This window comes from Capsicum annuum, unplaced genomic scaffold, assembly GCF_002878395.1.
Source record: "Capsicum annuum cultivar UCD-10X-F1 unplaced genomic scaffold, UCD10Xv1.1 ctg1489, whole genome shotgun sequence".
NCBI classification, from domain to species: Eukaryota; Viridiplantae; Streptophyta; class Magnoliopsida; order Solanales; family Solanaceae; genus Capsicum; species Capsicum annuum.
The window spans coordinates 3,317,981-3,374,686 of record NW_025820303.1 but is presented as its reverse complement, the minus strand read 5'-3'; the positions used below and the strand labels follow the sequence as shown (position 1 = coordinate 3,374,686).

Sequence of the window (56,706 nt, the reverse complement as noted above, 5' to 3'; positions counted from 1 at the left end):
ATATATATATATATATATATATATATATATATATATATATTAAAATAGTACACATATATATATATTTTATATATATAAATATATATTATTTAATATATATTTAAATATATATATTTTTCTTTTTTAAACAAAAATACATAAAAATAGTATGTGTATGGGATTTTTTTTTAAATCCTAATTTCTTACGTGACAATAACTTGGCACTGATGTGGCATTGACATGGCGCATGTGTAACCCACTCTCCGTTGTGAGAGTGGTATTCAGTCTTGAGGGGTGAAACAAAAGCACTTTAAAGTTGTTAAGAGGGGTAAATAAACAGAAGTTAAGTTTAAGTGCTAAAGTAAGTTTGGAGGACAAATTCAGGGGGGGAAATATGTCTTTTCTCCTATATATATGCAGTTGTGGCTGCACTATCATATATATGCAGAATTCAATTGAATCACTTTGGATTGAATCATGTTTGACAGTCCAATAAGAACAATAACATTCCATTTGTAATCCCAGAAGAAAACAGTACATTAAATTATCATCCCACAAGACCTAACAAAATTTACTCAATTCCAAATATAATGTAAAGATAAAGAACTACATTACACTACAAATAAGTCAAGAATAATTACATTAGACCAAATTCATTTCAAAATAAATGATGATACACACCATAGTACCAACTAAGAACACCAAATTTTAAGGTAATTTTATTGAGTCTTTCTTTACGTAGATCATCCCCAACCAATAGCTAGTACTTATAACAACAATACAACAACAAAATACAATGATAAAGATTGCATTATCCTTAGTCGTTCCTTTAGCCATGTTACTTCTCCACTTCTTCTCTCTTTCTTTCATCTTCTCAATCTCTTTTTCCAGCTTCTTCAACTTCATGTCTACACAATTATCATCTTCTTTGGATGCTTTAGGCTTATCAACTTCTTCAGAAGTTTTCGCAATTAATTTTCTAACTTCATTGAATGATGTAGACTTGTTATATTGCAATGATTCCACTAAATTCTCAAGCTCGCCTATTTTTACAAACAATTTAGGGATTGCAAATTTGGACCTCGAATTTGTATTTTCTTTATCCCTCCAACACCAAAAATCGCAAGATCTTACACCCTTCGATGATTAAAAATGAAGAAATCAGAATTCAATTGAATTAGTTGAGATAAAAAGAATGAGAAATTGGGAGCACAATATCATCTTTACCCCATAGTAATTACAAGCCCAATATCTTCTACCGGGATTCGTCAAAGTCCAAGATGTCTTCAAAGGCACAACAAATCCATGATTGCATCGAACCTCTTAGTTCAAAGCAAAATCGTCCTCCTCCATTCAAAGCTTACTCAAGTTAATTGATCTCATGATGTGCTATAAAGAATTCACTCCAAAAAATTACATCAAATAGAAAAAAGTTGATAAGAAAGCATAATTTTTTGAAAAAAAGAGAGGAATTATACCTTATAATAAAGTAAAGGGCTTGATTTTCTAAGAAATTTCAAATCTTGTCTTAATTGAAGATGAAGGAGATGAGAAAAGAAAGAGAAATTAGGGTTCTTATTGAATTTGGGGGAAATATTACCATTGCCTTGACTTTTATTCTTTTTTTCGTTAAATTTTGACCTTCTATGCACTTTGATTTGATGGAGAAACACGCGCCTTAGTTGGAGGGATGAGAGGGTAAAAATAATATAGTTTGAAGTTTTTAAGGGGGGTAAATAAATGTGTGTTAAGTTTAAGTGCTAAAGTAAGTTGCAGTGACAAGTTTAGGGGGGGTGATGTATTATCTCTATTTTTTTGTTCAATTTATATTATAATGTTTGAATTTCAAGAGTCAAACGAGTTATTTTTTCGTAATCTATAAATTTGATTTTAAAATGCTAATGATTCTATATATAAGCATATAATCAAAAGTTAAAAAGTTTGAATCTTTAAAAGCAAAAAGTGTCATATCAATTAAGTGAGAGTATTTCAAACTGTCACATCAATTAAGTTAGATAGAGTATTTTAAATCATGTCACATCATCATTCCTTAATATGAATTTCTTTATAGGTTAACATCATTTGAAATCTTGAAAGCAAAACATGTAACTTCTATAACATATAAATATGATCTAATAGTATTTACCAATTTATATATATTAATTTATTTTTGAAAAATTATGAATAACATATTTTTGTGAAATCTATTTCAATAGGTATATGATATCAATGGCTCTTGGATTATAACAACTTTGTATATAGAAAAACTAAAAAAACATAGAAAAAAGTTAAAGACATTATGCATAGTATATGATTATTTTTGTTTGTTTGTATAAAATCATAGAATTTATCATTAAAATTTTGCTTTAGACCATCATACTGATTGTGCAGCCCCTGCTAATGAAAAGGATAAATGTGCATTGTTTATTAGATGGCAAGAATATATATATATATATATATATATGCATGTAACGACCAGCTTTTTGATGCAATATATGAAATTTGTGATTTTGTGTAATTTGATTATTTTATCCCTCTCTGTAGTTGAATTATGGTATTTCTAGGGTGTAGGGGTGATTGACATAGTTTTTGATGCATTTGGGTACCATTTATGTGATATTGTGTTTTTTTATGGCTTCGAGAGCCTTTTTTAGACTTATATGGATATCTTTTAATTCGTCTTATGGATGACTGAACAGAATATGCCAGAAGCTCAAAAATATCAATTTTAGGCTAGGTAGACCTTTGGTTCGGGTTTCGATGCTTCCAAACTCATTTTAAACTACTGATCGGAAAGTTAAAAAATTAAAAATATAGGTGTGGGGCCCACATTGGATCAAAATGACCTCGGATAGAAAATCCGACTTCACTAGCAGATCCGAAATGTCAATTTAGAAGGGTAACATATTTGATTTGATTTTATGGCTTTTAAATCTCATTTCAACCCTCGGTTTAGAAAATTATAATTTTGAATTTCGGGGGACAACTTTGTGAAAATGATATTTTTTCAAAAATCTGATATTGTCATTAAGTCTGGAACATCGAATTAGTGTGGTTATATAGTTTGTTTGCATATATCGAATTTTGAACGAATTTTGGACACTCCATCGAAGTCCGGTTGGACTTAAAGATAAAAAAAAAATATGGTGCAAATGTAGCTTTTTGGGTTATAAAAATAGCTTTTCCCCATTTTTGGCCCATTTTGTCTTTTTTTCTCGTCTTGTCTCTTGAGAGTTAAATCCTAAAATAGTGTGAGAGCTTAAAAGTGAAGCTTGGGAGAGCTTGGGAAGCTAAGTTAACATCTATTTCTTGATTCTCATACAGATTTAAAGTAAGAATTCTTCATTTTCTTAATAATTTCTTAATTAATTTTTCAAAATTTCAAAAATCTTAGGTCTTGATTTTAAACCACAATTTCACTCCTTTTCACTAAAATAATATTTTAATATTATAATTACTAGTTTTTCATCAATTTAACCTTCAAAACAACTCTCATTCTTTATTTAAATCCAGATTTTAAAAATTTTACTCGGCAAAGCTCAAAAATAGTTTTTTTCGATTTGAACCTCGTTTCTGACTCAATTTAACATGGGTTTTAAGCTGTAGGTTCCTAAAAATATGGAAAACACATTTTTGAAGTAAAGTATGATTTTTTCCTTCTTTTTCGAAAATCTATTTCGAAAGTCCGTTTTGACCCCAAATCAAGTAGTCAATATGGGTGTTGTCAATTTTATTTTAATGCGAAGATTACATTTTTGATATTTTTAGTAGAGTTCGAGATCGTTCGTGAATAGTAAGGTCGTGGGTTTAAAGTATAGCGGATCGATTTCGACATTTAAGGTAGGTTATGGCTTAACTATTCCATACTAGGTTGGGTAATAAATAATGATACAAAATGCATGTTAAGGATGAGAACTAATATGAAAAATGTCTATCTATGTGTTGTGCTTGTGTGAGGGCTATATGTAATGCAATTATTAAAATTGAGATATTATGTGAATACGTGTGACCATGTGGGGTCCTATATGATGTTGATAGCCTTGAATATATATGAATAATTGTATTGTGTTGTTGAATTGCCTAATGTGATATCCTTGGTGTATTGTGATATCTTCATAATTGTTGTTATATGTGACATGTGAAAATTTATGGATAAAACAGAAATAATGAGTGAATATTGGCTCACATGATGGTGAAAATGTATAATTTTGGTTGGTTGTGGAAATATATCATTGTGATTGGTTGTGGAAATACTCATTGTGATTTTTCGTGAGCATTACAACCTCATATCATACTCATTCATGAAACATACGTACCATTGTGGCAACATCTGAGAAACACTGGTAATACCTTTTAAAAAATCCTTTTTGAGGGAAGTATCGAGGAGGAGATATTGTAACACCTTATGAAACCCTCACCGAGGGATGTTCCAGGGAGGAGATATGAGATATGTGGATTGTATACTGGTTGATGAACCCCACATAGGTCCTGCATTAGGAGGCTTGCCTCTTTAGGTGTATACGGGGTTTGTCCGATGATCCTGGAGGTTGTGCGAAGACCTCATGCATCATCATCATCATCATTATCATATACATTGTACTTATGTTATTGTATTTATAATGTGTTGTATTATCATATTTACAATCATCTATGTAATTGTCTTAGTTTCTTTTACTTGTATTTGATGATCTTATATATGCATGTTCCCCTTGTTCTATATATATGATATAATGCATATTTGCGTTCTATCTTAGTGTGATGTTTCAATATATATGATATTTTAGAACTGTTAGTGCAAGCAGAATGGGCAACTATTGTAGGACATTTTCTGATTGTAGGTGACATGCCCTTAGTGTATATTTTGTATTTTACTACTTTGCTTGGTCGGCCTATAATACCTACTGAGTACAAGTGGACGTATTCATTCCTACAGCGTTCTTTTAGTGTAGGTCCTAGATCAAGTATGCCTCAGCTAGTTTGACTCGGGCGATTGTTGGAGCTTCCAAAGTTGCGATTAGACATTCATGCATTCGAAATTCACCCCTATTGTTCAATAATAGTTATATCTTTATTAGTATTTGTTGACAGATATTATTCCTTTATGGTTTTTTTTCTGATGTATTTGACTCTTGAATTGGATTAGTAGTCCATACACTATTGACACTTGGTTTTGGGCATGATTGATATTTTAGAAAAGTTCTTTTGACATTATTATGATTACTTGTATGGTTCAGCTTTATTCTAGAAGCCTTACCTTAAAGTATTTTTCTTTTTTCTTTTTTTTGTATCAGTTTAGGTGATAGGCTTACTTGTCAATGTACATCGCGACAAGTGTCATCATGACCCTCATTTTTGGGTTGTGACAAATTGGTATTAGAGCCAGGTTTTATTGGTCTCAACGATAAAAAATGAAATAGCTAATAGAGTCTCACGGATTGGTACGTAGACGTCCGTATCAATCTTTGAGATGCTATAGGATGTCTTTAAGGAACTTTCCTCATTTTATTCTTTATTGTGCAAAGTTCTTTCATACCTTGGGTTCTGAGTAGTGTTTTACTCTTTCTGTGTGAATAGTGTGGCTTATACTACATCTTACCAGTTGAGAGATGTGGTAAGAGATTGATGGAGGTTGTTTGTCAGTTGTAAACCCTATGATTCTTCCAAGATTACTTAGAATCAGTGCATTACGGATTTCCTAAAGAGATTTATGCCTTTTAGTTTGAGATACCGTATGCGTGATGATTTTGATCATTTGGAGCAGGGCTCCATGATAGTTGTTGAGTATGAGACACATTTGCATGCCCTATCCAGATATTCCTACGATAGCATTTCCATCAAGTCTGAGAAGATTTAGAAGTTTTTGAAAGATTTAGATGTCTCCCTTCAATTGGCTACATCTCAGATGGTTGTATTTGAGGCTTTCTTTAAGAGTATTGTAGATTATGCTAAGATGATAAAGGGTATTCTTTGAGTATCTCAAGGTGGCCTCAAAAAGGTGCATCGTTTTGGTGAGTTTAGAGGTTAGTCTCCTCATGGTAAAGATTTTAGAGATTCTCATGGATATCAAAGTAGGCCAGTATAGGCGGCCTTACAGAGTTTAAGAGGTGGATCTTTGGGTTCAGTAGTTCAGGGTGGTTACTCAGGCCCAATTATACCTTTTCTGGTAGAATCAGGTCGTAGAGATTGCTTTGTGTGTGATGAGGTTAGCTATTTTGCCAAGGACTTTCCCTGCTATGTGATTAGGGTTACTCCTCTTCCAGTTATGAGAGGTAGAGATTTTACCAGAGGTGCGAGAAGTAGAGGTTGTAAGCCTACGATAGTGGTTGTGGGGCTATTCAGCTAGTTGGTGGTCATGGTCGTGGTCAGTGTTAAGCTATACCAGCCATACTTGAGGTAGAGGTTTATGATGTTGTGATTATAGGTATCGTCCCCATTAGTTTTAGACCTACATCTGTATTATTTGATCCCAAATTGACTTTCTCCTATGTGTCGTGTATTTTTCTTTGAGTTTGGATTTTGTTAGTGAGCCTTTTACCATGCCTATTCATGTATCTACCCCGATAGGTGATTCTTTAATGGTGGATTGGGTATACCAATCTTGTGTTATGACTTTTATCGGGTGTGAAACTTTGGTAGACTTGCTTGTGTTAGATATGGTCAATTTTGATATTATTTTGGGTATGGATTAATTGGCTCCTTATTATGTTGTCTTATATTATTTTGCTATGATTGTGACTTTAGCTTCGCCAGGTGTACCAAGATAGCTTGAAAGGGTTCACTTTATTCGATTCCTAAGAGGATTATATCTTATGTCCAGGCTCGTCAAGTGGTTGAGAGAGGATGTTTATCGTTCTTGACTCATATTCATAAAATTATTGTTGTTTTGCCTCCTTCTTTATTCTGTCCATATTGTTCGTGATTTTATAGATGTGTTCCCTACGGACTTGCCTGGTATGCCTCTGATTTGAGATATTGATTTTGCTCTTGATATTGAGCCGGGCACCAAGCCCATTTCTATTCCTCCTTATAGGATGGTCCCAATAGAATTGAAGAAATTGAAGGATTAGTAGCAGGAGTTGTTGGATAAGGGATTATCCAACCTAGAGTTTCATCTTGGGGTGCACTTGTCTTGTTTGTGAAGAAAAAAATGGGTCTATGTAGATGTGTATTAATTATTAGCAATTAAATAAGGTGATGGTTTAGAATAAGTATCCTCTTCCTCATATTAATGATTGGTTTGATCAGCTTCAGAGTGCTACGGTGTTTTAGAAGATAGAGTTGAGGTCCATTTATAACTAGTTGAGGATTAGATTATCAGATATTTTGAAGACAGCTTTTCGGACTTGATATGGTCATTATGAGTTCTTGGTCATGTCATTTGGGTTAACCAATGCCCCTACCACATTCATGGAGTTGATGAACCGAGTATTTCGATCATATCATAACTCCTTTGTTATAATATTTATAGATGATATCTTGGTTTATTCCAAGAGTGAGGTTGAGCATAAGGAGCATTTGCGAATTATGCTTCAGAGATTGAGGGATGAGAAGTTGTATGTAAATTTCTCTAAGTATGAGTTTTAGTTGGAGTCTATTTCTTTCTTGGGTCATGTGGTGACTAAGGAGGGTATTCTGGTTGATCCAACCAAAATTGCAGTGGTTTGGGATTTGGCAAGACCTACTTCTCCCACTGAGATTTGGAGTTTTGTTAGCTTGACAGGTTATGGAATTTTGTTGAGGGTTTCTCATCCATTGCAACTTCTTTGACTAAGTTAACTCAAAACAAGATTTCCTATTAGTAGTTCGATGCTTGTGAGGTGAGCTTTCAAACTCTCAAGGATTTATTAACTTCATCTTATCTTGACTTTACCCAAGGAGGGCATGGGTTTCACCATATTTTGTGATGCTTCAGGTGTTAGGTTAGGTGTTATGTTGATGCAGGAGGGCAAGTGACTGTGTATACATCTCGTCAGTTGAAGCCCCATGAGAGAAATTATCTTGACCATAATTTGAAGTTGTCTGCAGTTGTATTTGCCTTGAAGTTATGGAGGCGCTACTTGTATGTAGTCTGTTGTGAGATCTTCTCAGATCATTGTAGCCTTCAGTACTTCTTTACCCAGCAAAACCTTAATATGAGGCAGCATTGTTGGCTTGAGTTGCTTAAGGATTATGACTTAACTATTCTCTACCATTCGGGCAAGGCTAATGTGGTTGCAGATGCCTTAAACTGAAAGTCGACTAGCATAGGTAGCTTGGCATATCTTTTGACTCAGGAGAGGTCTTTCACCTTAGAGTTTCAGTCTTAAGCTAACTAGATAGTTAGGCTTGATATTTCAATATCTAAGTAAATTTTGGCATTTGTGGAGGCTAAATATTCTTTGATGGAACAAATTCGAGCTCACCAATTTAATAATGTTGGATTAAAGTTTATTCAAGATAAGGTGTTGAGTGGCGAGGCTAAGGAAGCCTCACTTGATTCGAATAAAGTTTTGAGGATTGGGGGCTGAGTTTGTGTGTCGAGAGTAGGTGATTGGATTAGGTTGATCTTGAAGGAGGTTCATTGTTCCAGATATTTCATCCATCCAAGTGTGACTAAGATGTATCATAATTTGAGGCAGCACTATTAGTGGGGTGGTATGAGGTGAGATATAGAGGATTTTGTGACTCGTTGCCTATGTTGTCAGTATATGAAAGCCGAGCATATGAGACTTGGTGGATTGCTTCAGAGGTTACCCATTCTCGTGTGAAAGTGGGAATAGATCACTATCGACTTTGTGACTGGTTTGCCTCATATATCTCATGGTTCTGACAGTGTTTGGGTCATAGTGGATCGATTGACCAAGTCAGTTTATTTTAATTCGATTCAGGTCTCATTCAGTGATGAGAGGTTGGTCCGTATCTATATTCGTGAGATTGTGTGTCTTCGTAGTGTTTTGATGTCCATTATTTCATATTGAGGTCCTATGTTCACATCTCACTTTTAGAAAACTTTTCAAGATGAGTTGGGTACTCAGATGGAGCTCAGTATAGAGTTTTACCCTAGACAGATGGACAATCAGAGCAGACTATTTAGGTTTATGTGGCTATGCTCTGAGCTTGTGTGATGGATTTTGGTGGCCATTGGGAGCAGCATTTGGCTTTAGCAGAGTTTGCATATAATAATAGCTACCATTCCAGCATTGATATGGCTCCGTTTGAGGCATTGTATGGTAGGCGTTATCACTCCCCAGTAGGTTGGTTGATGTTTCTGAGGTTAGACCTCGAGGTACAAACTTGCTTTGTGAGTCTTTGGATAGAGTCTGGGTTATTCAGGATAGACTTAGAGTGGCTCAGAGTAGGTAGAAGTGCTATGCTGAACGTAGACTTCGTGCCTTGATATTTTTCATTGAGGATCGTATTTTTCCTTCGAGTTTCACCCATGAAGGGTGTGGTGAGGTTTGGGAGGAGGGGCAAGCTTAGCCCCAGGTATATTGGTTTATTTAAGATTCTTCGGACAGTTGGCGATGTGGCTTATGAGTTGACTTTTCCCCTTGATCTATCAATTGATCATCTAGTTTTTCATGTTTGTATGCTTCGTCATTACATGCCTAATGAGTCTTATGTCATTCTATGGGAGTCGATTCAGTTAGATGAGTGGTTATCTTTTGTTGAAGGATGTTATAGGCGGTTGTGCTCTAGAGTTATTCTTGTGGTTAAGGTTCAGTGGCCACATTGACCTGTAGATGAGGCTACTTGGAAGGTTGAGTCTGATTGCGTAGTTCCTATCCCTATCTCTTCATTGATTCAAGTATTTCTTTGTCTTAGTTCGAGGACCAACTAGATTTTTAGTGATTGATGATGTAACGATCAATTTTTTGATGAAATATGTGAAATTTGTGATTTTGTGTGATTTGACCATTTTACCCTCTCCGTAATTGCATTATGGTATTTTTGATTTGTAAGGGTGATGCCCATGGTTCCCGATGCATTTTGATACCATTTATGCAATATTGTGATTTTTGATGGCCTAGAGAACCTTATTTTAGACTTATGTGGATATACTTGAATTCGTGTGATGAATAACTGAACAGACTATGCTAACAGCTCTGGAATATCAATTTTAGGCTAGGTAGTCATTTGGTTCGAGTCCGGGTGCACCCGAGCTCATTTCGACCTATTGGGTAAAAAGTTGGAAAATTAGAAAAATGGGTGTGGGATCCATATTTGGTCGAAAAGACCTCGAATAGAAAATTAGACTTCACCAGCAGATTCTAAACGTCGATTTTAGGGTGGTAACATATTTGGTGTGATTTTACGGCTTTTAAATCTCATTTCGATCCTCGGTTTAAAAATTTGTAATTTCAGGTTTCGGGGGTTAACTTTGTGAAAATGATGTTTTTTTGAAAATTTGATATCGCCATTGAATCTGGAGCATCGAATTTAGTGTGTTTACATAGTTTGTTTGCGTATATCAGACTCTGAATGAATTTCGAACACCCCGTCGAAGTCCAAGTTGGACTTAAAGATAGAAAAATCTGGTGCAATTGTAGCTTTTTTGGTATAAAAAACAGTCTCCCCTTCCCTTTGGCTCATTTTGTGCATTCTTTCATCTTGCCTCTTGATAGTTAAACCCTAAAATAATTTGAGAACTTAAAAGTGAAGCTTGTGGGAGCTTGAGAAGCTAGATTAACATTTACTTCTTGAGATTTAAGGTAAGAATTCACCCTTTTCTTAGTAAACCCCAATTTCACTATTTTTTACTTAAATAATATTTTAATCTTATAATTACTAGTTTTTCATCAATTTAACCTTCAAAACAACTCTGATTCTTGATTTTAACCCAAATTTCAAAGATTTTACCCGATAAAACTCAAAAAAAAAATTTATTCGATTTAAACATTATTTTTGACTCTATTTAACTTGGGTTTTCAGCTGTAGGTTCCTAAAAATATGAGAAATATGTTTTTCAAGTAAAGTACGATTTTGTCCTTTTTAAGAACTTGTTACGGGGGTCTGTTTTGACCCCAAACCAAAAGTAGTCAATATGGATATCGTTGGTCTTGTTTTGATGCATAGATTTCATATTTGATGTTTTTAGTGATTTTTACGATCATTCATAAAAAGTAAGGTCATGAATTCAAAGTGTAGCGGACCGACTTTGATTTTCGAGGTAGATTATGGCTTAACTATTTCAGACTGGGTGGGTAGTAAATGATGATATAAAATGCATGTTTACGGTGAGAACTAATTATAAAAAATGACTATCTATGTGTTGTGCCCATGTGGGGGCCTCTATGTAATGTAATTATTGAAATTGAGATATTATGTGAATACACATGATCGTGTGAGGTACTATGTGATGTTGATAGCCTTGAATATATGTGAATAATTGTATTGTATTGTTGAAATGCCTAATGTGGTATAATTGGTGTATTGTGATATATTCAAACTTGTTACACGAGGCATGTGGAAATTCATGGATGAAACAAAAATATGAGTGAATATTGGCTCACGTGGTTGTGAAAATTTATAATTGCGGTTGGTTGTGGAAATATATCATTGTGATTGATTGTGAAAATACTCATTGTTCTTTGTTGTGAGCATTACATCCTCATATCATACTCATTCATGAAACATTGGCACCACCATGAAAATATCTGAGAAACACTAGCAACACATTTTATAAAATCCTCCCTGAGGAAAGTGTCGGGGAGGAGATATTGTAACACCTTATAAAAATCTTCCCAAGGGATGTGCTGGGGAGGAGATAAGAGATATGTAGATTGTATACGGGTCGACGAACTCCCCACGGGTCCTGCATTGAGAGGCTTGCATCCATCGGTATATACGAGGTTTGTGCGATTATCCCAGAGGTTGTACGACGACCTTGTGCATCATCATCATCATCATCATGTACATTGCACTTACGTTATTGTGTTTATATTGTGTTGTATTGCCACATTGACCTGTCATCTATGTAATTGTCTTATCTTATTTTACTTGTATTTGATGATCTTGTATATGCATGTTCCCCTTGTTCTACTTATATGTGATATAATGCATATTTGTGCTCTATCTTGGTGTGATGTTACAATATATGTAATATATTAAAACTGTTAGTGCAAGTGGTGTGGGCTATCATTGTGGGACATTTTTTGATTGCAAGTGATGTGCCCTTAGTGTATATTTTGTATGCTTTATTTACTACTTTTCTTGGTCGACTTATGATACCTACTGAGTACAAGTGGACCGTACTCATGCCTACTGCACCCTCTCGGTGCAGGTCCTAGCTCGAGCGCACCTCAACTTGCTTGACTCAGGCGATTGTTGGAGCTTTTAAGGTAGCGGTTGGACATTCAAGTGTATGGATTTCACCTCTATATTTCTATAGTAGTTATGTCTTTATTAGTATTCGGAGACAGATATTATTCCCTTAAGGTTATTTTTCTGATGTATTTGACTCGTGGATTGTATTAGTAGTTCTTACACTATTGACACTTGGTTTTGGGCATGATTGGTATTTTGGATAAGTTCTTTACGCATTGTCATGATTACTTGTATGGTTCAGCTTCGTTTTAGAAGTTTTACCTTGGGGTATTTCTATCTTTTCCTCTTTTTATATCAGTTTGAGTGATAGACTTACTTGTCAAGGTACGCTGCGACAAGTGTCATCATGACCCTCGTTTTTGGGTTGTGACAATGCAGTACTTTATTGATGAGGGGTATATGCTCTAACTTGCAACGTTGAGTGGTATATTTGCCCATTTGCCCTTCCCACTACACCCCTAAGTAAAATTCTATTAAAACAGTGTAGCAAGTCAAGAGTTAAAATGGTCACTTAATTAATATTCTTCCTTAAGAAAGTCACGCAACTTTGATTTTTACTTTAAAGGTCATTTAACTAACTTTTTTATTAATATTTATTGACATAAAACTTTTATGTAAAACCAAAATTCAAAGAAAAAAAAGATAAATATTCATTTAAATCATTTAATATCTACTCTGTTAATAATACAATATTGATTTTTTTTTATTTTAACTTTAATTGAGGGACCATTTAAAAATTAACTCAGCAAGTCAACAAAGACTACGTAAAACCAATCTAACAGAGTAATTGACTTGACACTTTCTTTAAAAAGTATTTATTAAAATTTACTTTATCAAATTAGTCTTATTAATTATGATTTGAAAATATAAATTTGAGTATATATATTTTGTTTAGTCATTTAATAATAAGGTTACTATTGAAAGAATATAATAAAATACTCTTGATTTCTTAAAAGGGACAATTAAATTAATATAAACATTTTTAGAAAGAGGATCAACTATTTTGAAACGGATGGAGTATGTGATTCTTTTGGGTTGGTCACATTATTTGAGACTACTCTTTTAGAAAAATAGAAGTATTTTTACTAACTCACTCGGGGCCTTGGGCTCTAGGTGACAAAAGAGTTTTAAAATGAAGTGTGGGTGACACAATTCTTAATAATTGAGTGGAGGTGACAATTACTTTATTAAGGATTAAGAAAGTAAGAAAAGTTTGAAAATAACCCATAAGTTTTTAATTTATACTTTGATCCAATGTAAAACCTAATATAACTAGAAATGAAGGGGAAAAAAGGCACGTTTCTCTCTCTTCTCATTTACTGCAGTTTTCTCTCTCTTCGTGATTTTTGTTGTTCATTGTTTTTGTTGCTTTATTCATCATCTTCTTCTTCATTATCATCATCTTGTTCTTCATTATCATCTCTGCTTGTTCATCATCATCTTCTTGTTGTTGAATATTGTTGTTACCGCTACTATTGCTACTTGATCAAATTTTTTTAGGTCAAATTTTATTCGTATATCACTTGGGAATTACTTATAGGTGATATTAGTAAGTAAAATTATAATTTTTAGTTGAATTTCTCATCTGGTTGTATCTGATACTGCTGTTTTTTCAATAGTAGATAAAACATGTAACGTGAATCCAACAGATGAGTAACCTGTTGCAATATATTGACTAATCTGTTGCAACATATGAGTAATCTGTTGCAACATATATGACTAATCTGTTGCAACAGATTACTCATCTGGTGGATTTGTATTATAGTGTTGTAACATGAGTCCAACATATAGGTCATCTGTTGCAACAGATTAGTCATATGTTGTAATAGATTACTCACTTGTTGTAATAAATGACTCATATATTGGATTCATGTTGCAGGTTTTATTCATTGTAGCAGTAGCAAATATATCAAATAAAAAATTCAACAAAAATCATAATTATACTAACAAAATTACCTATGAAGTAATGTCCAAGTGATATATGAACAAAATTTCAACAAGGGCACAACGAATAAATGAAACACATTAAAAATTTCATGAAATAGGTAAAGAAGACAAAAATAGTGTATCATACATCAAATGCAAAAGGATTGGGGGGACAAACGTTTGAGTTCTCCTAAAAATACTTAAGTTCCCTAGTATTTTAATTGCTTTCTAATGGATAACCCATCTATTATAACAGATTTTCTATCTGTTTGATAATTTCCAATAGATGAATCATCTGTTGCATCATGTCAGTTATCTGTTGATTCAAATTAAGCAATTATTAGTAATAACTAAATTGATTTAGCTAAAATCAAAGACAATTCTTTAAGACAATGGGACAAACATTTGAGTTCTCCTAAAAATGTTTGAGTTTTCTAGTATTTTAATTATTTTCCAACAGATCACCTATTTGTTATAACAAGTTAGTCATTTGTTGCAACAAATGCTTATAACAGGTTAGTCATTTGTTGATTTAAATTAAGCAATTACTAATAATAATTAAATTTATTTAACTAAAATTGAAGACAAGACCTTAGACAAGGGGGAGAGCATTTGAGTTCTCCTAAAAAATATTTGAGCTTTAGTATTTTAAATTGTTTTTCAACACATATTTTGTCTATTTAGTAATTTCCAACAAATGAGTCATATGTTGCAACAACTTAGTCATATGTTGCAATAGATGTCTATATCTGTTTGATAATTTTCAATAGATGAATTAGTTGTTGCAACAAGTGAGCATTTGTTGCAACAGATGTCTATAGCTGTTTGGTCATTTTCAACAGATGTTTTTATTTGTTTGGTCATTTCCAACAGATTACTCATCTATTGTAACATGTTAATCATCTATTGATTCACATTAAGTCATTATTAGTAATAACTAAATTGATTACTAAAATAAAATATGAATTAATAAGTTCAATTATAGTTTCAATTAATCTCATGGTAATTACACGATCAACTAAGTATGTTCGTCCTGAGTAGAGTGATCAATTGACCAATTTTATTTGAAATGATTCAAACTAAGTCATCATTAGAAATAACTATATTAATTTAACTAAAACTAAAGATGAATCAGTAAGTTCAATTACGATTTCAATTAATGTCATAGTAATTACATGATCAATTAAGTGTTTCGTACTGAGTAGAATGATTAATTGACAAATTTTATGTGAAATAATTCAAATTAAAACATTATTAGAAATAACTACATTGATTTAACTAAAATTAAAGATGAATTAGTAAGTTCAATTACGATTTCAATTAATCTCAATAATTAAATAATCAATTAAGTGTTTCATCCTTAGTAGAATAATTAATTGACCAATTTTATTTTAAATGATTCAAATTAAGCCATTATTAGTACTAACTATGTTGATTTAACTAAAATTAAACTTGAATTAATGAGTTCACTAACAATTTCAATTAATCTCATCGTAATTACATGATTGACTAAGTGTATTCGTCCCGAGTAGAGTGATCAATCGACCAATTATATTTGAAATGATTCAAATTAAGATATTATTAGTAACAACTAAATTGATTTAACTACAATTAAAGATAAACTTACAATTTCAATTAATCTCATAGTAATCAAATTATCAACTAAGTGTATTCGTCATGATTAGAGTGATCAATTGACCAATTTTATTTGAAATGAATCAAATTAAGCCATTATTCATAATAACTAAATTGATAAAACTAAAATTAAATATGAATTGATAAGTTCACTTACAATTTCAATTAATCTCATAGTAATTACATGATCAACTATATGTATTCGTCTCGAGGAGAGTGATCAATCGACCAATTTTATTTCAAATGATTCAAATTAAGTCCTTATTAGTAATAAATAAATTGATTTTGACTAAATTAAAGATGAATTGATAAGTCCACTTACAATTTCAATTAATGTGTTTGTCCTTAATAAAATGATCAATTGATAAATTTTATTTAAAATGATTCAAATTAAGCAATTTTTAGTAATAACTAAATTGATTTAACTAAAATTAAAGACAATACCTTAGACAAGGGGACAAATATTTGAGTTCTCTTAAAAACATCTGAGCCTTACTATTTTAAATTATTTTTCAACATATATCCTATATGTTTGATAATTTTTAACAGATGAGTCATCTGTTGCAACAACTTAGTCATCTATTGCAACAGATGTCTATAGTTGTTTGATAATTTTCAATAGATGTGTCATTTATTGCAATAGGTTAGTCATTTGTTGCAACATATGTCTATATTTGTTTGGTCATTTCCAACAGATGTCTTTATCTGTTTGGTCATTTCCAATAGATGTCTTTATCTGTTTAGTCATTCTCAATAGATTACTCATCTTCTAAAACATGTTAGTCATTTATTGATTCATATTAAGCCACTATATTAGTAATAACTAAATTTATTTAACTAGAATTAGACATGAATTAATAAGTTCAATTACAGTTTCAATTAATCTCATGGTAATTACACTATCAACTAAATGTGTTCGTCCTGAGTAGAGTGATCAATTGACCAATTTTATTTGAAATGATTAAAATCAAATCATAATTAGAAATAACTATATTTATTTAACTAAAACTAAAGATGAATTAGTAAGTTGACTTACAATTTCAATTAATTTTATAGTAATTACATGATCAACTAAGTGTTTCGTCTTAAGTAGAATGATCAATTGACCAATTTCTTTTGAAATAATTAAAATCAAGCAATTATTAGTAATAATTAAATTAATTTAACTAAAATTAAAGATGAATTGATAATTTTAATTACGATTTCAATTAATCTCATAGTTAGTAATTACATGACCATCTAAGTGTATTCGTCTTGAGTAAAGTGTTAATTGACCAATTTTATTTGAAATAATTCAAATTAAGTTATTATTAGTAATAACTACATTGATATAATTAAAGTTAAAGATGAATCGATAAGTTCAATTACTATCTCAATTATTCTCATATTAATTACACGATCATCTTAGTGTGTTCGTTATGAGTAGAGTCATCGATTGACTAATTTTATTTGAAATGATTCAAATTAAGCCATTATTAGTAATAGGCAACTTGATTTAATAATTACAATTTCAATTAATCTCATAGTAATTACATGATCATTTAAGTATATAACCTATTGCAACAGCTTTAATCTGTTGCAACAGATGAGTCATTTGTTGAAAATTATTAAACAGATATACACATATATTGCAATAGATTAGTCATCTGTTGTAACAGATGTCTTTATCTGTTGGTCATTTACAATAGATGACCAATCTGTTGCAACATATGACTTTATCTGTTTGTTATTTCCAACAGATTACTAATCTATTGCAATAGGTGACTAATCTGTTGCAACAGATGTCTTTATCTATTTGGTCATTTTCAACAGATTACTCATCTTTTGCAACATCTTAGTTATCTATTGATTCATATTAAGTCATTATATTAGTAATAACTAAATTGATTTAACTAGTATTAATAAGTTCAATTACTGTTTTAATCAATCTCATGGTAATTACACGATCAACTAAGTGTGTTCGTCCTGAGTAGAGTGATCAATTGACCAATTTTATTTGGAATGATTCAAACCAAGCCATGATTAGAAATAACTATATGGATTTAACTAAAATTAAAGATGAATTAGTAAGTTGACTTACAATTTCAATTAATTTTATAGTAATTACCTGATCAACTAAGTGTTTCGTGTTAAATAGAATGATCAATTGACCAATTTGATTTGAAATAATTAAAATTAAGTAATTGTTAGTAATAACTAAATTGATTTAACTAAAAGTAAAGATGAATTGATAATTTACTTACGATTTCAATTAATCTCATAGTAATTACATGATTATCTAAGTGTATTCATCTTGAGTAAAGTGTTAATTGACCAATTTTATTTGAAATGATTCAAATTAAGACACTATTAGTAATAAAAATATTGATTTAACTAAAATTAAAGATGAATTGATAAGTTCAATTACGATTTCAATTAACATATTGCAATAGATGAGTAATCTGTTAGAAAAGAACAAACAGTTATAGACATTTGTTAAAAATGATCAAACATATATAGACATATGTTGCAACAGATGACTAACATGTTGCAATAGCTAACTCATCTATTGAAAATTATCCAATAAATATAGATATCTATTGCAACAGATGACTAAATTGTTGCAACATATAACTCATCTATTGGAAATTATTAAATAGATAAGATATATGTGAACTCAGAACCAAAATGAGCCACAGAATTTAAAAAGTGACCAAAATAGGTCACCTATTTAAGAAGTTACTAAAATGGGCTAAATGTAATAATTTATTACGTTTTCTATTTTTTTCTTAACGATCAATTAACGGAGTTGACTTTTACAATTTCTTATGTTTTACATTTTTTTTGTAAAATGTAAAAAATTCTTACGTTTTATAAAAAATATAAAACGTAAGAATTTCTTACATTTTACACGATGACTGAGGAAAAAATGTAGTAAATTATCAAATCAATTAAAAAGATACTAAAAATGAGTTGCTCAACAAAACAAAAAGTTACGTTCTTAATTTTTTTATAGCAGTTGTCCCCCACCCACAATTCCTTTTTCCACAAATGTCCCATCACTTCTACTTTTTCCTCTTTTTACATATGATAATTATAAATTTTTTTATTAGTTAAATTTATTTATATTTTACATGTAGTTCAAATAATTTATTTTTTCTCTATGTAATAAATTTACGCTTTACATAAAAAATTTTTAAAAATAAAATGATCAATTACCTCATTAACTTAACAATTTTCTTATATTTATTCTATATCAAAAAATAATCACTTCTATACTTAATTATACGATTTCTCTCTAAAAAAATTATATTTTTGAGTTTTTCTCTACTCCAAAATAGTAAAATGTTAAATTATCGTCGATCAAATATGCTACTATATACAATAATTATATTTTTTTGGTGTGTTAAAAATATGAAATTAATTTTTTCGGATAGTGATTCATCGAAGTTTTCGATTAGTGTTTCGATTAGGATATTGAAGAGACTCACATGCACAAATACGTTTTACATTATAATTAATGAAGTAAAAAATCACAATTTAATTTAGGAACACTCCTAAAATAATATAAGAAAATATATTTTTTTAGGAACACTCCTAAAAAAATATAATTCTTGTATATAGTAGCATATTTGATCGATAATAATTCAACATTTCACTATTTTGGAGTAGAGAAAAACTCAAAAGTATAATTTTTTTTAAAGATAAATCGGATAATTAAGGATAGAAGTGATTATTTTTTTATATAGAATAAATATAAGAAAATTGTTAAGTTAATGAGGTAATTGATACTTCTTTTTAATTTTTTTTTTTATATAAAACGTAAAAATTTATTAGAAAAAATAAATTATTTGAACTACATGTAAAATATAAATAAATTTAACTAATAAAAAATTCATAATTATCATATGTAAAAAGAGGAAAAAGTAGAAGTTATGGGACATTTGTGGAAAAAGGAATTGTGGTGGGGGACCACTGCTATAAAAAAAATTAAGAACGTAACTTTTTGTTACGTTGAACAACTCTTTTTTTTAGTACCTTTTTAATTGATTTGACAATTCATTGTATTTTTTTCCTCGGTTATCATGTAAAACGTAAGAATTTCTTACGTTTTATATTTTTTTTTATAAAACGTAAGAATTTCATACGTTTTACAAAAAAAATGTAAAACGTAAGAAATTCTTACGTTTTTGTAAAAGTCAACTCCGTTACTTGACCGTTAAGAAAAAAGTAGAAAATATAATAAATTATTACGTTTAGCCTATTTTGGTAACTTTTTAAATAGGTGGCCTATTTTGGTCACTTTTTTAATTCCGTGGCTTATTTTGATTCCGAGTTCGATATATGTTAAAAACAATTTAAAATACTAAAGCTCAAATATTTTTAGGAGAACTCAAACATTTGTCTCCTTGTCTAAGGTCTTGTATTAAAGGATTGTCTTCAATTTTAATTAAATTAATTTAGCTATTATTAATAATTTCTTAATTTGAATAAACAAATGACTAACCTGTTATAAACATCTGTTACAATAGATGACTAACTTGTTGCAACAATAGATAATCTATTGGAAAATAATTAAAATACTAGGGAACTCAAATATTTTTAGGAGAACACAAATGTTTGTCCCATTGTCTTGGAGACGTTTTTAATTTTAGCTAAATCAATTTAGATTACTAATAATTGCTTAATTTGAATCAAAAGATGACTAGCATGTTGTATCAGATGATTCATTTGTTGGAAATTATCAAACAGATAGAAAATCTGTTGTAACAGATGGGTCAACTATTAGAAAATAATTAAATATTAGGGAACTTAAACGTTTTTAGGAGAACTCAAATGTTTGTCCCCTTGATCCTTTTGCATTTGATGTATGGTATATTATTTTTGTCTTATTTACCTGTTTCATGAAATTTTTCATATGTTTTACTTATTCGTTGTGCCCCTGTTGAAATTTTTTTAAAAAAATTTAGGTCAAATTTTGTTCGTATACCACTTGGACATTACTTCATAGCTTATTTTGTAAGTAAAATTATATTTTTTGTTGAATTTCTTATTTGGTGTATATGCTACTGCTACAATGGATAGAACCTGCAACATGAATCCAACATATGAGTTATCTATTGCAACAAGTGAGTAATCTGTTGTAATATATGACTAATCTGTTGCAACAGATGACCCATATGTTGGATTCATATTACAACACTATAAAACGAATCCAACAGATGAGTAATCTGTTGCAACAGATTAGTCATATATATTGCAATAGATTACTCATTTGTTGCAACAAATTACTCATTTGCTACAATAAATTAGTCATATATGTTGCAACAGATTAGTCATATATGTTGCAACATATTACTCATTTGTTGCAACAAATTAATCATGTATGTTGCAACAGATTAGTCATATATGTTGCAATATATTACTAATCTGTGCAACCGATTAGTTATATATGTTGCAATAGATTACTAATCTGCACAACATATTAGTCATATATATTGCAACAGATTATGCACAGATTAGTCATATATGTTGCAACAAATACTCATCTATTCGATTCACGTTACATGTTTTATCCATTATTAAAAAACAGCAGTAGCAGATATATCCAGATGAGAAATTCAACTAAAAAATAACAAACATTAAAAAAATAACAAAAAACATAAAAAAAAAATAACAAACACCAACAAATCAAGTTCCTCATTTTCGTCATAACTTAAAAGCCCTAATTGTTTACTTGTAAAAATCGAAAAGAAATGATGAAGAACTAGAAGTTGTTGTCGTCGGAGAATGTTGTCATGTCGACTGACGGTTGAAAGTAAAAAAGGAACGGGCAAGAACTCAAAACTATTTGTTGCCAGTGGTTGAAGTTGCACAAGATTGAAGGGAGAAATTTGAAAAGTTTTTGGGTGGGAGAAGTTAGAGAGAGAAACAATCGAGATAAAGAGAGAGAGATTGATTTTTGCAGAGGGAGGGAAGTTTTGTGGGAGTGGGTTAATTTGTATTTTTGAAAAGATTAAAAAGTTTAGAAAATATTAATCAAGTCCACAACTAACCTAATCAAGTTTTTTAATTATGTTTGACCCTTTAAATTGGTCACTGCCACCAATTCTTCATTCAAGACTTAAAAGACACCTTTCCTTCAATTTTCTCAACTCACTCCTACTACCTTTGTTCCACATTAGTTGGTCATCTTACTAAAAATAGTTGTATTATATTTATTGATCACCTTACTAAATCAAGAAAACATTAATTAAAATATTCTCAGATAACCCTTACAATTAATTCTTTTTTAAAATGTTTACACTTATTTGTAAAGTTTGCAAAAATAAATAAATTTAAAGGATAAATTACTAAAACTATTTTTCTTATTTATGATTATCATTATGTAAATGAAATATTGCCAACTAACATAAGACGGAGGGAGTAATATTTTTTTATCGTTTTCCAAGTTACATTCGATAATGAAATCTAATTAGTGATTTTTGGTCATCTAAATAAGGGCAAATTTGAAAAAATATGATCAATTTAGTTTTGAAAGTCTAAGTAACCACTTAGAAACAAAATAAATATTTTAAAATTTTTACTTCCTTGAAACCTGTATTTGTCCAATAATATTTGTCCAGTTTGAAAAATCAATCAATAATTTATTTATTTGCATCTACTTATTCTTAATATTAAATGTTATTCACAATGACTAACATGGGTTATAGTGTAGTAGTGGGACTGGTCCACCCTTAACCGAGAGGTCTCGGATCTAGTCCTGGGTATAGAAAAAATTCTGTTGGGGGCGTTATTCCCTTAATGAGCCCTACAACGCGTGATTCAGATTAGTCGGGGCTCCAATGTGGGCTACGAACACCGGATGGAAAACTAAAAAAGAAACAGTTATTCACAATGTAATGTATTTCTCAAAATAGTAAATTTATTATATTAAAAAAATAATACAATCAAATTAGGGACTTTGAATTAAAAGGGACAGGCAAGTTTCTCAATTAAGTGAGGGTCCTTCAAGTTTTAAAAATTAGGTAAAAGGAATAATTTTTTTAGTTTTTTTAAAATATTTTTGCTCCAATAACTAAAAAAGTTGTCTCAACAACTATAGAAGTTGTCTCAACAATTATCAAAGTTGTTCGATAACTTTGCAAAGTTATTCGACAATTATGCAAAGTTGTTGGACAACTTTGATAATTGTTAGACAACTTTGACAGTTGTTGAGACAACTAATGTTATCCAGTTGTTTAAGTAACTTTATTATTTTTAACTTAATAATGTTGTGGGATCCACTTGTCAACTTTTTTTAATTAAAGACTTTGAGAGGCTTTCAAATTATTTTTCTCATATAATTATTTCTATTCTCTGTTGTTTTTTTAAATTTGTATGTGAATGCGGTAGTGGACACTTATTGTTAGTTGAGAAAATTAAGTGGGAAGTGATACAAAAGTCTTTAAATTAAAAATGGTGACAACTTTGACCAGCTAAGGTCAAAATTTCATTTAAATTGTGATTAAGTTAATTGGGATGTAAAGTGTAATTTTTAAAAACTTTTTAATTTTGTAAAAACTCCTCCAACTCCAAATTTCAAATTTTAGAGTTCCCCCTTTTCTTATCTTTCAATCTTTTTTCTTCTTTTTCTTTCTCTCCATCTTTTTTTATTTTTTCTCTCTCTTTAGATTTTCCTCTTCTTCAATTTTCTCTTTTTTTTTTCTCTCTTTTCATTTCGTTCTTCCTTTTTTAATTTTCATGGACTATTTTTAAAAAGGAAATTGAAAAGTTTGAAAAGAAATTTTTTGATTTCTTTTAAAAATGAATAAAAAAATAATTTAGCAAATTCAGCAACTATGAGAGTTGCTTCAGCAACTACGGTATTGTTGCAATAATTACTATTAGTTATTGTGTTACAGCAATCATCGAAGTTGCTGTAGCAAATATCGAAGTTGCAGCAGCAACTATCGAAGTTGCAGCAGCAACTATCGAAGTTGCTGCAACAACTTCGACTGTTGCTGCAGCAATTTCGATACTTAATTTCTGAAAAAAAATCTTATTGGAGGAGGAGCTCACGAAAAAGTGATATTTGTGGTAAAAATAGAGGTGGTGGTGCTGGTGGTGATGCTGAATGGGAAGATGACATTTGTTGTGGTGTTGATAGCGACGATGATAAATGAGAAAGAAGAAAAATAGGCGATAGCTATGTAGAGGGAGGAAATAATGGTGAATCTGGAAGAGGTGGCAATGATAGTAATAGTGGAGGAAGAGGAGGTGGCGGCGACGGGCGGCAAAAAAAAGGGTGTGGGAAGGAGTGGTGGTGATCGTATAGAGATCTTTGTGTAAATATGGGGTATGGATCTTTGTGTAAATATGTGGTAGAGATTTTTATGTAAATAATAAAATTTGAAGGTTTTAAAATTAGTGTCATTAACACTAATCTTAAAATTATCAGCTCTATTCAATATTTAATACTTGTGTCATTCTTTTTTAGTTTTGAAACCTTTTTTCACCCTTAATTAATTTGACCACTTTTCGAAAAAGGCAACTAACACGGACAAATTAATTAAGGGTGACAAAAATATTTCAAAACTAAAAAAGAGTGACACAAGTCTTAAATATTGAGTAAAAAAAATAATTTTAAGATTATTGTTAATGACACTAATTTTAAAACTCTCAAGTTTTATTATTTACACAAAGATCCCTACACCATCACCACCACTCCTCCTCCACACCCTTTTTGCTGCTGCTGCCACCTCCTCTTCCTCTACTAATACTATCACTACCATTGTCGCCTCTTCTAGATTCATCATTATTTTCTCCTTCTACATAACTATCGCCTATTTTTCTTCTTTCTCCTCTACCACTGTCGCTATCAACACCACAACAAATGTCATCTTCTCATTCGACATCACCACCAACACCAACACCTCTATTTTTACCATAAATATTAATTTTTTGTGGGCTCTTTCTCCGATTAGATTTTTTCAGAAATTAAGTAAGTATCGAAGTTGTTGCAGCAACTATGAAAGTTCCTGCAACAACTATGGAAGTTGCTGCAGTAACAGTCAAAGTTGTTGCAGTAAGTTCGATAGTTGCTGCAACAACTTCAATAGTTGCTGTAACACAATAACTAATAGTAGTTATTGCAGTAATTACCGTAGTTGCTGAATCAATTCTCATAATTACTGAATTATTTCTCCATCATTTTTAAAAGAAACTAAAATTTTTTTTTTCAAATTTTTCAGTTCTTTTTTAAAAAAATATTCCATGAAAATTAAAAAGAAAGAAGAATGAAATAAAAAGAGAAAGAAAAAAAAGAACAGAAGATGGAAGAAGAGAAAAATTTAGGGAGAGAAAAAAATAAGAAGGAGAAGAAAATGAGGAGAAAGAAATTTGTAGAGAGAAAGAAAAAAAGAAAAAAAGATTGAAAGATAAAAAAAAAGAAAAAATTCTAAAATTTAAAATTTGAAGTTGGAGAACATTTAAAAAATTTAATATTTTTAAAAAATTACACTTAATTATAATTTAATTGAAAGTTTGACCGATCATAGTTGTCATCATTTTTTATTTAAATATTTTTTTTCACCTCCGACCTAATTTTCCAACTAACACGAGATCCCAACCATCACCCTGTAGCCATTTTCTCTCATACGATTCAAATTCTCGTAGAGAAACGATCTCAAAAGTTTCTTCTTTTTATTTTTGAGAATAAATCAGCAGAAAATAAGGATGGAAAGTGGGGGATTTAGTGCAGAAGATCTATCTAAGATCGGAGGAATCGCAACGGTATCACTGCTGCATTCATTCATCCCAACACATTGGTTGCCATTTTCAATAGTGGGTCGTGCTCAGAAATGGACTCTTTCACGTACCCTTTTCGTCAGTCAGTACCGCTCCTCCTTTCTCTCTTTTATCTTGTCTTTAATTATATAGTATAATCTTTTTTTAGTAGTAATTGGTGGCGTAATTGGTAAAGTTATTGTCGCCTGAGACGAGGAAAGTGGTTGGTGGTGTAATCAGTCAGTACCCTACTTTATCTCTCTTTTATTTTGTCTTTAATTATATATAATGTTTTTTTAGTAGTAATTGGTGGCATAATTGTTAAAGTTGTTGTTATGTAATCAAAAGTGGTTGGGCACCCTTCTCTATCACTCTTTTATTTTTTATTAATTTTTTTTTATAACTGTGGTGTCTGGGCAGACATCTACCACCTCCCACCAACAACAGGCACAAGGTAATTCGTTTCGTCAAAGCTAGAAAGAAATCACCTAGTATAGATGGAAAGAAATCACCTAGTATAGATGGAAAGAAATCACCTAGTATTTGTCTCTGCTCATACCAACTTTTATCACTCTTTTACTTTGTATTTAATTATATAATGTTTGTTTTAGTAGTAAGGTTCTTGAGGGATGGCCTTGGCTCAGCGGTAAGCTTGCTTACCGTGGTGTGCCAGGGTCGGGGGTTCGAAACGCCCCTCCAGCGAAACTGGGGTGAGGGCGTGTAGGTCAGGCCCGGAGTGGTCCCCCCTCCCCGACACCTACGGAGTAGGTATGAACCGGGTCGTCCCTTAGTAGTAAGGTTCTTGTTCAAATTACAAAGTTACCTTGTACATGTTACTGGTGAGAGGTGATAGATATTCTGTTGAATTAGTTGAGGTGCTAGCCCGGACACCACGGTCATAAAAAATATATATTGTCCAAAAATTGAGCTGAAAATTCGTAATGGGTGGATCTGATTATGTGATTGAATTGTGTTTTTTTTTCTTTTGTTGATGGGCTAATTTCTTTATCAATTAGCATGTACCTTGATTACTCTACTAACTTATTAGGTGGAGAAAGGAAGAAGAATATGGGAAATTTTGAAAAATGGGTGAATTTCTTGTGTATGTGTTAGGAATTGAGAGTTGTGTTGCGAGCTTGAGGGTCTATTAGAAACAATCTCTCTACCTTCACAAGGTAGGGTAAGGCTTCCTACACACCACCCTCCCTAGACCCTAGTTATGGGATTACTGTTGTTGTTGTAGTAATTGAGTATTGTGCTGCTGAGGTATGAACTTGCCCACTCCTTGATTAGTCCATGAGTGAAGGGTCAAAGACATGCCTATATCACTAACTGTTTATTATAATCCACCTTAACTATCAATTATACTGTTTTCCTTACCTAAACGACGGTGGTATTTTAGGTAGGAAAAGGGGATAATTGATAGTTGATGTGTGTTTGATAAATAGTTGGTGATAGTTTAGGTAGGAAACTCGCACACCTGATAGTTTAGGTAAGAAACTTTAAAAACCAGGATATTTTAAGTCCATTAACCCTTAATTCACTGATGCTACATCATGTGAGTAAAGGTGTCAGGAAGGCTGCCTACCAAAGCTTAGCATATAGACTCACACTGAATGTTGTAGTTGGAATTGAACCTGGATCTTTACGTTGTTAATCCTATGCCTCACCCACTCAACCATTCTCTTGGTATGATTGGAAAAGAGATTGTGTATCAGGTATGGCCTAATGAATATAGAGTTGTCATAAAGCGTAAGCTAGATTGTCTTTCTCGTTATAAGGAAAGCTAGTTTCTCTAGGCAACAATATTTAATGATTGAACTAGTTAATTGTGCTCAATAGACGAGGATAATTAATATTTGACTTTATAATAGGTCAAACTGTTGTTTTTGGTCGAAAAAGAAAAATATAACAACAATGTAAATTTATTTGGCAAGGAGGTCCCAAAAAGAATGGACGAGTTATTGAGGCATAGGAGCAATAGTTTGGAGATCTTAAGTTCAAATCTATGCATATTTCTTAGGGTGAACTCATCCGCTTTAGCCTACCCAACAAAAGTACTTGTAGTCTGTAATACGTGACATATTGGATTAGTCGAGGTGTATACATGCTGGACAAGACATTATTGCCTTAAAATAGTTCATAAGGATGAAAACATCGATTGATCAACTTACATGTAGATTCCTTATCATAAAAAACCAACTTACATTGAGATTTATTATGTAGGTAACCAACTTACATTGAGATTTATTATGTAGGTCTTAGATCAACTAATCTTTTATATATTTTCATTATTTCTGCTCACCCTTCCTTGGGAAAATTTAATCAATGGCCGATTGTACCTCGTCACTAAAAATTTTAATCTTATTTCCTTTCCCAATATAATCCAATCTAAACTTTTTTGCTTCAAACATACTTCCTTATTCCATTTTTGCATGAAACTCTTTCCTCTTAAGTCTGTTCGAAAAAGAATGACAACTCCATGCCTGCATGACACTCTTTTCTTTTAAGTCTGTTCGAAAAAGAATGAGAACTCCATGCCTACTCAAACACCGCTATATAAAACGAAACATAGGGACTGCATCCTAAGTGACACGTAGTTTCTGCACTGATAATTGTATATTTGGCTGTCTCCTATTTACTGCCAATACACAATCATGTGGCAAGCAAAGAATTTTCTGCCATATTTTATTTTTAACAAAGTAATTGGCTATTATACCCCTTCGGTTCTTGGTACTACTTTTATCTTTATATATTATTCAGTTTTGTTACAAAATGGCCCTGGATATAGAGGAATGGACACAAAAAATTCATATAGCCAGTCCTACTAGTTTGGAACTGGTGCATTGGTGATTGATTTTTTATTTTTATGGAAGAAATCGTGTAGCTGCTTTCATTCAGTTGTCTTCTGATCAGTGTTCAGAAATGCGCCCGCGTCGTCGCATAATGCGATGATGCAAAGCGATGCAAGTCCCTCTTGCTGCGTGTGGCTGATGCAAGCGCATCATGCTGATTTTGTGTTTAGGGTCAATTTTAAATTTAAAAAAGAGTCATTTCATGTTGATTTTATATTTAGGGTCAATTTTAAATTAAAAAGAAAGAGTCTACTGCAGTGACTACCACTGCTGCAATTTTCTAAAATTAACTTTGAAGTCCACTGTTGCGATTTCGTCTTCTTCACTGTGCGGCTACCACTACTGCTACTTCTTCTTCTTCACTGCTTCACTTCAATGATGCGCTAGCATCGCTTCACGCTTCAGGTAATGCGTGATGCAGAGCCTCGTCACTTTTTTCCGCATCACGCTTCCCTGACCATTGCTTCTGATTGTCATGTTGATTTCTGGTAACGGAATCAGTGAGTGTCATTGATATTGCAGTTTGAAACATAAATAGCAAACAAGATTCTAAGAAGCCTTGCTTGGAAAACACCTTGGATGGGAAAGTACTTTGAGCTCCTTCACTGATAATAACTTGTTAGATCTGAGATTTCTAGAGATGACTTCCTGAGGTCAAGTCTAGACTAAATTTGCATGTCTCCTATTTCCCGCATTCTCTTTAAAGAGCATAGGTTCGTTGCTAATTGTTAAGTTCGTTGAATGATCAAAAATAATCACTGTGAATGATGTTTAAAGAAGCTCGGATACAAGCGCGTTGTGGATAGCAAAGTGTGATCTAGTTAGGTAATTAACTTTGAGTAAGGAGTCATGTTTAAAAGCATAATATCGCCTACGTTAGACATACAGAAGCTTCTCACATCATTTGGTATTCTATCTTTTTCTTGCATATAACCTCTTGCCTTCAGTAGAAAAGGTGGCGTTTTCAGACAGCTGCATTGTTCGCAAATGCTTTCAGGTTGTTCTATGACATGTAATAATGAAGTTTATGACGATAATGCTGACTATGTGAAATCTTGATCAAGTAGTTGGGTGGAAAAGTAGGACTAATAAGAGGGTTCAATGTTGAGATTTGAACAAACAATTCCCTTTTAATTGAACCAATATGCTATTTATATTCATAATTTGAGCTTTGCTTGATGTAGATCTATCATTAGTCCTTAGAAGGTAGGCTATATCTTCAAGGAGCTTGAGAGAGGTATCTGAACAGGGGACATTTTGTTAAGAAGCACGGACTGAAAGTTGGAGTGATATAGTGAAATTACTAAAAAGCAATTAAAATTCAGTTGAGGTCCATTTATTTGAGTGATAATAACTGGCTTCATCACTGCTGAATGCAGCTGCATTTGGAGCAGTATTGCATGTATTATCCACCTCGCTTCTGGGCATTACGGCAATAACAATTACAAACACAATTGCTGGGGAGGAAACAGTGCACAAACTGGCTTCCCTACTGCTCGTATTTCTTGGTGGTAGTTATGTCATCTTGCATCTCTCTGGAAAGGGTGGTCACAGCCATTCACACAATCAACCCATGGAGAAAATGGCTGTAGCAGGGCTTATCCTTGTTCCTGCATTGTCTCCTTGTGCGACCACTCTGCCTGTGTTTCTTGCTGTTGGAAATTCGTCGTCCATGATGGTGCTTGCCATCATAGTTTTGCTATTCAGGTACTAATTTGATACTTAAATTTCATTTCACACTATCACCTGTATTCTGAACCTTTTTGTTTTCGGAATTCTTTTTCAAGACATGGTTAATCTTGATGATATACAAGGCTTGATGTTTTTTGAAAGAAAAGGAGAAGGAAACAGAGGAGGGGGTTTAGATTGTGTGCACCTTGTACTTTACTCTTAATGGACTTTTCAGGAGGGAACAGTTCTCTTTCTGGACGTTAGCTAGTCAATAAGTTATTTCTAGAGGTGCTTAGCTCATACTCCTAGGAGTTTCAAAGTTATGCATCAGCTGGACTCGGTCTAGAAGCCATCAGGTTATAATTTATATCTGATATTCTAAAAACTTTGCCTATTGTGTTGATCTGATTGATAATTAGTATAGTATATCCAGAATGTAATTTTTCCCTTCTCACGATGAGAGCCCAATTTCAAGCAGGTTGGATGGATGAACGTCTAAATGCCTAAAATCCGAAGAAATTAGTTTCTCTATTGGTGAACCTTTACTTCTTTTGTGTATCCGAATTTTGCCAATGCGTAACATTAAGTTTTTACTTCATTTGCAGCACTATTACTGTAATGACATCACTGGTGGCTCTATCATTTTATGGTGCTAGTCAACTTAAATTTCACTGGGTGGAGCGGTATGATAAGCTCCTCGTAGGTTCTGTCCTGTGTTTGGTGGGCATTTTGACCCTTATTTTTCATGATCACGATGGAAAAGTAGGTTCTGCAGGAGTCCACGTGCACAGAAAACTAAGTGTGCTCTAGGTGTTATTCTTCAGCTAGTGAATCTGTTATCTGAAGTAACTCAGGAACTTCCTTTTGTTGGTCATTATGCAATAGTGAGTGTTCAAATTCCTCGTCACACCAGAAATTATTCAGCAACCCCCCTAGGTTCCAGATGCTCGTGCAACTTTCCTGCATGAACATTTGCCATTTTCCAGTTGACTAGTTTCCTCTTGCAACCGGCTCATGATGTTCTGGCATGGGATCTAGGGCAGTTTATTTTAATTTCGAATTATGTTAAAATTTACTTTGGCATAGCAGCTTCAATAGGATGTGTATTTTAAAGGATTTTCCTTTGAAACCCTTTCTCTGTAAATGTAAGTGTACAATACTCGTCGAGGGAATACACCGTTTTCTTGTTATATAGTCTTTGACAATCCTTACCTATATAAAGGTAACCTTTGTTGTGTTAGATCCATTGTTCATTTTCTTTACCGGGAAGGGTGGAGGGGGGGTGGGGGTGGGGGGCGGGGTTATAATATGTGTCTGCTGTTTTTACAGTATTGTATTTGGAGATTGAAGAAGATGCACATAAATGAGCAAAGCTAGTAAAAGAACATAGTTAAAGAACAATGCTGATTAGAGGTGGAATGAAAGACCTTTCATCATCCCACAGAGAGTCGAGATGTGATGAATGACATCATTCACAGCCTGGACTAGAGGAGTGCTCAAGCAACACAACAACATATCTAGTGAAATTTTATAAGTGGATCTGTAGAGGGTAGAGTTTCCGCAGCATTATCATACTTAAAAGGGTAGAGAGCTTGTTGCTAATAGACACTTAGCTCAAGTTTGCATATCAATTAAGAAAGAAAATATAGTAAAGAATACCAATAGCACCACAATCACTATGAAAACTGAAGGAAAGAAAACGACAGATAATAGCAAGTTCAAAGAGACCAAAGGAGGGCTTGAGCGTGTCTGATTTGACAATGGACACTAAATGAAAGAGGCAAATCCGTTTTCTCACCCACCTACGGTTGATTGAAGACTTATTCAGTAGATGGAAAAATATATGATAGAAAGTTATTCTCCTCTAATGAGCCTTGTGCACTAGTTTGAATTAGCAAAAGGCAGATCCAGAATTTAAAGTTTCTGGGTTTCCCATATTAGATAAAAGTAAAATCAAATAGTAACTAAGGGGATTTGAACCCACAACAAGAGGTCAACAAAATTTTTACAAGGCCCTCTACTTTACTAAAACAACAATACACTTGGTTTACGGGTTTCAACTTATAATTTTTATATATTTGCTTGATTTCTCTATATAAATACTAGATCGGCATGAAAATTATTGGGTGTTAAAGTCCTTAGTTTTGATGATTGATAAATTGTATGTTGGGACCTGTTTTCCGGAGATTATGTGATGACCAAAGTGTTACCGCTTAGGGAACAGGTTGGGCGCATCTATCACTATCACAGTCAAGTGTCACAGCTGGCGCAAAGTACAAAAGTTGGTGAAAAAGTTGTTGCCACTTTTTTGTCTCAACCAATGAGATCCTTGACATGACCCGAACCAGGGCCTAGTCGTGTCAGGTGCTTCAAGTCCAACCTAGACTGGAAGCCACCCCCCACTACCCAGCCATAACCACCCTAACACCCTATGTCGGATGGATTTCGAACATATAACAAGATAGAACAATCATAAATCAAATACATTAATTAAAGGCTATAAACCTATCTAACCGATGTCAGCCCAATACCAGTGCCAAGGCTGACACCAATACCGACAATGCTCATGCCCAAAGTAGTCACACAAAGCCTCTATCCGAAATCAAAACAACATCCGATCGAGACATGCCCCCGACCATGGCCAAAACCAAAATTCAAGAAATAAACAAAAGTATAAAGAGAAGTCCATAACATGAAATAGAGTCTTTTGGATATGAAAGCTCACCACTTCAATCTGACACCAAGCTATCCCTTAATCCAAGTCAATGAGCAGAAGGAATAGTACGACCGGTTCCTGCATCGCGTGGGGATACAACGCCTGAAGACGGGTTAGCGGGTGAACGCTAGCATGTATTCAAGAGTGAAGATAAAATAATGTCAACATTTAAAATCAAGTAAATATCCAAATGCAATCACATTATATATACATATATACACATACATCATACTGAAAAAGAGAATCGAATTTAGCATGCATTTAAAATCTTTAACCTGAGATTGTGTAGCTCTGTCGTCCTGAATCCACCATGGGCTATATGGGTTCAGTTCTTCCAGCTGAAAGGGCCCCAACGCGGGTTAGCCATACGAGCCGGAGAAAAAACTGAGATCAATAGTACATCTCCCAAAATATCAATATGACATAATGCACACAGTCACCAAGACCCACCTCATATCGTTAAACGTGAGTTTTTAATTTTGGTCTTTCCGGGACCGCCACTTTCCACAACTTTGCTAACACATCCCCCTTTAAGCCCATATTAAAACCATTCATACACAACCAATCGATTACCAAAGAGTCTTATTTATTAGGCATTAATCGTCGGTATCGTCATACCAACACTAGAGCTTGTAAGTCTAACCATTTATGCCATACCAAAGCCATTAAACCAACGTGACTCCACAGTTTCCAATTAAACAAAACCATGGTCACCAAGGCATTCCAAATACATTTAAAACCAAATCAAACCAGTCCATATTCCATTACCATTTATGCAATGCATTAATTTAAAGTAATTAGTTAAACCAAACAACTTTGGGGACTCTATGGTGCCCCTAGCACAAATTCCCAAAAGTTTCTTATAACTATTGACCAACTAAATGACAAAACCCATTCACTTTGGCATTTTAACAAACATGTTGAGGGCATGTAGTTTCCAAAACCAAGTATCAATTAACCATTTCCATGCAACCACGTGTTTAAAATCATAAATATAACATGAAAACCATAAGAAAGGCGTGGGAAATCATTATCCAATTAAGAACAACCAAAACCCCCAACATATATTTCAAAACCCAAAACAATATCACAATTATGCCATGAAAACCATTAATTAAAACATGCTTTTAGTTGAACTAACAATGAGGGAGGAGTAACATGTCTTAGACAACAAGGAAGACAGAGAGAAACCACCATTTAGAGCCTTAATTGCTTGAGTTGAAGAAAACCTTAGCCATTCTTGAACCAAGAGTTTGAGAAAGATTTAAGAGTGTTTTGATCTTCTAAAGTGAGTAATGCGAGGCCAAAAGGTGTTTTAGGACGTGGGGTCTTAAGGGTTTGGGGTGGAAAATGTTCAAAATACCCTCAATTTAAACTGTAAAAATTCCCGCAGATGGGTATGATTTGGACCCCTAACTCGTACCCACATCATACGAGTGGTATCATCCAATTGTACCCAGAACAGAAAGTTGGACACCACATTTTGTCCAATATACAAATCATTACCTCGAGTCGTACCTTGACTTTGTGACTCGTATGGTCTTAATTGTACCTAAGAAAGATGACAGAATCCAAAGGGATCAACACTGGACAACATACGACTTCTCACCATGATTCGTACCTTATCCTTGCATCTCTTATTGAGCCACTCGTGCTCATAGCCAAGTCAAGTTACTAAATTTCAAATTAAGTAAAGGGTCAACCCAATGACCCGTCACCGACCATACGACCCGTGCCTACCAAGCTGTAACTATAACAAAAAATCAACCACCACTCACTGGACAACTTATGAGTTGGGTCACCTGACCCGTACCCACACCATACGACTAGGATACTGAGTCGTATAATGACGAGAAAACTCAAGGCTCTAGAAATTTGCAAGGACCAGAACTTAGGGTGTTTCAATTCTCTCCCACTTGGATCATTCATCCTCGAATGATGGAACAAGGCAGTACAAGAACGATTTGCACCCCTAGATGTCTCTACTCTTACCTTTAAGACACAAACAAAGATGCAAGCAAATCAATCTTTTCTTTATCTAAGTTGGAAAACAAAAATGTTATAAAGAACACTACCATCCGCACGAATTTTCAGAGCAGAAAACAGGAACGAATACTTGAACTTCATGTCTTCTTCAGCTTCCTAAGTAGCCTCTTCTACCTTGTGGTTCCTCCATATGACCATTATCGAGGTCACATCCTTGGTCCGCAACCGACAAACTTGATGATCTAAGATCTCAACCGAGATCTCTTCATAAGATAGGGAATCCGAAATTCCATTATTCTTGATAGGCACAACTTGCGATGGATCACCTATACACTTCCTCAACATAAAGAAATGTAATACCGGGTGAATGGAGCTCAAACTAGAAGGTAATTCCAACTCATATGCAACAGTGCCAACCCTCCCCAAAATCACAAAAGGACTCACATATCGGGGACTAAGCTTCCCCTTCTTCCCAAATCGAATCATATCCTTCATGGGAGACACCTTTAGGAACACCCTATCCCCAAAATCAAACTCCAAGGCCCTTCGCCTCACGTCCGCATAGGACTTTTGGCGACTTTGGGCAGCCTTAAGCCTATCTCGAATTACCTTCACGTTCTCCATAGCTTGGTGAACCAAATTCAGGCCAAACATTTCCGCCTCACAAACCTCAAACCACCCAATAGGTGACCTACACCTCCTACCACACAACGCTTTAAATGAAGCCATCCCAATGCTAGAATTGTAGCAATTATTGTAGGAAACTCTACAAGAGGTAAGTGCTCAACCCAACTACCTCCATAGTCAATCACGTAAGCCCGAAGCATATCCTCCAATGTTTGAATAGTTCTCTTTGCTTGCCCATCCGACTCCGGGTAAAATGCAGTACTCAGACTAACCTTAGTCCCCAACCCTTTCTGAAATGACCGCCAAAAGTAAGATGAAAACTGCGTACCGCGATTAGAGATGATAAAAATAGGTACCCTATGCAACTTGACAATATCTTGGAGGCCTAACCTTGCATAATCCTCAGCTAAGTTAGTCCTTACTGGTAAAAAGTGAGCCGACTTTGTCATCCTATCCACGATGACCCAAATCGAATCAAATTGATTCCAAGATCGATGAAGACCAGTAACAAAAGTCATATTGATTACTTCCCACTTCCACTCTAGCAACTATATCTATTGATACAATTCTTCGGGCCTCATGTGTTCAACTTTTACTTGTTAGCACACCATGTTTTTGTCCACAAAGTTAGCCACATCCTTCTTCATATTATTCCACCAATACATCTCTTTGAAGTCATGATACATTTTCGTTGAACCAGGATGAATAACATAGCGCGACTCATGCACCTTAGCCAAGATCCTTTCTCGCAAACCATCTATATCAGGGACACATAACCTTCCTTGGTACCGCAAGGTACCATCACCACTAACCTCGAAGGCCATCACCTTCTGCCCACCTACATCACCCTTGATCCTCATCAAGACAGGATCTAGCATCTGCTTCTCCTTGATTTCAACACCAAAAGACAACCGCACCACTTGTTGCACAAACACACCACCATCCTCGGAGTCTAAAAGAATAACTCCGAGGTTAGCCAAACGGTGAATGTCCTTCACCAATTCCTGCTTCTCCTTTTCCATATGAGCTAGACTCCCCCTGGATAACTTGCTAAGAGCGTCATAACCACATTAGTTTTACTTGGGTGGTAGTGAAGACTCATGTCATAATCCTTGAGAAGCCAAGCTATCTCCTTTGCCCGAGGCTAAGTTCTTTCTGAGTAAAAACCTACTGCAGGCTCTTATGATCAGAAAAGATATCCACATGCACTCCATACAAATAGTGACGTCAGATTTTAAATGTGAACACCACAGCTAGTAATTCCAAATCATGAGTCGAATAATTTCTCTCATACATCTTTAACTGTTGAAAGCATAAGCTATCACTTTTCCATGTTGCATTAAAAACATAACCAAGTCCCACACGAGATGCATCAAAGTAGACCCCAAACCCATCAGTGCCCTCAGAAAAAATCAACACCGGTGTTGAGATTAGCTTATCCTTCAGCTTTTCAAAACTAGCCTCACATGCATCAGACCACAAGAATTTTACTTTCTTCTGAGTCAACTTAGTCAACGGGGCAGCTATGGTAAAAAAACTCCCCACAAACCTCTTGTATTAGCCAGCTAAACCTAAGAAGCTCCAAATATCGGTTGGAGTCGTGGGTCTAGGCCACTTTTTCACCACAACGACTTTCTACGGATCCACCATGATCCCTTTGCTAGGAATGATTTGACCCAGAAAAGTGATAGCGTTCAACCAAAATTCACATTTCTAGAACTTGGCATACAACTGCTACTCCTTTGAGTTTGCAACACAATGCAGAGGTGATTGATATGATCCACCTTACTCTTAAAGTACACCAAAATGTCATCTATGAACACAATGACAAAAAAATCCAAAAACTGACAGAAGACCCTATTCATTAAATTCATGAATGTTGCAGGGGCATTGGTCAACGCAAACGACATAACCAGAAACTCAAAATGCCCATATCGGGTACAAAAGGAAATCTTAGGGATATCCACCTCCCTAATCTTAAGCTAATGATATCCGAATTGAAGATTAATTTTGGAGAAAAACTTAGCACCCCGTAACTGATCAAACAAATTATCTATCCTTGGAAAAAGGTACTTGTTCTTTATCGTCACCTTATATAGCTATCGATAATCAATACACATCCAAAGGGAACCATCTTTCTTACGCATGAATAATACAGGTGCACCCCACGGGGACACACTAGGACGGATAAAACCCGTATCTAAAAGATCCTTGAGTTGCTCCTTAAACTCTTTCATGTCAGCTGGAGTCATTCTTTATGGGGGAATAGAAATTGAATGAGTGTCCAGAACGATCAATCCCAAACTCAATCTCCCTATCAGGAGGAACACCAGGAAGGTCATTAGGGAAGACCTCAGGAAATTCATTCACCACCGGGACGGAATGCAAAAAAGGACCCCCCGAGTTAGAATCTTTAACTCGGACTAGATGATAGAGACATCTCTTGGAGATTGATCTCCGAACTCTAAGATACAATATGAACTTCCCCTTAGGAGCTAAGCAACCACCCTCCCACTTAATGACCGACTCGTTAGGGAACTTAAAGACAACTTTACGGGTCCGACAATCTAGAGACGCATAGCATCAGTGTAGCCAATCCATCCCAGTATGACATCAAAATCTTCCATATCTAACTCAAACAGATCTACCACAATTTCTTAACTACCAAAAGATACCACACCCCCATATAGACTCTTCTAGCAATCACATAGTCACTTACCTGGGTAGAATAAAAAAAGGGTCTGAAACACACTCGGGACCAAAATCAAAATGCACAACCACAAATAGGGTCACATAAGAGAGAGTGGACCCTGGATCAAGTAAATAGTACACATATCGAGGAAAGAGTTTCAACCTACCAGTCACGACATCATGCAATGACTCAGACTATAGTCGGGTAGTGAGAGCATAAAGACGGTTTCGACCAGTGTCGAAACTAAATGGGGCACCCCTTGGTGCTGGAGCTTATGATGAAGCAACTGGAACCTTTTTCACTCCTGAAGCAACCTTGGCGACTAGACAGTTCTTAATCATGTGCCCTGGCTGACCATAGCTAAAACACTTATCCTTTCCTTCTTCATAAAAACCCCGATGCATTCTACCACAGTGCATGTATGGAGGATATAATGGAGCTAACTGGGACCCACTAGCCTGAGATTGGGCACCTTATACCCTGAAGTTGTCGCTACCTTGGAAACGTATGTCACCCGATGACTTTGGGTAGGGAGGACTAGTCATTGAGTAAGACCCAAAGTTGCCCCACTTCTTCTTGGGCCACTTTCCATCATCCCTGCCACTCTGCTTTTGGCCACCACCCTGCTCAGAGAACCTAAACTTTTTGCCTTGCCTCTCTCTTATCTCAGCGTGCTTCCTTTTCTCTTCCTCTACTTATTGCATGTACACAACCAATCTAGAAATATCCATGTCCTTGATTAACAAGGCGGCATTGCTCTCCAATATCAAATCTCTGGACAACCCAAAAGCGAACTTCCTCACTCTAGCTCTCATGCTAGAAACTATCTGTGGAGCACCGAGATAACTGGTGTAACTTCAAGGCATACTCCTTGACAGATATCTCGCCTTCAGATTAACAAACTCTTTCACCTTTGTTTCCCTCAACTCCTGAGGAAAGAAATGGTCCAGGAAAGCATTGGAGAAATCCTCCCAAAGAGCTGATTCAGCTTTGTCACCTCTCGACTAATCCTATTCTTCATACCACTGGTATACCACATCCTTTAGTTGGTAGGCTGCAAACTTCATGCCCTCCACATTCGTGGCATGCATAACTCAGAAAATATTTTCTATTTCATCTAGAAAACCCTGAGGATCCTCCACTACCTTAACACCAGTAAAGGTTGGAGGGCTCAACATTATGAACTAGCCAATCCTTGTGGCCTCAGAAAATGAAGTAACAAGTAAACCACGCTCAGCCTGAGTAGCTACCAATTGTGCCAACATATCAATCGACTGGCTAAACTTAGCATTCATTACATCAGCCCGTGGAGCTCGAGGAGGACTAAAGGAAACCGGTAGAACTCCAGGACAATCAGGAACTGGACCCCTAGACTGGGTCTGGACCCCATAAGTAGAATGGGTCCTATCAGTATTGTCCATAGGTGGGACCAAAAAGTTTTCAGGAGCATCAGATCGTTGAGGAGGCATGATCTAAAAAGTGAAAAAAATAGGAATTAAAGGAGAATTCAGGACCTTAGACTCTATAACTTGAAAACAGAACACAAGAAAGAGAAACATTCCTAAATGCCTCATAACATCTCCCTTACGAGTGTGGCGCGTTACACACCCTTAAAAGAGACTACTCGACACGGTTTTGTGGACTCCCATGTGACCATGAACCTAGGACTCTAATACCAATCTGACACAGCCCGAACCACGACCTAATCATGTCGGGTACCTCAAGCCCAACCTGGACTAGAGACCACCCCCAATACCCAACCATAACCTCCTTACACCCTATATCGGATGAATTTCGAACATATAGCAAAATAGAACAATTATAAATCAAATACATTATTAAAGTCTATAAACTTATCTAACCGTTTTCAGCCCAATACCAATACCAATGCTAAGGTTGACACCAATATCGACACCGCACATGCCCAAAGTAGTCACACAAAGCCTCTATCCGAAATTAAAATAACATTCGATTGGGACATGCCCCCAACCATAGCCAAAACCAAAGTCCAAGAAATAAACAGAAGTATGAAGAGAAGTCCATAACATGAAATGGAGTCTTCCGGAGTATGGAAGCTCTGCACTTTAATTTGACACCAAGCTATCCCCGAATCCAAGTCAATGATCAGGAGGAGGAGTATGGTCGGTTCCTGTATCGCGAGGGGATACAGCGCCCGAAGATAAGTTAGCGAGTGAACTCTAGCATGAACTCAAGAGTAAGGATAAAATAATGTCAACATTTAAAATCAAATAAATATCCAAATACAATCACATTCATATATATATATATATATATGCACACACATCATACCGGGAAAGAAAACCTGGTTTAAGGTGTATTTAAAACCTTTAACCGGGGATTGTGTAGCTCTGCCGTCCTGAATCCATCCATGGGCTATATGGGTTCAAATCCCCCTGTTGAAAGGTCTCCGACGAGCCATAGAAAAACTTGAGATGACTAGTACATCTCCTAAAATATCAGTGTAACATAATGCACACGGTGACCAAGACCCACATCACATCGACAAATGTGAGTTTCTAGTTTTGATCCCCTAGGACCGCTATCTTTCATGACTTTTCTAACACTTCCCACTTTAAGCCCATATTAAAACCATTCACACACAACCAACCGATTACCTAGGAGTCTTATCTATTAGGCATTAATCATTGGTATCGTCACTCCAACACTAGAGCTTGCAAGTCTAACCATTTATGCCATACCAATGTTATTAAACCAATTTGACTTCAAAGTTTCCAACTGAACCAAACTATGGCCACCAAGGCCTTCCAAATACATTTAAAACCAAACCAAACCATTCATATTCCATTACCATTTATGCAATGCATTAATTCAAAGTAATTATTTAAACCAAACAACTTTGGGGACTCAATGGTGCCCTAATACAAATTCCCAAAAGTTTCTCCTAACATTAACCAACTAAATGACAAAACCCATTCACTTGGGCATTTTAACAAACATGTTGAGGGCGTGTAGTTTCTAAAACCAAGTATCAATTAACCATTATCATGCAACCACATGTTCAAAACCATAAATATGACATGAAAACCATAAGAAAGGCATGGGAAAACATTACAACCAAAACCCCCAATATATATATTTCAAAACCCAAAACAATATCATAATTATGCCATGAAAATCATTAATTAAAACATGTTTTTAGTTGAACTAACAATGAGGGAGGAGTAACATGTCTTAGACAACAAGGAAGACAGAGAGAAACCACCCTTTAGAGCCTTAATTGCTTGACTTCAAGAACCCTAGACTTTCCTAAACCAAGAGTTTGTGACAGATTTAAGAGTGTTTTGGTCTTCTAAAGTGAGTAATGAGATCCAACAGGTGTTATAGGATGTGGGGTCTTAAGGGTTTGGGGTGGAAAATGTTTAAAATATCCACAACCTAAATTGTAAAAATTCTCGCAGGTGGGAACGGTTTGGACTCCTCACTCGTACCCATTCATACTAGTGGTATCATCCAATCATACCCAGAACAAAAAGTTGGAAACCATATTCATTCCAACATATGACTCATTGCCCCAAGTCGTATCTTGACTTTACGACTTGTATGGTCTTAACCGTACCCATGACAAAATTTGAAGGGATCAATACTGGACAATATACGAATTCTCACCACTACTTGTACCCTATACTTATGTCTCTTAGTGAGCCACTCGTACTCAGAGCGAAGTCAAGTTACTAAATTTCAGATTAAGTGAAAGACCAACCCAACAATCTGTTACCAACCATACGACTCCTTCCCAACAAGTCGTAACCTTAACAGAAACTCAACCGCCACTTACTGGACACCTTACAAGTTGGGTCACCTGACCCGTACCCACACCATATAGCTAGTATACTGAGTCATATGATGACCAAAAAGCTTAAGACTCAACAAATTTTCAAGGACCAGAAACTAGGGTATTTCAATCCCTCCTAGGTTTTCTTGTGTCATACATATATAATCTTACAACTAAATATCTCTTGAAGCTCTTGAATCAAAGACTCCCTTTACAACAGGAAACTGATAGCTCATTAAGTTGTATTTTATTTTCTTTTTGTACTTGAGTCTTTGTAAAGTGTTCTTAAATGTTTTGCCTATTGTTGCTTGCATGATTGTTAGTAGGTATTGTGGTGTAAACCTAGTTTCTTTATAATCATCTAGAGTTAGGTGATTCTCAAGCTAGAGTTAGCTTGTGGTGTCCAGTTAGAGTTAGATGGAGGTTGAGGCAGTAGAGTTACTGCTTGTGTCTTCTTGTCATAGAGTTATTACTAGGAGATTAAGGATTAGGAGTTTAATCCTTGGAGTTTGGAGTCTGTATTCAACTTTGCTTGAAAATAGTGGAGCTTAGAAATCCTGGAGGCAGGTCGTGGTTTTTATCTCTTGAGCAAGGAGTTTTCATGTAAAACTTACTCTTTCTGTGCATTTTATTCTTTAAGTTATCGTTTAGTTATTGTTGTGTGAGTTTATTTGGGAACTGGTCCCGGAGTCGAGGAGCAATCCACTACAACTCTTCATTTGGTATCAGAGCAGGTCTTCCTACAAATTGGAAGAATCCTGAGAAATAAAAGCTCCTCCAAATCTAGAAGAAGGTCAATCAACCACTAGACCACCAAGATTCAATGGTGAATATTATTGGTAGAGGAAGACAAGAATACATGACTTCATCATGGCTGAAGATTCAGAATTATGGGATATCATTGAGGATGACCCTTTTGTTCCTACAAGGGTAGTGAAGAACGGTGATATGACCTCACAAGTTCCCAAGACCAAGAAAGAATTTGATGATATAGACAGAAAGATGATTGAAAAGAACTACAAGGCCAAGAAGATACTTGTGTGTGGTTTTGGCCTTGACGAGTACAACAGGATTTCTGCATGTCAAACTGCCAAGGAGATCTGGGATTGTCTTTAGACAACCCATGAAGGAACTACTCAGGTTAAGCAGTCCAAGGTAGATATGCTGACAAATCAATATAAGACTTTCACTACCAAAGAGGGAGAGTACACAAGGTTGACTGTTGTAACAAATGAGCTACATTGTCTAGGTAAAGATATTCCAACCTACAAGCTTGTTAGAAAGGTCTTGAGTATTGTCTATAAAAAGTGGGGGAGCAAGGTTAATGCAATCACTGAAGCCAAGGATTTGAATAAAATGGTTATGGATGAGCTTATTAGTAATCTCAAAACTTATGAGATGTTGAAAAAACTTGGGAAGTTAAAAGATGAGCTTAAGGTTGAGAAAAAAATTGATTTTTTATTTTACTAAAGAAACTTCCAGTGCTGAAGATAAGGAGACAACCTACATTGCCAAAAGGGTTCTCAAAGCCTTGAGAAAATTAAGGGCTCTACCTAGAAGGAGAGAGTCTAGCAAGCATTCAATGAAGAAAAGACAAATGACACTTGAAACAGATGTAGAAAGATGGGCCACTATATCAAGGATTGTTCAATACACAAGGAATAATCAAACAAGTTGTTGATAAGGAGAGAGGCAAGGAATGGGTCCCTGGAAAGTATAGAAGAAAATCTAAAGCTGACAAGGTTGCAAATTAAGTGTTAGTAGCGTAAGGTGATTCCTCAAGTGACTCAGATAATTCAGAGCAAGGAGAAGACATTTCCATGATGGTGATGGAAGATGAGATACAAGTCTTTGATTTACTCTTTGCTCTGATGACAAATACTAATGATGATGAAGATAAAACTGTGACTCTCCTGGATATCAAAGAAAATCTTAAGGATTACTCCCTCAGTAAGTTGAGATCTCTTGCCTTTGTGCTGATTGATTCCCCGAATGACCTTACTAAGGACAAAGAAAACCTAAAGAAAGCTTTGAAAAAATATAAGGAAGAAGTGATTAAAATGAGTGTCCAGGTGGTTGAACTCGCAAATGAAAAAGCAAAGCTGAAGGAAGACTTGGCAAAGTGTGAAGAAAAAATAGTAGAACTGAGTGTGCGCGTGGATAAGCATCAAGCCACTAGCAATACACTTTCTTGTGTGAATAATCTTTTGAATAATAGGCTAGATGAAATTTCTAAGAAGGATTCCAACAAAAAAGGAGAAAGAAGTAGGATACAATTTCAGTTGGAAGCAAAATTGACTAAAACCAAGGCTGATATGACTGTTTCACTTGATAGAAGCTCTTTCCTTGAGAAGGAATTGGTTAGGGTGAAGACTAAACTGGTGAAAGCTCTCAAGTGGACTACATCTTCACAAACAATAACTACCCTCACCAGCCAAGGATCCAGTAGCAGAAGAGGATTAGGATACCTCAGTTAAGATGATGGTCCCAACTCTTTTGTCAGACATGCAAGGAATAAGGATGGTTTTTTATGCACCCATTGTGGCAAGGGTGATGTCTCAAAAGAAATGTGTCCATCCAAAGCTGCTGCTCTGAGGGGTATGAGAAAACTTACAACACCCAAAAGAAAGAAACAAAGATTACCTATATGGACAATGAAAAATCTAATTTTTCCCCTATCACCATTTTGGGAACTCAAACTGAAATGAGTTCCCAAAGATAAAAAGTGATTGATGATGCAGGGCAAGGCAAGAAGGAGCAACCAACACAAGGATATCAATAATGGCTGCTCAAAGCACATGATTTAAGACCTGAAGATCACCTCTTGCTGAAGGTACTTAGTGGAGGAAAAGTCTCCCTGGTAATGGAATTAAAGAATTAGAGTATGCTGATACTCGTGGTGTTGTAGATCTAGTAGCAATATGACAGTTTCAAAGTTCAAAAGGGCATATCCCTGGTTGATCCTTAATGAATGTTAGTAAGGAACTGGTTGAGCGATAAGAAGGGGTAGAGTTGATGAAATCAATGTGGATGAAGGAGATTCTCATGATCCTCTATACATGGTTATGAATTGATAAGCAGGTATCCTGGTTAGAGAATGTTTTACATGTTTAATTCAGTATCATATCTTCTGTAGCTATACACCCATGGCAAGGAGGAGAAGATGTAAAAATGATAGACATGACAATACAAAATGATTGAGTTCAATAATCATTTAGGGATCGAGTCCCTAAGTAGGTTAGTATTATTTACCATTCCTTAATAGTGACCATTTTAAACATTTAATGATATGTGCCACGTTATTCTTCTGCCTTTTCTAAAAGACTGTCACTTGTACTTTAAGTCCAAGAGGCGCGTCCGTCTGACGAACACGTCTTATAAGCCACATCTATTCATTTAATCTGACCCATTTTTTCATGCCCTATTTAAAGCCAAAAAATAGATTTTGGTCCTTTTCATTTTCAAAATTGTTTCTCCTACAACCTCATCAGTTCCCCAATCCTTTTAGAGAAGTCTGTCATACGTTCATTCACAGTTCATCAAACTCTTAACAATGGCTTACTCCTTTTCATCCTCACGGAAAGAAAAGCCCATTCCATTGAAAGTAATTGATACTCTTTCTATTCTCTCGGGGTTAGAGGAGCGATTTGCCATCACAAAGTTTTCTCCAGTTTCCCTAAGCAAGATTGCTAGGGATTACAATACTCAGGAGAAAATGAACTCTCCAAATGATCCTCTTTCTGAAAAAAGTGATGCTACTGATATTAGTGTTGACCCTAAACTCATCTGAAAAGAAACATGACCGTAAAACTGATTCTTCTAAGTCCCCAACTTATGAGGATGACTTTCAATGCATACCCAAAGACAAAGTCCTTGACCAAATAGTTTCTTCGCATCAGGGTTTGGGCTCTTCCTCCAAAACCCCTTCATCTAATAAATTTGTGTCCACTAGCAAGTCAGAAAGTATATCTCTAGATGAAAACCTGTTTGAGGACTTGCCCACTTCCAAAGCAGCTTCTTCAAATATCCAGTCCATGAGTGAGGAGACAGACGTACAAGGTTTGACTGCTTTGAGTGTTGAACCTCCCAAGTGGGAAACACCCTCACCAACATTGTTCATTGGGAGGAAAAATGACCATCCTGAAAATACTGATGATGAAAATATAGTACTTCCCTATTATTGATTTATCAGGAGGAAATATGGGTGGAAAAGATAACTCGGATAGTGATGATAACAGGCTGGCCATGGAAATTAGTTAAGAAAGGGTTCTCCCCCTCAATCGAAGATTCCTCTGGAATTGTTAAACTTATCAAAACCAGGTCGAGTTCCAGAAACATAATTTGAGAAGCCTTTGAGAGAAACAAGGAGACTACTAAGAGAAGAAGATGGACAAAGAAGTTGGGGATAGAAATAGTTGAGCCTCCTGTTAAAAAGGAGGTGGATATTGAAGAATCAGATGAGGACACTAATCTGAGAGCCTGTTCAATGAAAGTGGAGATAGTGAGTATAGTGATTTTGATAGCTTATTTGAAATCTTAAGTGACTATGAGGATGAGTCACTTGATTCTGATATTGAAAAGTATATTCCTGCTGCAAAGGCAAAGGTGAGAGAAAAAAGAGTTGCCTCACTAAAGAAAGGAAAGGGGTTGTGTAAAAAAGCCAATGTTAAAAGCCACTAGAAAAAGAAAGCAATCAGATAAGGATGATGGTAAGAAACCAGGTCTCAGCCCTAAATCAGCTAGAACCTTAGGAACTCCTAGGACTTCTGGCAAGGGAACTGGTTCCTCAAGAAAGATCACTACATCAACAGGAAAAGAGAAGGATTTGTCTAGAGAGACAAGACAAAAGATCCTTAAGACTTAAGAAGTCTTAAGAGGTAGAGTGCTTGATCCTATTGTGGCTGAAATACCAAGAATGAGGGAATTAATCGACTAGGTGAAATTTCAGAACTGGGAATACCTATTTGAGTTGTTTGTGCCTCTGTAGCATGAAAAGGTGGTCAGAATGTTCTATCATAACCTATCCATCTCTGATAATGACTTATATTTAACTTCACAGGTCAATGGAGTGAATATATCTATAGAAGATGTACTTTCTGAAATTCTTGATGCACCCACTGAAGGAATCAGGTCTCTAAGATCAGAATAAAGGTCTGAAAGTTTTCTAAGAATCTATGGCACGCTTGATGACTTGAACATAAAAAATGTCAACAAAAAGACTCTTAAAGGTGAATATCAATTATTGTTTGAGTTGGTGAACAAAGTCCTGCTTCCCAGGTCTGAGAAGAAGACTATTGTGACTGGACTAAACTTGTTCCTTATGGAAGTGTTGTCTAAATATAAGAAGGTTCCAGTAATTGTCATCGAACACCTCAACATAGTCATGACTGCAAAAGATGAAAAGCATGGGTTAGCCTATGGCTTTTGGTTGAATAGGGTATTTTCTTACTTTAATGTTGTATATGGAAAGGGAAAGGTTGATTCAGTAAAGCAGATGTTCAATATCACCACTCTTGAATATAATGAATGTTTTCCCAGAAGAGGACGTGGGAAATCTAAGTCTATTGTGTTTGAGCTGATTGATGTACAGAAGGGTCTGAGAGAAGAGCTGGATATCATTTCAGCCATGGTAGCCCATAATGATGCTGATATTGCTGCTTTGAAGGCAGCATCAGTAAAAGGATGAGAAGGGGGAACTAGTTTTAGTGGGAAGTTGAACGATGAAAATGTTATCATGTATAAGAGGGTGAAAAAGTTGGAAGCTAGAGTTGAAACCTTGACTGCAAAGAATTAAGAATTGACCCAACAAATTCTCAAGGCTCATGCTGCAGAAAGTGAAAGCATGACCATAATCCTTAGGCAGTTGTCTCAAGCTTCTGGTCCTTCTTTTTGATTCCTTCCCAATCTGTTCCTAATTTCTTTCCCTTCTTAGCCCTCCCTTTAAGCCTCATCAAAGTTTATGTTCTTATGTTCTTTTCTCTCTGATTTGTACTCGTCAAAGTTGAGATGTATCTGTGCATAGAATAGCTATGAATGGGGAAAGTTTAGCATAGAGTTGAGATATTGAGATATAATTGTGCATAGCATAGCAGCGAAGAGGGGGTGGAGTTTAGCATAGAGGATGGTGTGAGAATAGTGGTTCTTATACTCAGGAGGAACATAATGCTCACACTCAGGAGGAATAAGATGTTGGATGGTTAGAGGTATCAATATAAGTGATAGGGGTGACTGGTGGAGAACAGGACCTTGTGGCATGTGTTACTGAGTCCTGCTGTGTATGTGTGTGCTATGTGGATACTTGAAAATGTTGAATGTTCGCATAAGTTTGTCATCGTCAAAAAGGGAGAAATTGTTAAGTCCTTAATTTTGTATGATTGACAAATTGTATGTTGGGACCTATTTCCTGGAGATTATTTGATGACAAAACTGCTACCGCTTAGGGAACAAGTTGGGCTTACCTGTCACTATCACAGTCAACTGTCACAACTGGCTCAAGTAGAAAAGTTAGTGAAAAAAGTTGTTGCACCTTTTTGTTTCGACCAATGAGATCCCTCCTAGTTTTTCTTGCATCATACATACATATTGCTCATCTTCTTCAACAAGAAAATCAAGCTTCTATAATCTTACAACTAAATATCTCTTGAAGCTTTTGAATCAAAGACTTCTTTCGCAACGGGGAACTGACAGCTCATCAAGTTGTATTTTATTCCTTTGTTATACTTGAGTCTTTATAAAGTGTTCTTAAACGTTTTGCCTATTGTTGCTTCCATGATTGTTAGTAGGTGTTGTGGTATAAACCTAACTTCTTTGTAATCATCTAGAGTTAGATGATTCTTAAGCTAGAGTTAACTTGTGGTGTCCAGTTAGAGTTAGCTGGAGGTTGGGCAATAAAGTTACTGCTTGTGTCTTCTTGTAATAGAGTTATTACTAGGAGATTAAGGATTAGGAGTTTAATCTTTGGAGTTTGGAGTTTGTATTCAACTCTGCTTGAATATAGTTAAGCTTAGAAATCCTAGAGGCAGGTCGTGGTTTTTATCCCTTGAGTAAGGAGTTTCCACATTAAACTCTTGTGTCTGCCATTTACTTTTTTCATGCATTTTATTCTTTATCTCCTAGTTCTTGTTGTTTGAGTTCATTTGGGAACTGATCACAGAGTTGAGGAGCAATCCACTGCAACTCTTTACTAGGTTTTCAAAAAACCCCACCCAAGCCTCTAAATCTGTCCCTGCAAATTAGTCAAGTCAGTGAGATCCACTGCAACTCTTTACTAGGTTTTCAAAAAACCCCACCCAAGCCTCTAAATCTGCCCCTGCAAATTAGTCAAGTCAGTGAATCCAATGTTGGATAGTTAAAACCTAGCATTGGATAGTTAAAACCCAAAAAAGAAATGGAGGTAAACAAAACCATTGTTCAAACTTATTTGTTATTCAACTTCTCTAAATGAATTCACTAACATTTTCAGTCTATAAAATACAACCATTTTTCTCGAAACCAAAGAGAAAAAAGTATTACATATTTCTACATGTTTAGTTTAATGATATAACAAATAAACTCATATTAAACATGTCCAAACCCCTCTTACCAAAGCCTCACACTATAATCACAATCTTTAGAAACAAGTTTAGACTTCACAGTCAATGCATCCACCGTTACATCACAGTTAACTTTAACGGTAATTTCCCAAGTCTTAACGGCACCAATCTTAATCTTAACAGGAGCTTTAATGCTAACTCTAAACGGCACTTTCCCTTTCTTCTGTTCATTCCTTAACGCCGTCTTAACAGAGCTTCCAAGTATAACGTTCGAACCTTTTAACGCCGTTTGAAAAATCGTTACATTATTTGCCGGTTGATAGAACACCGGTAGTACTCCGGTAGAAAGGTCAATGCCGGAGTAAACTACCTTAACAGAGCTTCCTTTCCGATAATACATTCCAAGATTGTTATTCGGATTTTCAGCTCTGACAGAGATGTCAAACTCCGGTGATATCTTAGAAGATGTGGTTACGTTGAAATGCTTGATGGCGATGTTGGAAATGGTGTACTTTGGTGCTTCAGGGCGGTACACAAGGTACAGAACACCGAGAGTAATCCCAATTGCCACGATCAAAACAATAAGAATCGAACAAGTAAAGCAGAGACAACGGCAACAGCAGTTCCTGCGAGGCTTACGCTTGATGAGAGACTCGTACCTACGAGCATTCTCCGGTGGAGGATACTTGTAGATTTGATCCTTCGGAACTTGGACTACGTAAGTACCTGCAGACGGTTGGACAGGTTTTGTGGGCGATGGAAATGATGGTTGTTTCGGTGAAACTACTTCGCCTGAGTTGTTTGACGATGGTGGATTGCTCGACGATGATGGTATATCCATGGGGTGTACTCGATCAGCCATTGCGTTATTCAACAATCTACAGATACAAAAAGTTGAAAAGAGAACTCAGAAGTATGAATCCGATTATTTTGTAACTATTCCACGATAACAAAAATCACTTTTTCGCACTTATGTTGACGCGAGACAACGTGAAGGGATGTATGAGAGCTGTAATACAGCAATGGAAAATGGAAGTACAAAGTGTGTGACTGTGCGAATTTATATATGTGCTGTTTATTCCGTGTAATAAATAATAAAAGAAAGGGAAACCGCGTGAGATGTAACGCTCAATATTAAGTTATTAACGGCTATTTTCTCTAACAATCAATTTCATTTATTGATTTATTTATTAATGATGGTTAGGTATTTTCTTTGAATTCTTTTTTTTTTTTGTGGGGCGGGGGGGGGGGGGGGGGGGGGGGGGGGGAAGGGGGGTAACAATTCAATGTTAGTTGTAAAGCACAAATGAATTAACAGAATTACAAAAGTAACTGTATATCGGACATGAAAGTTTTAATTTTTCTTTTTTGAAATAAAATTTACAAAATATTACATAAAAAAAATACTATAAGTCTCAATAATTGATAATAATAACTTAACTAACGTAATTTTCATAAGTGAATCCGGAAGGGTAATGTGTGCGTAACACTACGTGAACCCATGATTTCTTGGTAAAATTAGATATTTTATGTATATTTTTTTAAAAAACTGATTATAATGATATTGACTGGCACCTATGTCACAAGAAAGCTAAATAGTTGAGTAATTTACCTAGAAGACAAAGGATCGATCTTCACTTAATGTAATTTTTTTTCTTCTCTTTTTATTGGTGCATCCGTGTTCTAAAAATTCTATGTTTGCCACTACATCTACCTTTGTGAAATCCTAGATTCGCCAATGCCCCCTACCCTTGTAGAGTACAAAAGTTATTTTCGATTCAAACTCAGCTCAAATAAAATAAATCTTAAGTTACAATAATTCACAATTCGAAATATTTAAAAAACATACAAAACCTGATTAGCTTGTGAGTTCCTACGTACTAATTAATCCAATTGTCATTATCTTATGACCTCATGGAGATGACTTCATTACCCTTTAATTTCATCGTTAAAATTTCACTAAGTCAATATCTAGACTACTTCTCACTTTGTATGTAGAATTTATCAAATCTTTGTGGAAACGTTGAGTTTTAAGGACTAATATATTAGTGAGAGAGGAGTAAAGTAGAACGAGTAAAAACTTAAGGGAATTGACAAGGTAATAATGAATAATTCAAACAAGAAACACATAGAAGTAACTAATTTAACAAGAAAGGATAATTCGGAGGGTTTCCTTTGCCCAAAATTTGGAGTATATCACAAACACTTTGGTCAGAATTTAGGGGAATAACAAAGTATAGGTAACAAAATAATGGCAGAACATATATATATAAGTTAAATTAGTTGGCTTTGAATTTTATAATTTCTTTTTACATATATCCAGTATTTATACTAACCCAATGAATGTAAGATATGTATTCTTATATTTTATGTTATCACAGATAGACCCGTACGTAGTTAAATAATACGTATTCTTACTTCAAATTTATTACTTAAAAATAGTAATAAACTATTATGATTAAGTGTAAACATAAGGTGCGAATAAATTATTGGGTTCATCTACATTTGGTTAAGGCAAGTTAATGGCACCACCTTATGCAATGAGGTGGCTGTCATGATCACACGAGGTGGAGCTATTATTGTATTTTAGGATTCATGTAAATTCAATAACTTTTTTCATAATATATTGTATGTATTAAGAATATCAAATTAAAATTCTTGAAAAAATCATAAAATTCCTCTGTATAATTCCTAGAAATCAACAATAGGAAAACTTTGTTCTAAGTAAACCCTTTCCTTTCTCAAAATACTCTGGCCTAAACAAGTGTCATTTGCAAATTTAATGATGAAGTAGAAATTAACGGAGTATTTTTGCTCTACTGAAGTAGAAAATATTAACTAATTAATGAACCCTTCAAATTAGAATGTTAGTTCAAGGCTCCTCCTCTATGTAAGAAGTAAAAGAAATTACTATTTGTAGAAAATGTTCTTACCTAGTTACCTAGACCCTAGTCCTTTTGTAGTTCCATTTTTTCCCCCAAACCTTTTGACGTAGTTCCAATTGGTTCATACAAAATGCAATATATTTTCTCCAAACAAATCCATGCAAATTCGCAAAACTCATAATGAAAGAAAGAAAGAAAGAAAATAAAGAGAGTAATAATTTGTAGAAGAAATTAAACCAATTACCTCGGACACAGGAATTGAAAGTATATGGATGAGAAAGCACACAACACAATTCTCTCTTGTTAACACTTCGAAAAGATATGTGATATGTCTTTTTGACGAGGCCTTCTTAAGAAGGAAGATTTGCACTAAATAATCTAATGTGTAAGGGTAGTTAGGAATGAGTTGAATTTGTTTATTTATTTGAGGGGAAAAAAGAACGAGGAGAGGGACAGTTCATTCATTGTTGTCAATTAGATGGGTTAAAAATGTGATAGAAGAAAAAGACAGCATAAAAATGGTCAATAGGTTGTCTTCTTGTCTTTATTTTCATTCAAATTTTTAATATTATCCTTTCTGATTTTAAACTTTAAAGTTACACATTCATATTTACTGGAGTACTATTTGTTACGATTTTTTTATTTTTTTATTCACAAACTTATGTTTCGCTTTAAAATTATTGAATCGAGATGAATTTGATCTCAAGAATAGACGGTAAAAACTTATTCATATTAGTATTTACATCAAATTAATATAATTTTATCATGATTTAATAAAATAAAATACATGTTAATGATCAACCAAAATAAACTCTAAAATCAAACACATAACATATGCATATTAATTTACTATAAATATTGAGTGTGATTAAATTTTGAATAGAAGGGATCTGCCCATGGACTAAAATAATCGAGAAGACAAGGTTATCCACTATTACCTTAGTTTATTGCGGACTGAAAGGAAGCGGCCTAAAATCATGTATTGACCATTCGCCAAATGGAGTGCATATTCAACTTTTGGCTTGTATATTTCAATTTTGTCAAGATTCATTCTCGAGTTTACAATTGGCATTCTCATAAATTTTGGTTTAAATGATGTTATATGAACTTTCAACGTCCATTTTTACGTGTTCATGTTTGAATTGACACATTTTTAAAAAATTAATTAATAAAATGATAAATTTATCGTATCAGTCTTTGAGCATAATATATTAAAAAATAATTATAGCTCATAATAAGGTAAATCAAAAAATAAATAATAAATTATTTTTTAATTTTTTAATTTTTAAAAATAAATAAATAAAAATAAATATTTATTTTTAATACATTAAGCAAGTAAATATGAAGATCCGGATTAATACTCTCCATATGGACCACTTATATATTCTCCCTAGTAACAAAGTGAACAGACATTTTGCCAAATTGACTTTTCCATATTTTGCTGCATGTAATTTGCAATCTAGTGATCACAATACGAATTGTATAAAGGGGCGAAAAAAAAAGTGGATGAAAATTTCTATTTTGTGTCTCGCCCTTACGTGTTACTTATTTTTGTTTCACGAATTAGTATACATAAAAAGTGTAGAATTTGAATCCATCAACGTGTGAAACAAAACAAAAAAAGACCTCACACGATTAATTTCAGTTGTATTAAATAAAATAAAATTGCATACTCTCTCTGTCCCAATTATATTATATTATGTAGTTTGATTAGGTACGAAGTTTATAATATATAATTTACAATGCTTCAAAATTATTCTTGAATTAAATAAATTTTTAACCAGAAGAGTATACCTTGTTGGTTTTTTGTCAAATACGTGGAATTCAATAAGAATAAAAAGTAAATAGTGTCATTAATATTTATCAACATAAAAAAAATTCTTACGGGACCGACTAAAGAAAATACAATGCTACATAATTTGGGACATAATATTATAAAGCCTACTATTTAATTGTTGTTTTTTTTTCTTTTTGACGAAAAGCAAATGGTTGCTCCGGATGAGCCTTCGATGAAGCTGACCAAGTGACCAAATGGTTTCACCTTAAACAACTGGCTCTTTACTGACGTAACTATGCAAATATTTCTTGTATTACAATTTTTTTTTATTCGTAGCTAACACATCCATGTTGAGCGTTATATTGTAGTATATACAATTGATTTTTATATTTTAGACTAATGTTAATCTACCTAATAAGATACTACTAGTAAAATTTAATTAAATAAATTGCAGTGGAGGGTACTGAGACATTGGATTTCCTATTCCCACAAGGACCAGAACCGCGTTGGGTAACGGCTGCCTTTAGATTTGTTCGCCTAAATATCAAAGTGCACGTTTGTCAATATTCTTGCTGGCGAGTTCTGGCAATTGCTCACACCTTGGACTTGGCCACTTCTTACATATGGAATAGATTATCATTACTATCAATTCAATTTGTACTCTTCCATTTCAGTACTTCCTCAATTTTGAAATAGTTACTCCCCTGTTTAAAAAAAAATGACCTACTTTGATTTGACATAAATTTTAAAAAAATAAAAATGAAATTTAAATCTTGTGATCTTAAATTAAAGTTGTATCAAATGTACCAAAATGTCCTTTAATCTTGTGGTCCTGAACATGTCATGTGGAAAGTTGAAATTAAAATGTTGTCAAAAAAAAGAAGGGGTCATTCTTTTTTAAACGGACTAAAAAAAAAGTAGATCAACGGAGGAAGTAATTTTTATTGATTTAATGTTTTTTTACAAAAATATTATTAAGAGTTATTTTATTAAATTAATTTTTATGTATTGAAAATATAAATTTGAGTATATCCATTTTGTATAGTCATTTAATGATAAGGATAGTATCGGAAGAATATAATAAAACCCTCTTAATTTCATAAAAGTGATAACTACTTTTTCCGTTTCAAAATAGTTGGTCCTTGTTAACTTGACACTTTTCTTAAAAAAATTTATTAGGAATATATTTTATTACTCCCCCTATTTAAAAAAAAATGACCTACTTTGATTTGACATAAATTTTAAGAAAATAAAAATAAAATTTGAATCTTGTGATCTTAAATTAAAGTTGTGTCAAATGTACCAAAATGTCGTTTAATCTTGTGATCCTAAACATGTCATGTGGAAGGTTGAAATTAAAATATTGTCAAAAAAAAAAGAAGGGTCATTCTTTTTTAAATAGACTAAAAAGAGAAGTAGATAATTCTTTTTTAAACGAAGGAAGTAATTTTTATTGATTTAATTTTTTTTTTACAAAAATATTATTAAGAGTTATTTTACTAAATTAATTTTTATGTATAGAAAATATAAATTTGAGTATGTACATTTTGTATAGTCATTTAATGATAAGGATACTATCGGAAGAATATAAGAAAACCCTCTTAATTTCATAAAAGTGATAACTACTTTTTCCATTTCAAAATAGTTGGTCCTTATTGACTTGACACTTTTCTTAAAAAAAAATTATTAGGAATATATATTTTCAAATTATTCTTATTAATTATACTTTGAGAATATGAATTTTAGTATATGCACTTTGTTTGAAGCCATTTAACAATAAGATAGTATTTGAAAAATATAATAATATTGTCTTGATTCATAAAAGAGACAATTAAATTGAAATAAATATTTTTAGAAAGAGTGTCAACTATTTTAAAATGGATGAGTAAATTGAAATAATTATTTTTAGAAGGATGATCAACTATTCTACATCGGAGGAAATATTTTTCTCCTCCATATTTACTTATCTAGTATACTAAATAATAATGCGTTTCTCAAAGTATTAAAATTATTATAGATAAAATACATCATTTCATTCCTGAACTAGTCCGCATAACTCACTTTAGCACTTTAACTTTACGGGTAATTATTTATCCCCCTAAATAACTTTCAAGTGAATTATATTACCCCCTTAATAGCTGACATGACAAAAAAAATGAGCGTTTTTTATATAAAAAATTAAATAAATAAATGATCCCACTTTAAATTTTCAACCAATATTTTTTTTCTTCCTCACACCCCACCACCCCCTCTCTTCTTCTTCCTCACACCCTATCATCCTCTTTTTTCTCTCCATTTTTCTTCAAAGCCATCAATAACAGCGTTTTAAATTTTAAAAATTGAATACTGACCTTTGATGAATACTTATTGAAAATACTTACATATTCTTTGACATTTTTAAGTCCCTAGCATTTTAAAAGTAATATGAAAAATTACTTTGTAATGTCAAAAAATTAAACACTGACTTTTAATGAATAAAATTGGACACTGACTTTTGATGAACAAATTCTTTGATATTACAATTATAATTTTTCATAAATCAAATTTCAAAAACTTGA

At 34.1% G+C, this 56,706-nt stretch overlaps 2 protein-coding genes across 2 annotated transcripts; one reads left to right on the top strand and one right to left on the bottom strand.

The window, feature by feature from the left end:
* Positions 1-25,159: 25,159 nt before the first annotated feature.
* On the top strand, positions 25,160-31,311 carry LOC124890262. The gene is made up of 3 exons (XM_047402100.1): positions 25,160-25,696; positions 29,828-30,155; positions 30,725-31,311. Exons 1-3 carry the CDS (start codon positions 25,543-25,545, stop codon positions 30,927-30,929), a joined length of 687 nt encoding a protein of 228 aa, XP_047258056.1. The 5' UTR covers positions 25,160-25,542; the 3' UTR covers positions 30,930-31,311.
* Positions 31,312-49,360: 18,049 nt separating this feature from the next.
* Positions 49,361-52,813, bottom strand: LOC107852412 (NDR1/HIN1-like protein 13). Its single transcript, XM_016697449.2, has 2 exons — positions 52,616-52,813; positions 49,361-50,364 (listed from the first exon to the last, which is right to left on the bottom strand). The coding sequence occupies exon 2, from the start codon at positions 50,346-50,348 to the stop codon at positions 49,533-49,535; it is 816 nt and encodes a 271-aa protein (XP_016552935.1). The 5' UTR covers positions 50,349-50,364; positions 52,616-52,813; the 3' UTR covers positions 49,361-49,532.
* Between the last annotated feature and the right edge of the window lie 3,893 nt (positions 52,814-56,706).

Coding starts and splice junctions, on each gene's coding strand:
- LOC124890262 (XM_047402100.1), top strand. CDS start 25,543: ATGGAAAGTGGGGGATTTAGTGCAGAAGATCTATCTAAGATCGGAGGA. Junction 25,697..29,827: donor TTCACGTACCCTTTTCGTCA/GTCAGTACCGCT, acceptor TGCTGAATGCAG/CTGCATTTGGAGCAGTATTG. Junction 30,156..30,724: donor ATCATAGTTTTGCTATTCAG/GTACTAATTTGA, acceptor CTTCATTTGCAG/CACTATTACTGTAATGACAT.
- LOC107852412 (XM_016697449.2), bottom strand. CDS start 50,348: ATGGCTGATCGAGTACACCCCATGGATATACCATCATCGTCGAGCAAT.